At 35.5% G+C, this 72,089-nt stretch overlaps 1 protein-coding gene across 2 annotated transcripts; it reads right to left on the bottom strand.

Annotated features, from left to right (window-relative positions):
• Nucleotides 1-29,721: 29,721 nt before the first annotated feature.
• Nucleotides 29,722-31,765, bottom strand: LOC113274178. Of its 2 annotated transcripts, XM_026523648.1 has the most exons (7): nucleotides 31,638-31,765; nucleotides 31,469-31,555; nucleotides 31,156-31,383; nucleotides 30,881-31,042; nucleotides 30,710-30,763; nucleotides 30,389-30,532; nucleotides 29,722-30,307 (listed from the first exon to the last, which is right to left on the bottom strand). In XM_026523648.1, the coding sequence occupies exons 1-7, from the start codon at nucleotides 31,761-31,763 to the stop codon at nucleotides 29,930-29,932; spliced, it is 1,179 nt and encodes a 392-aa protein (XP_026379433.1). In that variant the 5' UTR covers nucleotides 31,764-31,765; the 3' UTR covers nucleotides 29,722-29,929. The 2 variants fall into 2 exon arrangements, with proteins under 2 accessions (XP_026379433.1, XP_026379434.1); XM_026523649.1 differs by lacking the exon at nucleotides 30,710-30,763.
• Nucleotides 31,766-72,089: the final 40,324 nt, after the last annotated feature.

Here is a 72,089-nt window from a genome sequence, read left to right on the forward strand (position 1 = left end):
TCAAATGATGCCATTGTGGAGGTATGAAATGAGTAGTTATGGAGTATATGGAGTGAGAGGGAATATATTTAGAAATTTTGTGGCAAATGAGGTTCAAGAATAAGTTCTCTATATATAGAAAAAGTCACTAACGACTATTTTTTTTGGAAAATTTGCAATAATCGGTCTTATCAAAGGTCTGTAAAATCCGATTATGTTTTAATGCCAGCAGGAATCGGTCTTTTTTGTGACCAATATAAACCGATTATAGACATGTAAAAAATTTGAATTTTCACCGTTAGTAATCGGTTTATACATATGCATATGTGATATGATTGTAGCTAGAAAAACATACAAGAAAAACAGTATTTCTGAGGCATGAAGAATCAGATTATATTTACCCCACACATGAACCGATTTTCTGATGGACCTCAACAATCGGATTATGTGGACATTGTTAGAGCATAGATCGGTTGATCCCACTAGCGTTGGTATGTCAAGTTAGTTATCAATTTTAGTTTCCAAAATGCATTCTTGATTTAGCATACTAAAGATAGTTTCAGACTAGATTAGGTCTAAGAAGTTGAATCGAAGCTATCCTTAAAGGATGAAGATTGAAGACTACAAGAAGACATCAACAAGTACTTCATCAACAAAGGTATGTGATTGGTTTCATTTGGATTCTTGTTCAATTCTACCTTTATAATCTATCAAGATAAATGCTCACTCTATGGAACAATTCCTATGACGGTAAATGTACATTTATGTATATATACTTGAGGTTATTTGATTCATGACTTTGGTGACAATAACCTTTATCCCTATAGAGGATCTCATGTTATAGCGAATGAGATTACGAGTTCAGCGAGCCAAGAATCACTCAATTCCGAGTTATAACGATGAAGTTATGAGTGATTTAATAAAGTAACAATTATAAGTGTTGCTGTAGTTGTTACAGTTCATTAGTAGGAAACAATCCATGGACTGTTTGTAACGGTTCACGGACTTGGGCCCAATTACGTGACTAGAAGTCTTTTATAGTCAAGTTGGTGATGTTTCCTTATCTAGGCAAGTTAGATATTACTCCAAACATCTTTGATTACCATATTAAAGTGTTTGTGATTCCTTCCTAATTTAATTTGTGATTTATTCTGCTAAATTAATTATTTATTTAATTATTTTGGCAAGAGTTGTAACTTAGGAAAGACTCCCAAATTTAAGAGAGTCTTCAAAAAGGAAAATAGCTATGCTTAGCTTTCAAGCTACCTTTCACTATAAATAAAGGGTTCGTGAGTCTACACGTTTTCATCCCCTTTGAAAAATTGGTGTTAGCTTCATAAGGTCCATGTCTTATGTTCTTCGTGAACAAGAGTGAGATAAAAATCTTTGTATTGGGGATCACAAAGACGAGTTGAATCTAATCTTCGTGATTGATTATACAACTTGTAATCTATGTTTTCCACCTCTTGTCTATTCTAAAGTTTTCTCTTCTGATATAAAACCATTCAAGAGTTGTTGATCATAAACCCTGGGTTTTGATAGATTTCAGTTTCGATCGTATACCAACACTTGTTAGTCGAAATCGGAAGCTAGAAAGAAAACTTCGATTAAGGCATCTCGTAAAAATCCTTAAGAAGTTTTAAACAAGATATCTCTAGATTTATCTAGTTGTTCTTGTTGTAGAATTATTAGGGTTTTCTTAACTTGGAAATTGATCTTTGGAATCACCCAAGTTCACTTACGAAAATCAGGTTCACGGACTTCTTGTGAGTATGCATACTGATTGTAAGTTAAAACCCTAAAATACAAGTTTTTTTTGATATTACTTTTACCTAGTGATTGTTTTTATCAAAATAAACACAACTTTTCCAAAACCTTGATTCACATCTAAAGGGAAATCAAACCGGTATTTTGTGCAAACAAAATATCAAATCATATCAATCATGTTGTTGTATCTTCTAAAGAGAACCTTGAGTTCTGCTAGAAGATTTGCGTGAAGAATTTCTAAAGAGAATCGGTATTCTGCTAGGAGTTCTACAAGTGCTGAAGTAGGTATTACATCTAGTCCGAATAAGTAGTAAGAATTTGGTGTAACAGCTTATAATCAGTGTGTGTTTATTCTGGACTAGGTCTCGAGGTATTTCTGCATTTGCGGTTTCCTCGTTAACAAAATTTCTGGTGTGTGTGTTATTTCTTTTCCGCATTATATTGTTTATCTTTATAATTGAAATATCACAGGTTGTGCGTAAGTTCAATCAATTGAGAATCCAACCTTTGGTTGTTAATTAAATTGATTGACACTTGGATATTGGTTTTTGATACCGTCCAAGTTATTTATTATATTCAATCGGGCTCGCAAATTCCTATTTGTTTGATTGCAGATTGAATTGAGAAATAGAGATATAACTCTTTGATATACTTTTCTTAAGATTGAGTTTGACTGTCTAGTTGATTCTCCTGAAAGTATATTGGATTTGGTTCATACAGATTGTTAAACGAATTATTGGGCGTGGTTGTTATACCCCCGCTTTTTCAGACATATTGAGTAGACCAATTGTGGGCATGTGTTTTGGAAACAGAATTGTTGAGCCATGGCTTGAAATTTAGTCATTTCATCCCACAAACCTTCCATAGATCCATGGCGATCCCTCTCAACTGAAATCATGTTTCTCCTCATCCTAGTGAACCTCATGACCGCATGAAGCTCCTCCAGTGCAAGCTTGTCAATCAATGCAAGGGCTTGTTCAAGACGGGTCTCACCCCTATAAGAAAACTGGTAGAGGCTTCTTTCTGGCACTCTTTGTGGCTCCCTAAGAATATCCTCCAAGGTGAGCTCTCTAGTGTAAAACGCTAAGTTTCCGAAGTCCATATCTAGATAAAACAAAAAAAAAACTAGTTAATAATCGGTGCATAATTAAGCATATATAATCCAATTATGACTTCAATAACATACAGGAGTGTCAAACATTAGTAATCGGTTTATGTGATGCATACGTAAAAACCGATTATGAAAAGGAATCTGAAGAGACAGTCATAATCGGTAAATTAACAAGTACATAAAACCCGATTATGGGATCGCATAATTATAAGAAAAAAATGTACACAAAATCGGATTATTCTAAAGCACTTATAAACCGATTCTGGGTGATGTATTTTCATCTTTCGTTTCTAACCCTAAAATCGGTTGATATTAATCATCATATAAACCGATTACTATGCATGCTCTTCATGGCGGAAACCAAAACCCATAATCGGTTTATTTGATATGTCAACATAAACCGATTCTGGGTGTAATCAGAGATTTTGATTTTCGAAAATCGAAGATTTAAATATGTAAATCAATGAAGAAATGCAAATCATAGAATGGGTTGATGGAGATTTACCTTTTTCTTGGTTGGATCGAAGATCGTTGGAGAAGAGGATGAAAAAAAATATGATTAGGGTTTTGAGAATTCAGAAAGATTATGATGAAAATAAAAAGTTTTTTAGGTTTAGTTTTTTTTTATGTTTTTGGATTACTGGAAATGGAAAGATTAGTATTTATATGAGATTGTTTTAGGAATTAATGTGGGGGTAAATTAGGACTTTTGAGAAGTTTGGTAGCTCATAGCAATTTGGTGGAGTGGGAAGGGAAATTTGATAGGACCCAATTAAGTGTAGTAGGCCCCAATTTAGCCAGAAAAATAATCATAAATCTGTTACTCCTGTCTTTCTCTTCCCATTCTTAATTCGCGATGAAGATGACGAACTTAGAAAAAATAACAAAGAATGGATTAATAGATCAAGAATCTTCCATCCATAATTTCTATTAGGTGAGAATTGACAAACTTATTATTTTTTGTTTTGATTGTTTAGATAATTTCGAATGATCAAAGTGGAATTTTATTTCAGTTTCAGGAACTAGTTACAACTAGGAACAACTGAACTCCTAGCCGTTAACACTCCCAATGGTTAGGAGTTCATCTGTTCTTGACCGTAAATAGTTTACCTACTGCTAGAAATTCTTCGTTTCCCAGCCATGTGCCAGTAGCATTTGATGTTTTCGGCTGCAGAGTGATAATAAAGTAAGATGGAAAATGATATGAAATAAATCAGATATCATTAGTGTAAGAGAAGTTCACTTGATGGTGAGAGACATATCTGATTGATTTTGATAACAAATCGTGTAGCTTTAAAAACATAACAGTGTCATCATTATAGGAGGACCTGTTGGAAGTTAAACCAAGATATGGTGTTTTGGTTCGTGGATCAACATATGATGTTGATCCAGTCCGAATGGATCAACTGCTGCAGTTGACGCAGTCAAGTTGGATCAACATGAACAGTTGACACATATGCGATATTTGGAAGTTCGAGTTAACTGGAAGAGCAAGTTGCGTCGGTTCCTTGTTTTAGAGTTTTACTATATTTAGAGTTTTTTTGTGTTTCTGGAAGTGTGTTTTATTTAGAGTTTCTTTTTATTAGGAAACTACTTTGAGTGATTCTCAAGTTTGTGAGACTATAAGTAGGCTAGTAAGCCATGAGACAATGTACACCAAACTGATTATCAATGTAATCGTTTATTTGTTTCCGCGTGTGGTCTCCTCTCTCTTGCTCGATCCTACAATTGGTATCAGAGTAAGGTGAGAGGAAAAGATAGGAGAAGGAGAAAGAGTTAGAGAAGTTTTTCATTAAAAGAGAAGTTTTTCATTAAAAGAGAAGTGGTGCCTGAAGTTCTGCTGCGTTTTAAAAAGTGTGCAAAAACTTGTCAAGCTGCGTTAGGGTTTGAGAATTATAAAAAAAAAAGGTGAAGAAGAGTTGTTGGCGTTTTATTGAAAGCAAGTTTGCTGACATGAGAGTTCGATTCAAAGATGGTCATAAAAGGCCAAGCTGAAGCTGTTTAGGGTTTGTTCGTGAAGACAGTTAACAAGGAATCAAGGTTGTTGCTGATATTATTGGCAGTGGTGATCATGATGATGACTGAGAAAGAGATCGAGTTTGTAATGAAACTCGATGGAAGAGAAGAGAAGCTGCTGTTGGAGTCAATGGAGCAGTGATGATGTTGGTGAACAGAAGACGAAAGGGAATTCCACTGCTGTTTTTTCCGTGAAATAAACAAAAGTTTTAGAGTTTCGTAATTACAAAACAGGGAAAGCTTGAGATCATGAAGTTTGAAGATTCTGGTGATTGCTTATCAAACAGGGAAAGCTGCGTGTGTTGATGACTGGTTGTTATTGTCGTGTTTAATGATAGCTGGCAGAAGTACGGGCTTGTTTGCCTGGTTTTTTCTAAAGTTAATTTACGTGGCTATGTTCAGTTTACTGAAGAGAATTGGTCGAGATTATAAAGGAACAAAATATGTAGTGTTGCAGTTGCTTGTGATGATCGACGGAAACTTGGGTTTTGATTGGAATTTAGTAGAGATTTGATTAATCAAACCCGTGAAGAAGAAGAAGACGCATTGAATTGAATATGTTTTGTCAGAACGCATTGAAGAACCCTAATGAGACGATGATGCTTGATATTGAGAGGAGTCTTGGAACTGTTGTTCAGGATTGGAAGAGATCATGACTGTTGGTGATGGAGTTAATCGTGACCTAGGTGATGATGTTTTGGCTCAAGGATTTGTGTTCGTGCAGAATAAGTTTGCTGATCCATTCACGACCTGCTAAACCTAGGATGGCCGAAATAGAAAATCAGCCCAAAAAAAAAGTGTAAGAAAGTGTTATTGGAAGTTAGTGTCCTAGTTGCAGAAGAACTATTACAGATGAACAGAAGTGTGACAAAAGGTTGTCACAGTTAATTGTTACAGAAGAATTGTTACAGAAGCGTACCAGAAGAAAGTTGGTGACAGTAGGCGTGTGTTATAACAATGGAGAAGTGTGACAGTTTTCTGTCAGTGGCGTTGCAGAAAGAAGATTTGATGTTGATCGAGGTAAGAAGCTTTGGGTGAGTGGTTGATTCAAAGGGTTAAGTCATGAATTCAAAATCAACGAGGATGGAGGATCAACTGATATTGCAGTCAAGAAGGATTGGTACAGTTTGATGGCGGATCAAAGGTACTTCAGTAAAAAAGGACTGGTACGGTTTGATGAAGTTGACTCGAATTCAGAAGCTTAGAATGACAAGGAATGTTGGGTGGATATGTTTTAGCTTAAGGGAGGATGTTGAAGGTTAAGCTAAAACATGGTGATTGAAGAGTTTGTGGCAGAAACTTGGAGATCTTACAAAGTGTGGAAGACTTTGTGTTAGTTATTGCTTGTGGTAGAAGTGTAACAAGAGAAAGATTGTGAGAGAATCTTGTGAAAGAAGTGTGAAAGTTTCGACTCTAACAAGCGTGACTGGAACAAAGAAGTAAAGAAGACAAGAGAAGAAGAAATACAACAGTAAGGTTGTGAAGTAAGAGAAGTAATCACCAGGGGGTGATGTGTGAGAAGACAACAAAAGGAGGTTAATGCCTATGAGTTGTTGAGTTTGAGACGTCACAAGGTTGTGAGCGTGAAACAAGATTGTAGGCGAGTAAAGTCTACAAGTTGAGTGAAGCAATCCCAGTGGGGATTTGGCTTAGAGAAGTGAAGAAATTCCAGTGTGGAATTTGAAGAGTTGAGTGGAAATCCTGCGAGTGAAGTAGGTAAACAAGTGTTGAGAAGGTGAGCTACAATGCTCGGTGATGAGTTAAGAAATTGGTTTTGTGTTTGGTTACCAAGTTGAATAGAGCACAATGAGGTGTTTCTAGCTTGTTAAGGATTTGTTAAGAATGATGTTCCGCTGCGATGAAGAAGAAAGAAGTTTGTACTGGTTGCTATGGTAAGACGAAATTATGGAATGTTTTTGAAGATTGTTGTTAAGCAAAATTAGACGATTGCTTCGTTTTTAGTTAGTTTGTTGTTTGTACTTTGTTTTTTATTTGAGTTTGATTGACGGAATTCCGGTGTGATCATTAAGTTGGGATGAGCTATTATCGAGTATCAAGGAGTAAGGGTTTGCTGGTGGTATCTTTGAAGAAGAAGGAGAAAATACAAGAACATGTTAACATTTATCTATGGAAGAAGGAGGAATGGAAAATGATAAAAGACAAAGACGTGCTAACGTCGATCTATGGAAGAAGATGAGGAGTAGAAGAGGGTTACGGAATTCTCGTTGAATGATATCTTGGTTTAAAGGAGGATGTTGGAAGTTAAACCAAGATATGGTGTTTTGGTCCGAATGGATCAACATATGATGTTGATCCAGTCCGAATGGATCAACTGCTGCAGTTGACACAGTTAAGTTGGATCAACAGGAACAGTTGACACACTATGCGATATTTGGAAGTTCGAGTTAACTAGAAGAGAAAGTTGTGTCGGTTCCTTGTTTTAGAGTTTTACTATATTTAGAGTTTCTTTGTGTTTCTAGAAGTGTGCTTTATTTAGAGTTTGTTTTTATTAGGAAACTACTTTGAGTGATTCTCAAGTTTGTGAGACTATAATTAGGCTAGTAAGCCATGAGACAATGTACACCAAACTCATTATCAAATGTAATCGTTTGTTTGCTTCTGCGTGTGCTCTCTCCTCTCTTGCTCGATCCTACAAGACCCATACGAAGAACTCAATAAATCCCAAAATATGCTTATACGAATGTCATTTCAATGCGATCGATTCCGCATCTCACCCGATATTGCATAAATTTCGAAACAAGGTTTATTTATTTTTTAAATTGACTGGAAGAACAATACAACTAACTTATTCTAACCATTAGAGGGAATGGGACTCCCTGAATGTCAGCATTCAAATTATTAATGATGCATGTCATCATATGTACTGCTTAGTATTGAGTTACATGAGCTAAAGTAACAAACAAAAAACACTTTTCTTCTCTACCGACCAGGAAGGAATCAGAGTCACCTTCATCCAACTTAATCTTCAACCTTTTCTTTTGATCATCCTTTTCCCTTTCTGCGTGTTATAGTCTTACATTTTTCTATCCCAGACATTATTTTTATCAGCTTATGTCGATTTATTTTTTTGTTTTTTATGTCTTGGTCGTTGTACTTAGGTGGATGCCTAGGATGCTGGAATGGTTTTTCTGACTATCCTACCCTGTCTTCTGATTTTTTTTCTATTAGAATTATCCCTTGTTTCTATCGAGAACGAGAAGATCCAAGTTTCACCTTTGAGAGCAACCACAGTTACTGATGGAGGGGACTAAATACTAAAAGATATACCAAAAGCTAAAAAAGTTTGGTTATAGTGGAGGTGAAACGTAGCGGTGAAAGACTAATATTTAGTGTGACGGACGATATAACAGCGTCTCAAGTTTGGCGTAAGTATAACGAGCGCACGATGGTGAGGCGTGGTTATAAAAAACGTACGTGTGGGACGTGAGTATTATGCACGCTGGGAGAGGGGCGTGAGTATTACAACCGCCTGGAATGAAACGAACATAATAACCACGCTCATCAAAGATTGAGTATTTTAATCAATTAGTTTAAATCATGATATAGGCAGTTCTCATTTGGGAGGATTTAATAACCACCCCTCACATCAATTGTAGGTATTACATGCGTTTTTCTTGGCGTAGTTTATAACTCCGCCCCACTCAGACGTTTATTTCATCATTGTTGCAGTCTCATACGTTAATTATACTTACGCCCGGATAGAAACGTTCACTATACTTGCGCCTAACCTCACACGCACTTAACATTTACTCCCCACTATATGTTGATTTAGTCTGGATTGACGACTACATTTAGTCTCAAACCCTAGTTTTCCAGACCATATATGGCTTTAGTTCCTTCCACTGCGGTTCACTTTTGGACTAAATTTGGGTATAGTCCCCAAATTTGGTCGTGACTGTGGTTGTTCTGAGAAGATTTTTCTTTATATAATATTTTCTGTTCACTTTTTAGATTTTAACCATCTTTCTCTTTCTCTCACGCTGCTATGGATGACATCCGATAAACCAACCATTTTTCTTTATCTAGACATGGACTACACGGGCTTTGAAATTTATCTTGCATGTGTAGTACATTCGCTCAGCATAAGAAATGAGGAAGCTTATATATCATGATCTTCTTTCTTGTTATAATCACCATTCCCTAAGTTATAAGATCTAGTAGCTTTCTCTCAATGATGGAACATAACATCCAGGGAGTTCAAGAAAAAATAGAACCTACGTCCATTTCTTCTAGAATCAAAGCTTTGAAACAACCAAAAATCTCATTCATAGTATTATTCCAAGGTGCGGCTCAATGGAAATATTGTTTCTTAGGGAAATTCTATGCTAATAAAAGTTTTACGGTGGGTGAACTTGATAAGGAATTGAAAAAACTCTGTATTAAAAGAAAACACATCTTTATAAAGAAAGAAGAAAATGACATCTTCATGATCAAGTTCTATACTCCAGAAGAAAATGAAATTGTCTTAAGTCTAGACCATGGTTTATAGACGAAGATCTATTACTTGTAGAACCCTGGAATTTTGCAACTCCAAAAAGCGAAGTTGATCTCACTAAACAACTATTGTTGTTTCATCTCTATAAGAAGCAACCACAGTTTGCAAATCCCATTATTGTGAAAGGCATAGCTGCTGCTATACGAGAAGTCAAAGAGTTGGATCCACCTGACTGTATTATTCCAAAAGGAAAAGTTCAAAAAGTTATGGTTTTGATTGATGTGAGAGACCCATTGAGAAGAGGTTTTTGAATGAAGAATGTTGTGGGTGAGGAAGTGTGGATTGAGAAGCAACCTTTTCATCTGTGTGGTTGTTTTTATACAATCGATCAAAAAGATCATGACTGTGAAACAAAAAGGTTATCTCTTCTCGATTTCAATCATTGAGACATCATCCTGGACCAATCCAGATATAACATGAGTTAAAGCTTCAGTAAATAACATTGTTCAAGTTCAAATCGGATCTGCAAATCAACATGCAATGGCTGAAAATCAACATACAATGACTAGAATTAATGATCCTGCAATTTCTTTAAATGAAGCACAACCTGCTCAATTTTCTGAATTAATGATGACGTACATAAAGCCAAAATCATCTGATCCAGGGAATCAATTAGGGGGATGACTCAGCGATTCAAACTACCCCAGTCACTAATCTTGAATGCAATCAACAAGGTATGTTGCAAGTGGTTATTAACAAAGGAAGACAGAGACGAAATAATTCAGAGACAGGGTAAAAGAATTAGAATGGGAAAAAGGGGGACCCAATAATATTTCTAATTTAGATTCGCAAATACAGACTCACAATAGTCCATCTCAATATAACATTTTGGAGAGTATATTTGGAGAAATTAGGGATCAGCAAAACCCTTGTTTTTATCAATCTTATGTCTTAAGGGTATGGAAATGAGATGAATCTTATGAAATCTTATATAGCAATGGGTGAATTCGATGTTTGTTTTGATGATTTCAATGTTCAAAACATAGATCCAGATATCTTTCAAAACTTTAGGGATTTAAAAAAAACCATTCAACCTCTTATTCCCCATTTTGAGGAAAATCAATCAAGTCACAACTCAACTAGCCTCATTGAAGAGTCATCTGGAAATACCCATTTCAATTTTGAAGAAAATCCCCAAACACCTAATTCTTACTCTTCTTATCAGGAAACTGTTTCAGAGCAAAACCACTCAAGGATGTTCAAGGGCAAAAATCTAAGTTTTGCTGACCAGGAAATTTTATATTACACTTCTTTTCTTTCAAATTTTAGTGAATTTCAATTCACAACTCTAGTTTTTACTTGTTCCCAGAAGTTTCTTTCACTCAGATTTATAGAATCTCAATCCTCACTATGAAAATCCTTTCCTAAAATGTCCAAGGCTTTGCAGCCAAAGATACTAAAGACTATTTAAGTGAAATAATTAAAGAACACAATTCAGATATATTTTTCTTGTCTAAGACAAAAATTAAGGATGTTAGAGCTAAATTTCTTTCTCAAAGATACTCATATTCTAACTTTCTTTTTGTGAGTTCTGTTGGTTTATCTTGAGGTCTTATTCTGTTACGGAAACAAGGATTTCCTTATGAAGTAGTCTGTAGGAAAGATAACATGATACACCTCTTAGTTAAATCTAATTATTCAAAATAAGAATGGCTCTTATCATATGTTTATGGATCAACTCATGTGGACCTCAAAAAATTACAATAAGATTTCTTAATGGATCTCAGTGATAATGTTTCAACCTTGCGTAAGGTCTTATTCTGTTATGGAAACAAGGTTTTCCTTATGAAGTAGTATGTAGCAAAGACAACATGATACACCTCTTAATTAAATCTAATTCTTCAAAACAAGAATGGATCTTATCATGTGTTTATGGATCAACTCATGTGGACCTCAAAAAATTACAATGGGATTTCTTAATGGATCTCAGTGATAATGTTTTTCAACCTTGCATAGTCATTGTTAATCTCGATATTGATCTTAAAGAAAAAGGTCAAATTTCAGATAGTAATTCAATAGATAACTGGTTTAGTAACATCATTGATTTAGCTAGTCTTATGAATTTGGTTTTTATTGGAAATAAATATCCTTGGTCCAATAGAAGAAATGGAAGAAGACATAAAAGAAATCTAGGATAGACTTGGCTCTACATAATTGTTGTGCTAAGATTAGCTACTTCCTAGACACCCCCAAGATCTTTCAAACAGAAAACAGAAAACTATTGCGGAATTAAACAAGAACACAAAAAATTATAGTGGTTCGGCAATGTGCCTACTCCACTGCAGCAATAAACTTCTTATTGAAACTTAGAGAATAGACTTATTCACACACCTCTACAATTCAGACTGGGATACAATAACCAAAGGATTATCACTCTTATTTATTGGCCTAGGAATAATCTATAATTGCCTAGAAATATAAGTCCTAAATAGAGAACTATTTCCTAATGTAACTTAGAAAACAAATTCCTAAAATACTTGAGGAGGTGCAAACTGATTTAGGGAAATCAGTTTGATCTTTCCTAAAACAGGGTGTTTCCTAAATCAAGCCAATAACTAACAATTCTCCACCTTGGAAATATTTCTAGGACAACTTCACCATTCTCTAATTTCTCCACCTTGGCATGAAATCTGACATTCCATTTCCTTCAAACTTTGTTTCTTTCACTCATCCGTAGATGCTTCACTCCCTTTTTGGGCTTCACATGTGCTTGACACCACAATACCCTAAGGTGTTTTCAAATATGCACAATGCTGATCAAGTTTAGACAATGTCTAAAATTTTCACCTGTCACCACTTTGGTGAGCATATCTGCTGGATTGTTTGCGGTTCCAACCTTTTCCAGTTGAATTTCACCTTCTTCAACGATTTCCCGTACTTTGTGATATCGTACATTGATGTGCTTTATTCGAGCGTGATAAACTTGGTTCTTAGCTAGGTTATCGCACTTTGACTGTTACAATACACACATACTTTCTCTTGCTGAATCCCCAACTCCTCAAACAAACCTTTCACCCAAACAAATTCCCTTATACCTTCTACAACAACCATATATTCAGCTTCCGTTGTCGATAATGCTACTGTTGGTTGTAAGGTTGACCTCCAACTTATCGGCCCACTCGCAGCTGTAAAAACATACCCAGTAGTGGACCAAAACTTGTCCAAATCGCCAGCATAATCGGAATCACAATATCCTACTACTTTGCAACCAGTTCTCTCATTTCGTGAGAACTTAAATCCAACATCTACGGTACCTTGAATATACCGCAGAATCCACTTCACAACCTGCCAGTGTTCTTTCCCTTGATTATGCATATATCTACTAACCATGCTAACAGCTTATGAAATATCAGGCTTAGTGCATACCATAGCATACATAAGGCTTCCAACAGCACTTGCATACGGTATTTCAGCCATTAACCTCTGCTCCTCCATTGTTTTTGGTGACTGTTCAGCATTCAACTTAAGGTGTCGAGTTAGAGCTTGTGTTACTGGTTTAGACTTGTCATCTAAATAAAAACGCTTCAATACCTTTTTCAAATAATACTTTTGAGAAAGACTAATAGTGCCTGATTTCCTATCTCTCTCAATTTCCATGCCCAAAATTTTCCTTGCTTCACCGAGATCTTTCATCTCGAATTCACTATTCAACTGATTTTTCAATCGTTGAATCTCCACCTCGCTTTTAGACGCAATAAGCATGTCATCTACGTATAAAAGTAGGTAGATAAAGGATTCATCTTTGAGCTTTTTGAAGTACACACAAGAGTCATAGTTGCTGCTTGTATACTTTTATATCTTCTTAAACTTGTCGAATCGTTTGTACCACTGCCTTGGAGGCTGCTTCAATCCATACAACGATCTCTTCAAGTTACATACCCAATCTTCTTTACCCGCTACTTCAAAACCCTCAGGTTGCTTCATTTAAATCGTCTTCTCAAAGTCACCATGTAAGAAAGCAGTTTTCACATCAAGTTGTACAAGCTCGAGATCAAACTGCACCACCAAAGCAAGTAAAATTCTAATGGAAGTATGCTTTACCACTGGAGAAAACACTTCATTATAGTCAATCCCTTCCCTTTGCGCGTAGACCTTAGCTACCAACCTTGCTTTGTATCTTTCGTTGCTTGTAGTTGGAGATCCTTCCTTCTTTGTATATACCCATTTGCATCCAATTACCTTTTCTCCTTTAGGTAGCTCCACAAGCTCCCAAGTTCCATTCTTGTCAAGAGAATCCATCTCTTCACTCATGGCTTTCTACCATTCCATCTTTTCAACTGTCTTGACAGCTTGTTTATAAGTGGAAGGAATTTCTTCTTCTACAATCGGTAATGCATATGCAACTATATCCGCAAACCGTTCTGGTTGGAGAGTATTTCTTTTTTCTTTCCTATGAGAAATACTATCATAATATGTATCCTCTTCCGGTATTTCAGGTCGTGTTTCTTCTACTTGTACCTCTTGTTCTGGTTCTTGGGTTGAACCATCAGTTGTTCCCAATTCTAAGTCTTCATCAGAACCTTCATCTTCCAAATTCTCGTCTATGTGGACAGACTTCGCTGGTTTTTCATTTGGTTCAAACACCGCTATTTGCCGACTTTCTACTTCTATTTCAGATGATTCATTCTTTCACATTGCAGTCTCATTAAAGGTAACATCCCTACTTATCACTACCTTCTTCAACTCGGGACACCATAACTTGTATCCTTTTACTCCTGATTGGAAACCTACGAAAAATAACTTTCTTGGCTCTAAGATCAAGTTTTCCTTCCCTCACATGGTAATAAGAGGGACAAACAAATACATGTAACATATCATAATCTGAAACTGGTTTACCATACCATACTTCCATCGGTGTTTTACCTTCTAGTGCCGTTGTTGGCAACCGATTCACTAGGTGACACACATATTCCACAGTTGCAACCCAAAACTGTTTGCCTAATCCAGAATTAGAAAACATACATCGTACTTTCTCCAGTAATGTATGATTCATGCGCTTCGCCACCCCGTTCTGTTTTGGAGTCTCCCTTACTGTAAAATGACGCTCAATGCCTTCATCTTCACAGATTCGCCGGAACGTATCAGACTTGTACTCACCACCATTGTCTGATCTTAAGGCCTTCACTTTCCTGCCGGTCTTTATCTCAACCTTCTTCTTCCACTTTAAAAATATTCCCAAAACTTCATCCTTTCTATTCATGGTGTACACCCATACTCTTCTGGTGAAGTCATCTATAAAGGAGACAAAATATCTTCTACCTCTCAAGGATGCATTCTTTGAAGGTCCCCATACATCTGTGTGAACATAGTCTAGAATTCTCTTTGCGGTGCTTTTACCGGTCATAAACTTCATTATAGTTCTCTTCCCCTTCACACAATGTGTAGTTGTAGGAAATCCTACACTACAACCCTCATATGATTTCATTGTTGATCAACTCATTTTTAGATTTACAATCTTAATTTTATTGATTAATTTTTGAATGTTCTTACAAGAAAGATAAAGAAGTCAAGAATGATCTCTGCTTTGGACTTTCTCTCTCCTATTTACTTGATTCTTACTCAAAAAGATCTCTCCCTTTTCTTTACAACTCGAATGACTATTATAAGGAAATACATAGTGGATGAATCTAATCTGTCCTTTATTTTCGGATATGGTTTGCGACATTCTCGCAACCTACAAATTCTTTTCGCAAACTCTAATTTTCCCAGGACTATCATCTTTCTCGTGTTCTGCTGACGTCATTTATTTTATCATTTCTGGAAATTGTTTTCGACGCTAAGTGCTTGTGTCATTGATAATTTCGCTGAACATATTGTTGCGAGATTCTGATCCTACATCTTGCCTCTTCTCTATCTTTCTGCGAAGTAGAGAATGATGTGAGAAATGCCGCAACTACTTATCTTTCATATTCTGCATTTATCACACGTATCTTTCTTCCATTTATTTCTCGACACGTCTTTTGTAACCGTTACTTTTAACCTTATATCTTCCGTATTAACCGTGTTTATTTTTCGAGGAAAAATTCCCTCTATATATATTCTTTTCATTCTCTCTTTTTTTTTTTTTCTTATTCTCTCTGCAACTTCATCGTTCTTCTGCAAATTCCATTATTGCAACTTTTCTTCTTTCTTCTTCAACCTTTTTAAGTTCTTCTTCATCTTCATACTAGATCTTCATAGTTCGTATTTCTTCGAGACAATCTCCCTGCTATCATTTTTCATGGATTCATCAAGGTTAGTCTTCTCTTCTTTATGAGTTTTGCTGAAATTGAATATTGAAATTGATCTTGTTTATTGCCTTATTTGATGTTTTTATGTGATGATTCCCATACTCTTGTTATTTCAGCAAAAGCGGCTCCAACACTAAATTTACAGTTCAGAACCCTAACAATCCCAAATCACAGCATAAGGTTGTCGCACATAAAAGAAAGTCTGCGAATGAGAAGGTAGTAAGAAACACTATCTTTTTCTAATAACAATATTGTTGCCTCTGTTTCTTATCTGATTGTAATTCGCAGGGTGATAAAGATCTTCATAAACCTCACAAAATCTCGCCACCTTAAACTGTTCCAACTTCTGTTCCCTTCCACCTACTCATTTCTTCCAAATCTCCTGCGACATCTTCGCAAGATAAACCTTTATCTCCATTCGCGAAATGCTGCTCTGATTTCATTTCTTCCAAATCTCCTGCGACATCTTCGCAAGATAAACCTTTATCTCCAACTCGCGAAAATGCTGCCTCTGATTTCATTTCTAGTTGACTTTCTATGATTGAAATTCCCCTTGTGGATCCTTCTGCGAATGAAACCTCTTCTCTTCCCATTGAGAATGTTTCTCAACCTTCTTCTCTACCAGTTCTCTACCCAAGTCTCTTCCTCTGTCGAAAGAAACCGTGGAAGGGATATTTGCTTTCAAGTTTTATCTGAATTCTGGATGATGGCAAGAAGTCTTCTACTGATCCCATCAAGTCTAATGTTTGCGAAATTCTGAGCAAGCATTTGGGTTCTGACAAGCTGCTTCGCAGACAGCTTTAGAAAAAGAATGTAATGCTCTTCGTCTTGAAAATCAGAAACTTCAGAATGTTTTGCTGGATCGTGACAATCTTCGCAAGAAGAATGATGAATTAAGAGGTATGATTTCCTTATCTATGTCTTTAATTTGCCTTTTCGATGGTTTTATCCTTCCCATGTTTAATTATCCTTTAAATCCCTCTTTCGCATGTTAAGCATTAAATCAGAAACGAATAATGGAGAGATATCAATTTGAATCTGCTGTTGAAGAAGCCCGTGTTGATAAAGAAATCTTGATGGATCAATATAACCAATTAGATAACCTCTATTCATATTCTCTTGATCAATAAATAATCTTACCAATGAAAATACCCAATTAGTTCAAAGACAAGATCTATTAAGTAATGAAGTATCTCGTCTTTCTTATTCTTTAACTAAAGCTAATTTAGGGATGGAAACTTTATCAGATGAGAATAAAACCTTATCTCAAGAGAAGCGAACTTATTTAAACAAGATGGCGATATCTTCGCAACAACTTAGTATTCTCCAAAAAGTATGTGCTGACCAAGAGAAATCTCTTCGCTCTTTAGAAATGAACTTAAAGAAGTAACAGAATCATCTATCGCTGAAAGAGATACACTCATTCAAGGTAGAATAGCTTTAAGTGTGAAGGCAAATCAGCTTAAAGAACAATATTCCAAATTAGAAGAATCTTATTCTTCTCTTGCGAAGAAAAATGCCTTCTTGTTTCTAAAGAGAAAAATCTTCAGTCTCGACTTAAAGGTTTAGTTGGAGATAAATTTGATGACGCAATGGACCATTGGGAGAATAGTTGTCTATCCTTGATTCAACACCTTATTTCGCAAAAGGAAGGTAGTCATAATAGTTTGACTGCCTTAATTATCTTTTCTTTGTCATATCTCTCTGAATTCCTTATTTAAAAATTTTGTATTCTATTTTTCGCAGAGTCTGAGAAGAATCTTCATTCCTTATTTCTGATTGGAGGCTAAGTATGCTAAAAATTCGCAAAGAGAATGCCTTGCTAGTCTCTACCCTTACTGGTTCTCGCGATTGAGCAGAAAGAAGACTTGATTATCTTGCTTATTTTAAAGATATTCAAGATAGGAATCTTCAAAGAGCACTTCTTCGCCAAGTTCATCTCCGGGATGAAGTCCTTGTAAATGACATCTTATTGTCCAACTCTCTACCTCCTACATCAATTGATCCTCTATAAGTAGACGATGATGAATTTCCTCGTCCTGCTGATAGTGATTATGATTACGAAAGCGGTGCGGAGGATAATTTCCTGGAAGATGAAGAAGAGGTTCCTTCTAAAGAAGTATCTGCTGGTGTTAATCAGAATGAGAAAAAAATTTCTCCTGAAGAAGTAATTGCTGGCGATAATCAAAATGCTAGTCATGGCGAAGATCAAAACCGAAATGAAGGAGAAGCTTGCGAGAATGTTGGCGAAGAATTTTTGTCATCTCCTGCTTCTTTTCTAGCTTTGTTTTCTTGAGATGTCTTATTTTTATCACTTTTGTGAGCTACATTTTTCAATAACTTTGAAGTTAATTTTTCCTTTTAATATTTTATTGATAAGAAAGATAATGTTTCTTGTATATCGATTCCCATATTTGCCTCTCATTATCTTTCTTGCACAAAATAATTTGTTGTGAATGCTTATCATTAATTTGTTTTATCATATGATCTTATTTTTCCTTCCTAATTAAAGGTCTTATTATGTCATCTCTTGTCATTGCGACAAAATCGTAGGACGTCCTTGCATTTTCATACAAAAACCCATTGATTTTTTCTGAACCTTTTCTTTTGTATTATGGCCTCTTCAGGAATGTTGGGACAATATGACAGGCCTAAATATGCTTGCGAAAATAAAGCCCCATGACATTGTCGTCTTGCGACGAAATCGCAGGACGTCTTCGCACTTTCATGCGAAAACCCATTGATCTCGTCTTATCTTTTTCTTTTGTATTATTGCCTCTTCAGGATTGTTGCATAAATATGACAAGCCTTAATATCCTTGCGAATAAAAAGCCTCATGACATTTGCGTCTTAAGACACTTATCAGCTCCCTAATGGAGGGTGCCGCCCTTATCTCCCCCTGGTTTCCCCTTCAAGGAGGCGTACTTCTACCATACAAGGTTAGCTCCTCACATCCAGTCTTAACAACAACCAGTTGTTTTCGCAGCCTCTTATCCCTTTTACCTATAGGGTTTATGGTTACGAGACTGCACCCTAAGTGGGGTTTTCTTCAGGCCGAGTGCAGTATAAGACAAGACTTGTCAAGAACGGCAAGGACGCTTCAAACGCCCTCGTCACCCTTGACTCAACCGTGTACCTCGGCGCATTGATCAGATTCAGCACTCCTTGAGAGAGTCCTTATTACCTTAGTCGCCCAACCTAAGTCATATGCTTAAGTTGAGAATCCAGGGTGCCTCTCCCGGATGGGCTTTATTGACCCCATATCTCCATGACTCAGGTTCCGGTGGCGGTGCATCCTTTCCCTGAGCCATGCAACAGGTACCCCCTAATATGACGTACTTTAGGTCTTACATTTGCCTCTTGCGAAATTGTATTCGCGAACTAGGGTGTACGCCATAAAGGATCGCCCCTTTCTTTTATGTCATTGTTCTGTGATTATCTCTGCAACAATTTTGCATAACATGATCTTCTTTTGATATGAGTAATTCTGCAATTATTCTTTCAGAATTCATAACTTCTCAAAGCTTCTTACTGATAATATCTTTTTTTAAATACAACCTGTTCCATGGTGTGTCTAATCTATGACCAACATCTCTTCCTTCTGTATCCGTTAATATATAAGCTCCTGTTCCAACTATCTCCTTAATGATGTAAGGTCCATCCCATTTTTTCGCTAATTTTCCACCATTTTCTCGCTGATATATTGGTGTTTCTCGAAGAACTAAATCTCCTGGTTGAAATTCGCATACTTTGACACGTTTATTATATTCTCGAGCTAATCTTCGCTGATAATTCTCCATATGTTGTAAAGCTTTTTCTCTTCTTTCTTCTAATTCATCAAGTTTGTTTAGAATTAAGCCCGCACTAAGATTTTTCTCCCAAGCTTCTCTTTTTGTTGTCGGAATAACAACTTATGTTGGTAAAACCGCTTCAACTCCGTATGTTAAACAAAAAGGTGACATTCCAGTAGCTTCTCTTCTAGTTGTATTATAAGCCCATACTGCATTATGTACTTGTTCGCACCATGATCTGTGATGTTCTTCCAATTTTTTCTTTAATATATCTGCAATTATTTTATTTGTTGCTTCAACTTGTCCATTAGCTTGTGGATACAAAGGAGTGGACTTTACACATTTTATCTTGAATGCATTAAGTAACATTTTTATATTATTTCCTTCAAATTGTTTCCCATTATCAGATACCAACTGTGCAGGAATTCCAAATATGCAAATGATATTTTCGAATATGAATGTAAAGATATCTTTGTCGCGAATATGTTGTACTGCCTTCACTTCTGTCCACTTTGTGAAATAATCTGTTGCGACTATTAAGTAACTTCTTTGTCCAGTTCCTGGTAAAAATGGCCCCACAATGTCTAAGCCCATTTTCCAAAGGGACATACACTGGTTGAAGATGACAATGGTGCTCCTGGTGCATGTATTTTCTTTCCATGTCGCTGAAAATCTTCGCAACGCCTTGATATTTGTTTTGCATCTTCATGCATGTACGGCCAATAATAACCTTGCATTTTGGCTCTATGTGCCAAAGATCTTCCTCCACTATGATTGCCAACATCTCCACTATGTAACATTTTCAGCACCTTTTCTCCTTTCTCTCGTGTCAAACATCTGAGTGATGGTCCACTAAAGGATTTTCGGTATAGCAACCCATCTCTTAATTCATAATTCGTTGCTCGGCTTTTTAACTTGTGTGTTTCCAATCTATTTCTTGGTGTTTCTCCTTTCGCCAGATATGCATGAAGTTCCATTCTCCAGTCTGGGACATTGTTTATTTGTTCTTATTTTTCATTATCTATTATCATCACATCTACATCTTCCTCTTCTTTATTTATTGATGGTGACATAAGTGTTTGTATTTTTATGCATCTCGCAGTTGGATCTATCATCATGCTTGAGATAAAAGCAAAAGCGTCTGCGAGTCTATTATCCTTTCTTGAAATGTGCCTCCATTTTATCTTTGGGATTGTCGCTGATAATTCTTCAACCAGCTTCTTGTATTTCTTCAAGGGTGGTTCATTTGTAGTATACTTTCCTTTTATTTGGCGAATAACTAGCTGCGAATCACTAGTGATCCTGGCATTTTCTAATTTCATTTCTATTGCAAATTTTAAGGAATGTATCACAACTTCATATTCTGTTTCATTATTAGTGGATGCAAATTCCAATCTGAATGAAAAAGCCATCTTTATTCCTTCTGGCGAAATTAAAACAATTCCAACTTCATTTCCTTCTCCATTTGATGATCCATCTACCAATATTTCCCATCTATTTGGTTCTGTTAATAAATCTTTTGGATCTCCATGTTATTCTTCTACATCCATCATTTCTTCTACTGCTTCATCTTCTTCTAAAGGAAATTCTTCCAAGAAATCCGCAACAACTTGAGATTTTGGTGAAGACAAAATTTCATATTTAATATCAAAGTGGCCTACTTGTTAATATCTTCATCACTGATTCAATTGGCACTTTTGTTAATATCTTTATCTTGTGTGCTTGAAAGTATATGCGGAGATTGAATGATGCATAGACCAATGCTAAGATTAATTTTTCAATCTTTGAGTAATTCTTCTAAGCAGTATTAAAAGTTTTGCTAATGTAATAAATGGGTTTCTCCACTCCTGCGTCTACTCGCAATAACACATCACTTAATGCATGCGACGTTGTCGCAAGATAAATCAATAATTCTTCTCCTAGTTCTGCCTTTTGTAAAATAGTTGTATTCATAAGATTTTGTTTGATTCCTTGAAAAGCCTTTTCACATTCATCACTCCATTTAAATTTCGCACCCTTCTTGAGTATATCGAAAAAATATTTGCATTTATCTGATGATCGCGAAATGAATCTCCCCAGCGAAGCTAGAAGCCCATTCAACTTTTGTACATCTTTTATTGTTGCTGGTGTTGGCATGTCACGAACTGCTTGCACTTTTTCTGGATCAACCTGTATTCCTTCCTTTGATACAATGTAGCCTAAAAAATTTCCCGATGCAACTCCTATAGTACACTTCTCAGGATTCAATTTAATGTTATACTGCCGCATTAGTTCAAAAATCTCCCTCAAGTCTTGTACATGGTCTTTAGCTTCTTTACTCTTTACCAACATGTTGTCCACGTATACTTCTAATGTTTTATGTATCCATTTTGCGAACACCTTCTCTACCATTCTTTGATATGTCGCTCCCGCATTTCGCAAACCAAATGGCATTTTCGTGTAACAATATAAACCTCTTAGGGAAAAGAAAACAGTATGTTCTTGATCTTCTTCAGCAAGAGGAATTTGGTTATACCCTTTGTACCCATCTAAAGATGATACCCTATCATTTCCTGCTGCAGATTCCACTATTTGAGGAATATCGGGTAACAGAAAACTATCTTTGGGGCAATATTTGTTCAAATCAGTGAAATCTATGCAAATCCTGATTCCCTTGTTTTTCTTTGGGACAATGACCATATTCGCTATCCATTCTGGGTATTTAGCTTCTCTTATAATTCCTGCCTCTAGCATTTTCTGTAATTCGTCTTCTATTTGGGAATGGTAAGTTGTTGATTTTTCTTATCCTCTGTTTAAATGGTCTCACATTTTTGTTAATCTCAAATCTGTGGAAATCAATTAATGGATCTATTCCTGGTATCTCATCCATGTTTCCTGCGAAAATATCTTTATATTCTCGCAACAAGTTGACAATTCTTTCTTCTTCTTCTTCTATATCCATTTTAGTTCCAATTCTCAATATTAGAGGCTCCTCCACAGTCCCAACATTTATTTCTTTTGTTGGTTCTGCGGCAGTGTAACTGGGTTTAGGTTCTCCCATTGGCGTTGGTTCTTTTATTGGTTTTATGGGTTCTTCCTCTTCTTCCGAGATTTCGCTGGGTATTCCTTTGCCTTCTTTTGCCCTTATCATATATACTCTAAATTCTTCTTCCTTCGTTGCTTCTTTTGCCAATTTTCTGCGAAATTGTTTCTTTTTTGCTTGTTCTTCATAATGTTTTACCTCAATTTGATGATATAATTTCGCATTGTCAACATCTCCTCTGATTTCACCTATTCCATTTGGAGTGGGAAATTTAATACATTGATGCAACGTTGATACCACAGCTTTTATCGCATGTATCCATGATCTTCCTAATAACATATTATATGGCGATTCCATATCCACCACGCACAATGTTACATGTGTTTCGATTTCTCCAAGTGGAATTCGTACCACTATCTCTCCTTTAGGTTTTGTTGTGGATTTTCCGAAGCCGTGAACAAAATATGTTGAACTGGACACTTCTTCATCTTTAAATCCCATTCCTCGGAATGCGTGATAAAATATTATATCAACTGAACTTCTTGTATCAATTAAAGTTCTGTTCAACGTCCATTCTCCTGTGGATTTTATTGTTGTCTCCTTCTTTTTTCATGTAACATGCACTGTAATGACCAACGGAGATGTGTGGTTCAAATTTTCTTTTGGTATTTCTTCCGCCATGAATGTAATTTTTTTCTTTTCCCAATCTTGCAAGGGTGATGTTTTTTCTACCGCCATAACTTTCTTTCCTTCAAAATTTCATTTATGTATTATTCCTTTGATGTTTTCATGGAATCCATTAATCAAGCTTTTTGTTATCATGTTACACTCCAATCTTTTGCCATTTCTATTAATTCTATTCATCTTTCTTCCAACTGATTCACTGATTTATTTAATCACTTTCTTGATTTGAATATTCTCAATCAACAATCTTCAACTTTCGATCTTCAGTCCCTGTTTCTAGCGCCATTATGTAGTTGCAGGAAATCCTACACTACACCCCTCATATGATTTCATTGTTGATCAACTCATTTTTAGGTTTACACTCTTAATTTTATTGATTAATTTTTGAATGTTCTTACAAGAAAGATAAAGAAGTCAAGAATGATCTCTGCTTTGGACTTTCTCTCTCATATTTACTTGATTCTTACTCAAAAAGGTCTCTCCCTTTTCTTTACAACTCGAATGACTATTTATAAGGAAATACATAGTGGATGACAGCTAATTTGTCCTTTATTTTCGGATATGGTTTGCGATATTCTCGCAACTTTATAAATATTCATTTTCGCAAACTCTCTAATTTTCGCAGGACTATCATACCTTTCTCGTGTTCTTAGTTGACGTCGTTTATTTTATCATTTCTGGAATTGTTTTGCGACGCTTAAGTGCTGTGTCATTGATAATTTCGCTGAAACATAGTTGTTGCGAGATTCTGATCCTACACAATGTTCACAAAATCCCAACTTGCTGCATGATTTTGTGACTTTCAACAAGCCTTGTGAAGTCAGCTTTTGCAAAGACTTTTCTATGGTATGCCCTAAACGCATATGCCATAGTTTGGTAGTGTCCGACTCAACACTATCCGAAACTGCTGCAGTTCCTTCACTCACACTTGTGTTTCCTTGCAGAAAATACAAGTTTCCATATTTCAAACCTTTCATAACAACTATCCCATTGGAATAGACCTTCAAAACTCCACCTTTCAATGTCATCTCAAATTCTCGGGAATCTAGTTCACCTACTGAGATCAGATTTTTCTTCAATTCTGGTACATAACGAACATCTTCAAGTTCTTGAACAACGCCATCATTCATCTTCAAACGAATCTTCCCAATCCCTTCAACTTTACAGGAATTATTGTTACCTATTAACACCCTTGGTCCATCAAACTTTTCAAACTTAACGAACCAGTCCTTCCTAGGGCACATATGGTAGAAAGCTGCGCAATCCATAATCCACTCAGTTGTATCTGCAACTAATGCGGAATCATGAACAGTCATTGAGAACTTGTCATATTCATCATCTTCAATAGCACCAGACTTGATTTCAGCAACGTTTGCGTCTAAATTCTTCTTCTTTTCCTTGTTCGTTGCTTTAGGACAATCCTTCTTCCAATGTCCAGTCTGATGACAAAATGAGCATTCATCATATGCTGGGATCTTTGATTTGGACTTCGGTTTGAACCTTGATTTACCTGAATTCTTCTTGTCAGACTTCCATATGACTGTCAAGGCCTCACTAGTCGATTCTCTATTCAAATCTCTATCCCTTTGCCTAATATCATAACTTATAAGTGCAGCAGCCACATCATCAAACTTGAGTGTTTTATCCTCTATCTTATTCGATAAACTATCAATGAATGTCTCATACGAATCAGGTAGAGATGCCAAAAAACATCAAGTTTTGGTTTCATCCTCGAGTTTCACTCAAATATTAAGTGCATCAGCAATTAATCTATTATACTCAGCGAGGTGTTCAACCATAGAGGTACCTGGTTTTTTGTTGAATCTGAAAAGTCTTGTCTGCATCATAATTCGGTTTGAAACACTTTTAACTACATACTTGTCTTCCAGATTCTTACATAGCTTGAAATCTACATTCTCACTCATCACATCGTACTTTATCTCCTTTGTAAGGTACAAACGGATTGTGCCACAAGCCTGACGATTCATCTTTGTCCATTCATTGTCCGTCATCTCTGGTGCAACAGGTTTTACTTCTAATAGAGCATCCTCTATGTCTTGCTGACTCAAAGCATCACGAAATTCATATTTCCACATGGTAAAGTTGTTCTTACCGTCAAATTTCTCTACTTCAAACTTTGCGTTCGACATCGACTTCGACATCTTCACCTTCTAATTCTGTTTCTGACTTCAAACAAGCTAACTCTAGACGAAACCCTAGATCTGGCTCTGATACCAGTTTGTTGTGCTAAGATTAGTTACTTCCTAGACACCCCAAGATCTTTCACACAGAAAACAGAAAACTATTGCGAAATTAAACAAGAACACAAAGAATTATAGTGGTTCGGCAATATGCCTACTCCACAGCAGCAATAAACTTCTTATTGAAACTTAGAGAATAGACTTCTTCACAGACCTCTACCATTCAGACTGGGATACAATAACCAAAGGATTATCACTTTTATAGGCCTAGGAATAATCTAGAAATGCCTAGAAATAGAAGTCTTAAATAGATAACTAAATCCTAATGTAACTTAGAAAACAGATTCCTAAAATACTTGAGGAGGTGCGGACTGATTTAGGGAAATCAGTTTGATCTTTCCTAAAACAAGGTGTTTCCTAAATCAAGCCAATAACTAACAATAATGCCCTCGGGAAAATAAAGAATCCGGACTCAAAATTGTATCACCTTCCATTTAGAGCCTCATACCATTGTACTATGATTCTAGTCACAGAAGCTGAGTGTTACAAGCCTGAAAACTCTTGGAAATTTACATATGCTAGTTGAGTGATCCCTCTTGTTCTAAACTTGTTTCAATCCTGGAATTCTCAAAATATTAATTAGAACATAACCAAGAAAGTTACATTAATATTAGGAAAGATTTGTCTAGATGGAACATAGAGGAATTTGCTGATATTTGCTATCATATCAACCATTATAAAAAACAGTTAACTTTTATCCAATCCCTTCCTTATAGTGAAGAGAATAGTTTTCAAATTCAATTCACTATTGACAAGTTGAATCATTGGGAAAAAGTTGAAGCAGAATTCTGGCAACAAAAATCAGGGGATCGTTGGATTAGGGATGAAGATAATAACACTGCTTACTTCCATTCTATGGATAATAGAAGAAGAGTAAGAAACAATATCATTGCAATGAGGGACTATAATGGGAAATAGTATCATAATATAACAGATCTAACAACTTTTCTCACAACTCATTTCTCCTCTATAGCCTCTACAGTCTAACCTGAGTTTCAAGATGGTTGTTTTCATCTCATTCAGCCAATCATTACTCATGAGGATAATGAAATTACTTCAAAAAAATAATTTTACAATTATACTCTTAAAGGTATGACTAGTTGAAATGCCTTGGGACCAGATGGTTAATTCCCTGCAGGATTTTACCAATCTCTATGGAAAATAGTTGGAGATGATGTTACTCTCATGGTTCAAGATTTCTTTAATCAAAGACTATGCCTCCTCATATTAACCACACTATTTCTTGTTTGATCCTTAAAACTCAACATCCAATCACTCAAAATGGTTACAAGCCAATTGGCTTGTGTAACTGTTCTTATAAAATAATTTCTAAACTGCTAGTTTCAAGACTGAAACCCTTAATGGAGAACATCATCTCACCCACTCAAGCATCATATGTTCCTAGGAGATTCATTAATGACAATATTGTCATATCCTACGAACTAATTCACTCAATGAAAAGATCCAAAAAGAAAACAGGTCTAGTTGTTCTTAAACTAGACATGTCAAAAGCCTTTGATAGGCTTGAATGGTCTTTTATTGACAAAATTCTTCTCCATCTGGGATTCTGTGAAGATTGAAGGCTTATCATTCATCAATGTATATGTACATCTTATGTCTCTATTAGGCTATGGTGATATCTGTGATCCTTATACTCCAACCACATGACTATGGCTAGGAGATCCATTGTCTCCCTACATGTTTATTATAGCCATGGAATTTCTAACAAGATATTTGGAACATGCTGAGATTAATAAACAAATTAACAGAATTCATGTTGTTAAAAACTCAACTCCAGTTAATCATCTTCTATTCTCCGATAATTGTTTATTATTTTTTCATGCTAATCCAAAGAGTGTTAATAATACTCTCTCTATTCTTGAGGAGTTTGGGAAGTTATCTGGTAAGATGATTAATTTTGCTAAGTTAGCAGGCTTCATCATATGAGATCTATCTAATGAGGAAAAATTGAATATCGTAAGGAGCTTAAGTGTTAAATAGTTAAGTTCATCAGATAAATATTTAGGTCTGTCAATTCTTCTAGGTAAATTTAAATCCAGCTCTTTCAATTCAATTCAATTCAAGACTCTTTTGAAAACATATTTCAGGGTTAATATGTTTCAATTCAAGACTCTAAGACACTTAATCAGGCTTCCAGAACAACTAGGGTTAAATCTGTTCTAAACTCTATACCTGCTCATTATATGAGAAACTTCATATTTCCAAAAAACACCTTAAATCATCTAGATACTTTGCAAAAAGATTTTGATGGGGTCACAAAAATAAGAGTGTAATTAATTTTATAGCATGGGATTCTCTATGTTTTTCTAAAGAAGATGGAGCTCCGGGTTTTAGAAATTTAGAACAGTATAACAATGCACTAATCACTAAGTTAGCCTGGAGATTGGGTACAAAACACGGCAAAAACCTTGTTTCAAAAACATGAAGGAAAAATAATCTCCTTATTGTGATTTTATTCACCTACAAGAAAAATACTAGAACTCATCTTGGATCTGGAATGGTATAGAGCAAGGTCTAGAGAATGTCAAGAAATTTCACATATGGGATGTAAGAACTGGCATAATGAATTTGGTTTAGTATGATAAGTGGATTGAAGGCCTTGATACTCCACCAACACCTAATGATAACTTTAAAGAACCATCCATAATAATATGTGTCAGATCTTATGCTTCAGAACCTTAGAAGATGGAATATTAGCTAGTCTAGTTCATGCTCTCTTTCCAAAACATGTTGCAGATTCAGTCCTTCAAACGTATCTAGTTCAACATGGTGAAGATAAATTGATATGAGAACCAAATAGAACTAGAGAATTCACCCTTCCTACAAGGTTCTAACATGTAATGCTCACGTCAGAAATCAACAAACTCAAAAGATTCCAAAAATAGTTTGGAAGAAGTTTTGGAAATTTGATGTTTCTCGTAAAGTTAAACTCTTTTTTTTTTTTGGAAATGTTTAAAAGGAATTATTCCTAATAGAAAGAAGCTCATACAGTACAAGAATGGCATAGATATAAACTGGCCACATTTCCACAGAAAAGAAGAAACTTTACAACATATTCTAATGGGATATGACTATGCTAGATCCATTTGGTTGTCTATGAATGTGAATGTGGGAAACATTCAATCGCAACATGCGGATGCGATCTCGTGGATTAATAGTTAGTTTACTAACTTCCAGGGTGTTGATTCAGAAGAAAGTAATATCTGGATTTCCACACTCGTGTGCACAGTCTGGCGCATCTAGAAAAACATATGTATGAAAGTTTTTCAAAAAGAAAAATAAAAATTAGCGTACCACTAATGTCATTCGAAGCTTGGTTACACAGTGTATGTCAGGTCAACATAATCAGAGCAAAACATACATTGTAGGGTACACAGAAGTTTGGTCTCCTCCATATAACAATCAACTAAAAATGAAAAATATATGCCTCTTTTGATAACTATACAAATAATATTGGAACTGGCCTAATTATTAGAGATGATGCAAGTACAGCTAGATGTATTTGGTACAGACACTTCGATGGAGGACTAGATGCATAACAAGCGGAATGTTTGGCCATGAAAGAAGTTATATTATGGGATTGCAAATAAAAAAATTGATATTTAAATCAGACTGTCAAAATGTAGTTAACTCGATCAACAAAGCCAACCCTTTTGTACATAAAGAATCTTATTGTTTCCATTTCGTATCTTAGTATGAGTCATGTTAAAAGAACAACCAATAATGTTACCCATGTAATAGCTAACAAGTTAGAGCTAAAAAATCCTCTTTTGACTTTTGGTATAACATCCCTGAAGAATATCTTAAAACCATTAGGGATGATAGGATTACTAGAAAGAAGTTATGTAATATTGGAGCTTAAATGAAGTAGTTCTTTCCATTAAAAGAATTCTAATTATCTAGGACCAAGTATAACTTGTAGGATGAAGTATGACTTGTAGGATCAATAAGTTCACACTATAGCTCCTAGTTAGTCCCAACATGTAGACAAATGTGAAAGATTGTATCACCATTGACAAATACAAACACTTATAAAACTGTTCATGTGCATAAGTGCACATGAGAATATACCTGAAGTGGTTACCTCACCTCTAGTGAAATTTTACGAGCATAATCGAAACTAAACAATTATTATTGAAGGACTTGGGTCAGTTGGGTGCAAAGAATGTGTAAATTGAAAATAAATTAAACTATTGTACAATCTGTGTTATTTGTCTGATTAGGAGATAATAAAAATAGTGCAGCCTGGCAGTTAGAACGTAAACGTTGTCGATCATGTGTATTAATATGGTATAAGAGAAATGGAAAAAACAAGAGAATAAATAATAACAACCTCAAACTTAACATTTATTTGATTAATCACCATCAAGTAAATCTAAAAACCTAATCAAGCATAATCTCTTTTAGGGCTCCTCAACAGATCTGTTTGGTGTAATTCTAGCATAATACAACTATTGAGCATGCCGAAATAATTTATTAAGGGGTGACCATTACTAACAACTAACCACTTGGTAAGTTCACATTGTCTTTATTATTGACAATTATCATTATAACCCGGGCCTCCATAGTAAAATCCGTAACCTTTGCTATGTTTGTCGTCGATTTTCAAATCATAACAAGTTGGATTCGAGACATGCACCTCCACATTTTCGGGATTCTGGGCTTCATTATTTTCATCAATTACTTGGACTTGATGGAAATAACTGGATATTCCAAAACCTCCTTCTGAAGGGAAATGGCCACTACCCATTTGAGCCGTAGTATGTCGTCCTTTAGATTTGTCATTAAATATTTCTCCACCAAACTCTACTTTTACCGCTGTCTTCGATAACTTGGTGAATAGAGAACTTGGGTAATATCCGACGGGAGTATCTTGTATTTGTACCCACCAATTACCACTAGCTTGGTCCTGCAAAAATATTCAAATCGCTTTTATAGAAAAATTGAAAAACCTATGTGAGCGAGACATTGATTACTTCCACTTATTTACCTTGCGTATACTGAAGGTGGCATCTTTTTGGTCTCCTCTAAAAGTGGAAATTTCCGTGAAATTGCAACCAAGGGCGACATCCGAGGACGTGTGCACAAAACCTTCACATTCGAGGTTGGTGCAACTATTATTGTATCCATCGGTCTGCCAAAAAACAATAAAAATTAAATGATACTAAACAAAAATGTTCATATTTTTTTCTCTTAGGAGAGCTTCTAATTAATGTCCGTCCTAGTGCAGGGTGTATAATATATTGTAATTGTAATCTAATATTGAAAAGGAAATAAACCAGGTGGCTTTTTGCCGAGCAACAACACTTACAGTCCACAATATAAAGAATCTGGTCTGATAATCACCATATCTGGGTTGACACACCTAATTAAAAACATAAAACCAAATTTGATACTATCTTTCCTACCAAAAAATAAATAAAAATATTTTAATACTAAATAAGTTTTGATTGTAGAACATAACCGTGAGTGGATAACTTACTTCCCATCCAGCTTCAATACTATTAAAATCCTCAGAGACACCGGCCAAAACCCAAATTTGAGATACACTTATCTCAACTGGTGTTTCCACAGTTGGATTCCAAAGATTTATTTTTGCTTGTCCTCCTAAAAAACTCCCGCCGTGCACCGTAATTACCGCGTACTATAAAAGTATGTAAGCACACACAAACACACGATTTCTAAAAAATATTACAATCACTATACGCTGACAAAACAAATCAATAAAACTCTTCAAACTATTATGTATAAATATACCTCATGGTCGTCCGTGATGTCGTTTGGTTGTGATGTATTAGGTGTCTTAGAATGAGAAATTTTTGAAAGTCGATGTTTACGCGGAAGTTTTGAACGATAATCTTTTCTATTCCTTCGTATAGGGATAGTTCCTCGTGGACATGTTCCATACTTATGCCAAGTTTGTGTAAGTTGAAATATCTCAAAATTATCTAATTTTATATTCTTCGGGTTCATACTTGGTCTCATCTGTTTCATGTATGCCAATAAAACAAAGTTATTCTCTTTATAGTTTTAAATAAAAACATATATATGTGAAAATTTTCTGTTAAACCTGTATTGAATGATTATGAAGCGAGGGATGATTCAGAGAAGGTTGCTTGTAGATATCATAACAATCGATGATCTCATCTTCATCAACCTACACGATAAAAATCAATCAATGTGTAAATACATCGGAAAGCATGAGATTATTATATAAACGAATGGAAACTAAGTTTTACCTTAATGGTCTTGATTATTGCTTTGTTTATGGCACTTGAAATCATTTCTCCACCAACTAATTCTTTTCGTATTGAAATTGCAAATATGAGGATGATTAGAATGAGAGGACCACTAGTTGAGCCCATGAATTTCGACATTATTAACATGATTCTTTTTGGAAACCAAGGATTATATATATACAAATTTGTTTTACATAAGATTTGAAGGAGATTGATTTTCATAAGATTACTCATAATATGAGACATTTATTATACCTTTTATTATGATCAGTAAATAAGGAAACATTAATTATTTACATGCTATAATAATAATACATTCCCACTCGTTATATCCAATGTACTTCTTTTCTAATTAAGGACACGTAAAAAAATCTAACTCTTTTAAAATCCTAAGCTCATAAGGCTCCACGTTGAACGGTGACCCTCACCCACTCAGAGAATTGATCCGTTCCACTTTTCCTCAAAGGAGAGAAAAATAAGGCTTTTTCTCACAAATAATAGAATTTTTTTTATAATCCCGGGGGAAAAAAGAAAAACAAAAACAAAAAAAAAAACTCGACTAAACCTAAAAGAAAACCTCTCTTCCATTATTCGATCTAGCTCCGCCTTCACCTTCTTCTCCACCATCTACACATCTGTATCATCCTAATATATTTGCCTCTCTTTTTTTCTTGGTTGATTTACCTTCAGGTATTATATCTGTATCATATAAGCCTGTGATGGATTTGATTATTTTGATCAACTACGGTTCTTTATCTGTTGCAGGTAATAAGTCTCTTTGTTTTCTTATTTTTCATAATTTTTGATTCAATTTTCTTTTTAAGGTTACTATTATTGATTAACAGGAACGAAGAAGTAAGGCACATATGGGTAACAGCTTAACTCAGGTAATGCACTTATAATATTAGGGTTAACTTCTTTATGTTTACCTGGTGAAAATGTTTCTTTTTATCATGTGTTTTGATTAAAGTTGATTTTGATATCTATTCACAGATTAACAGAAGATTAAATTGATTTTGATCTATTTTCTCTCCTTATCTCGAAACCCTAATTACTATATTCCCGTTTATTCTTACTTCCTCCTCTCATCTTCCTTTTTCGATTATCTTTTTATTTACGTGATGTTTCTTCTTCGTTATATTTTTCTTTTCTTTTTTATGTATCACAGGTATGGATGTGCTAGAGGTTTATATAGAAAAAAGGATTAGATGGTTTGCTGCAGTTAAACAGGTAAAACAAGAGAACCAATGGTAACCTTAAAACCAAACCATAATGTTTGATGAAAAATATAAAAGCAAACATGCAAGGAGTCTTAGATTTTCTCTTTTACTAAACAAGATATTCTATGTGCAGATGAGATGTTACAGGCTTCACACAAGCAATGATATGCTTCAAGTCCAGAGAAAAATACTTCGAAACAAAACTTAAAAGCTTGCCAGATGTTACAGTCTTCACTCAATACCTCGCAGATTTAGGGTTTTGCAAGATGTTACTTACTTTGTTATTGAATCTAATCTCAACTCCGATCCACGGCAGGTAATTTATTTTTCTCTTATTCTTTCCTACGTTTTCTTAGAGTTTTTGGTTAATACATGTTCTCTATTTTGAATCTTTGATCAAGGATACCACTCTTTTTTTTTGATTTGCAATTTAATAATAACAGGGTTAGAGAAGGACCAGAACTGTCTGTATCTAACATTAACCAGGTGCATTTACATTTCCTTTAAAGTTTAGAAACTTTGAATTCAGTTATTTATTTTACAGAAATAAGTAGGGAAATACCCTTGCAAGCAATTGGTTGATACTATATAGTTTCTTATGCTAATATGCTTCATCCTTTATCGGTCATTTACTTTTCAATAATGTTGTAGTTATTTTCCAAATGTTGTTTTGATATTATAACTTATTCAATCTCGAAAAATACAAATCAAGTCATTGTTGATGGACCGATTTATGTCCTCTACCTTGGGACATTTAAGTTCTATATTTGTTCTTCTTTGAAAACTATACTACATCTTATACTTACCCTCTTCAACTTTTTCTACAGGTCCTGGAACGCATGGTTGGTTCTTCTTTAAGTTTGATTCTCGGTCGCATCTGCATTAACACAGTTAATATAGTAAAACACAATATAAAGGTGTTGTATATAGCTGCAACTTACGAGTTCTGGGTTAAGAAAAGTAAGCAAACATCATGCTTGGTATCCTTTGTGCATACCAGAATGTTAATTATTTTCTATCTTTATTTAGTTGGTCGTGTGGTAGGATACTGTAGAGATCACACTTTGTCAAGCATCATTATTCTCCCTGGATGTCAGTTCAAAAAACTTCGGATTCATTCGAAACTCTACCCATTCTTGGAAAAACCATTTTGGTAGTTTTGTTTTTGTTTGCTGCATCCTCATCTATTTAGATAAACGGTTATACAATATTGAACAGTCACTAAGTTCACTTTCACGGTAATATTCATCAATGGTAATACATTAGTAAATGCGCCTTTGACTTGATCCATGTAATTTTACTATGTTTCTTGGGATTGGGATATGAAGATACTCATGTCTTCTACTATGACTGAGACGATGCAAGTTTTTTGTCCTTGAGTTTATTGAACATATTTTCTTATATTGATGTGTTTGGCATTTATGAAACCCTTGATTGACATAGAGTTTCCTGTGCGAATGCAGAGGTTAGGAATAAAATATTAAAGATGCATGCGCATGGGTAAATAATACAAGCACCGATGGTGGGGTGTCAGTAGTAGATGAGGATCAACTAAGCGATCTGATGCTTGACGATGAAAAAACTAAATGAAGGAAACACAATGACGGTAAGATATGGTAAAAATGTCGGGCACCTTATTTCACCTCTTTGCATATTCCTTTAATTACAAAAAAAGTTCTTCACATTTATTCCCGGAGACTCATGAATTGATCAAATAGAACATGTTGCTGCAATGGAATCAGTGACATGCTATTCTCATTCCACCTCTTGATGTATATATGGTAGAAGACCTCACCAAGAAGAATAAGGGTGTCCCAGGTTAGCAATAACTTGAATCATATGAGTTGGATACTCAGTCTAGTGCAACAGTTATGCTCTTTTATCTGAATTAATTGGTACATCTAAAGGTCTGGGTGAATTAATTGGACTTTGTGTCTTGTGCATCTAAAGTTATGTTAATAATTAAATTTTCATCGTTTTATGTATTCTTTCTTATATTTTCTCTATTGTGTGAATATAGGTCACGTTTAAGGTTCTAAGCTTCGGGAGTTTGCGTGAATATTTACATCAGTTCGTGCTATCACTCAATTGATCAGTATTACTCCAGCCGAGAAGAAGGAGGAGTTAACTACCTCAGAGTTGGCCGGTAAAGGGTAAGCTTGCTTTTCACTGTGTGATTTGGATTCTTGTGGTTGTATGTTTATCCACATTTCACAACACACAATATGAAACTTTTTCTCAACCAAATGTCAGCAATCAAAGAAACTTTTCTTATTGGTATACAATAAGCCACTATTTGGTTAGCAATCGAAGCCTACGAACACGAACAATAATGCATCTTTTTTAACTAATGTCATGAGATTAAAATGTGGCTACTTTTAGCTCATATGTGGTAACTTTGGAAGATGTTATCATACCCATCCATCAAATATACTATGATAAAGAATGAAGCCTTCCTAGGTTTGATGATCTTAGATCTGTGGAAGCCATAAGGTGTTCAAGTTTGCATGACATCCGAGGAAACATGAGATTTCAAGTTTGCATCAAACCTGAAACATGAAAAGTTTCCAGGAAAGTTTCGTTTTCCAACCAATCTGCATAAACATTTAGTTACCTTAGTGGTTAAAAATATAAAATTGCGTTTTGATACATATTTAGTTTATAGCAAACTCAAATGCTGTGTGCGTTTTTTTTTTTTTGCACAAATATTGAAATTGTCCTCAAATTATTTATACATTTTTCTAAAAATCATTTCATTAATAAGTAATAACCCTTCTATTCTTCTTCAATTTCATCACTTCACTCTCCTCCTTCTCCACATCTGTTTTTCTTTCTCTCTTGGTATACTTACTGATTTTTGCATCTGTGTTTGTTGTATAGAGGGGAAAGATCGCTGCGATTTTTTTTTGGTAGAAATTAATGAATTCCTCACTCATTGTATTATAACTCTGCAGGATACAATAGGTGAAAAAAACACATGTCTAAAAATATAACATCAAATTTCACTGCAGGCGTTACCAGAATCAGCAAACAATGAAAGTGCGGATGGAGATGAATATGGATGATATGATGGCATTGGTAGAAGTAGCAGAAAAAGGATTACCAGAGACTAATGAGCATCATGATGCAACTGGTGGCAAATATGGTGATGAAAACTTGGATGATATGATGGCATTTGCAGAAATAGAAGCTGCAGAAAAGGCATTACCAAACAGTAATGAGCATTTTGAGTAACTCATAATTATCATTACTCAAAATGCAAATATTAATTGAAGTTTTTTCATGAGTTACTAAAAATTATGCTCTCTAATATATGTTACTGATAAAGAAATCATGACCTTATCAACGGTTGTACATTTTTAATCACCATTCAACCGTATAAATACAATTATGATGCAACCTAACCATATACATTTTGGTATTGTGTATCTCTTACACCTCAATTTTATCTTCATATTCAATCAAAATCTTAAGCGACAGGACAGGGCGAGGTGAAGCCGAGCCACACCAAATCAAATCGGGATGGGGCGAGTCCGAAGCCGATCTTTACCAAATTGGACCGGGCGAGGAGAAACCGAGCTTTACCAATTCAAATCGCGGCGGGGCGGGGCGAAGCGGAGCGGAGCTTTACCAAATTGGGACGGGGCGAGGCGAAGCCGAGCCACACCTTAATAAAAATGTATCGTGATGGGGCGCGGTGAAACCCCACGCTAATATAAAATATGGCTAAAAAAAGAAAAATACCCGAGCGTATAGCACGGGCACAAAATCTAGTTTGTATTAATTAACGATTTTATTTTGATAATATATCTATTGTACTTATTGTAATAGATGCATATAAAATATTTATTGTAATAATCTTTAGACATACTTTTACAATCATAATAGATCAAACCTATGTAGTAGTTAGTTATAAACCATATTTTATAGAATAATTACAAAAATTCTATTCGTTATTATTATAATATTTATAGGCTCATTTTATGGTTTTATACTTAACTTGTGCGTCTATGCACAAGATATAAACCAACCATTGCCATAGAAAATTGTAAATAATACTCCCTTCGTCCCTAATTAGATGACCTAGTTGTAGTTTGCACAATTTTTAAGACAATAATGTTAGTAAAACTTAGAAATGATTTATCTATTAAACTATATCACGATTTTTCGTAAACTTTATACCGTTGAAAAGCATTTTAAAACACCTACGTAACGAATATAAACATAACTATCAAATTATACATATTTCTTATAGTAACAAAATAGGTCATCTATTTATGGGACAAAACTTAAAACCAAGTAAGTCATCTAATTAGGGACGGAGGGAGTATTAAAAAAGTAAGTGAGTTTGTGTTATCTTAAATTGAAAAATGCAAATTAACATGGATATTTTCAAAAAAAAAAATGAAAAATCAGTAAATGCAAAATTAGTATTCTTCAGTGCAAAAAAAAATTATTTATTGGAGCATCTCCAATGCTAGGAGTGAAGATCTTAAAAACACACCACACCTAGGATTTAGCAATTTTCTAACCAAGAATTTATCTCAAATGCTAAGGTCAAGGTAAAGATAAAACCATGACATGGATGCCATCTCATAAGAAAGGGAAAAGGAAAAAGTCATATCTTTACTTTCTCTATGACCCAAGGTCTTTTGACACATCATCAGTTCTTTATTCCAAAATTAATTGTTCTATAATAGCATCTCCAATACAAGGGGTCAAGGTCTTAATATTGCCAAATAGGATTTAAGACCATTTCAACCAACTTTTCACCTCCAATGTAAATGTCAAGGTCATAAAATGTGATGACATGGCTAAGTGGGGGTAAATGAGAAAGTCTAAATTAGACTTTCTTCATGACCTTGGGTCATAGATCCACTCATCATTTTGTCTCTAAATGCAAATAAAAAGTGTTGAGTAAGACCTTGAGGATTGAAGATGAATTTTAGCTAAAAAGTTTTACCTTCATCATTTTTTGTCATTTAGCAATGACCCACAAGTAAAAGGTGTAAATAAGACCTCCACCTAGGATGACCTTGACCCCTTGCATTGGAGATGCTCTTACATTGAAGAATAACCAATTCCAATAACTGATTGCATTGAAAACAGTAATTTTTTGCATTGGGAACAAGATGTGTTGTTTTTAATGCAAGAGAAACCAATTTTTTAATAGAATAAGACAAAAAAAAAAAACACCATTTCCAATGAAATAAAATAATTCTTTGTTAAACCTTAAATGTGTAATGGTATACAAGTTAACAAATTCCATGCAAAAATTATCATCTCACTTATGTTTTTAATATCTTTTACAATTTTCGATGGCAATGATTGGTTGTGATCTTGTGCATGGATGCACAAAACAATTAGGCAAAAGAATAACAAAAGACATCCGATAATCAGGAGCACAACGAAAGACAAAGGCCAGAAATAAACAAAATAAATTCATAGTCCTGGGACACGCCTGTTTTGGGGTCGTGTCCGCGTCCGACGTTTGGCCAATTCGTGGGTTTTTGTAATGTTAATTGTATCATCCGTGCTTGTTTAGATCATTTTACACTTTCAATAAAAATACCAATAGTTATATTTTATTCGTTTTTTTCCCCTTTCTTTTTTGGATCAAACTGATTCGATTCAAAAATAGGATGCTCAGGAAATATGGGGTGTGGTGCGTCTTAAATCTTAATGCCCCCACATACACTTTCTATGAACTAAAAAAAAGAAGAAAAAAAAACGAGGTTTTTCCTTGGTCGTGGACTCGTGGGAGTCTAAATACGAGATATGAGAGAAACTCCAATGGTATTTGGATATGTCACTTAGTTGGAGACAAAATATTAATAGATTTCATTGGTATTGGACGCAAAAATTTAAGCATAAATTGAAGCATCTCCATGAGTGCTTGGATATGTATGCTAGGTGGAAACAAAATAAATCAAATTTTATTAATGTGACTCACAAATTATACTTTCACAAGATTTTTATAACGGATATTTTGTGTTTCCTCCCCTTTAAAGATCGCTAATTTGTATTATTTCTCCTAAAAAAATTAATTAGCGATATCTCCTGTCGTTATGTTAGACTAGGAATGTTGAGATATACAACTATTACCTTGAAAACCTGAAGATCGTGAAGACATATCGACTACAACGAAGACATCATCCTTCCACTTGAGGTATATAGTGATACATGACTTGACTTGTTTCCATTCCTATCGTTGCTTTCAAGTCGTTTAAGATTGATAACATAACATGCGAGGTTATATTTAATACTCTAGTATTAGACTTCGTCATTTTATTATGATCAAAATGTCAAGAAAGAATATTTGATTACGAAGTATAACGTTTATCTATTGAACTTCGTAAATGTGACATCAGTATAAACTATGTAACTCATTACTTGATTGTGTATTGGATATAGGTGTGATTTCATCCTAGGAAACTATGTTTGATCACATATGTTCAAAGCAAGTACATATATGAAACTTGTTTCGTAATAGAAAGGAAATCAATAGGCGTTTTGGTTAGATTTTCATTGAAGATCTATTGGATGACCAATTCGAACCTAGGTAATATGTTTGGTAGAACCGATGTTGACTTATGTTGAGAGTTACCGTAGAACCGATCTTTACCTGGTTTGGGATATACTAGTACAGAATGACCCTTTTGCAACGCCAGATTGGCATGTCCATAGGGCTTTAGACATGGCGTTTTGTTTTGGAATTGGTGCGGTTTAAAGTATCATGGTGTGGTTTCAGGTACCTTTTAGCAGCGCCTGCCTTGCACGTCTCTTGCTGCATGAAATAGACACGTCAGAGCCATATAGGCATTGCTATTTGGTAAAAAAAAAACCTAAGTTGATATGGCGTTAGCCTAGCCAATGGTACCCATTAGAAACACAAATTTTCTTTTAGGCGTGTCGGTTGGTTCGCGATAGACACACAAATTACTTTTAGGGTGGCCATTGGTTCTCCTATGGACACGCAATTTATTTTTTTTATTTTTTTTTTGCGTAGCCATTATTTATCATACAGACACACAACTTTTTTTTTTTTTTGGCATAACCATTGGTTATGCTATAGACACACCATATATGTTTAACGTGGCTATATGTGATGTTTAGCCACGCCAATTTAATTCTATATGCAATTACCTTCATCCACGTGGTTATATTAGAAACCGTTGAATCTCTTTTAAGATGATATTGCAATATTAACCGTCAAATAGATGAATCCTACACCATCCACATGTAATGTTTTTAATTGTTCATTGGTTATATTATATAGACACACCATATATATATATGTTTAACGTGGATATATGTGATGTTTAGAGTGAGTGGGCAGACTCTAGGGACAACTTCAATCAAGACTTATGGGCTATCAAACCCACCGAATACCCAAGTAGCGACATACGAAGCATATCACATAAGTGGATACCTATTTCGCACAAAATTTAGTGATGATTATGTGTACCAGAATAGCGGGGTTTACGTAGAGGAAACTGACACGAACATTAGAAAAGCGGGGGTACCCCTTGATCATGAGGATTATTACGGTGTCTTACAAGAGATATGGATGTTGACATATCATTCGTTGAAAGGGACACTTTTCAAGTGTAAATGGGTTCCCAAATCAGGGGTCTCAAAAGACAAACTTGGCTACATTTTGGTCGAGCTTGATAAGTTGGGACGGCAGAATGATCCTCTCATTGTAGACTCCCAAGTTAAGCAGGTATTTTATGTGACATACCAGGAAAATAAAAAAAAAGTCTATTGTGTTAGGTGCACCTACCCAAAACTAGAAAGATACTAGTGATGATGTCGACGAGGAATTTAGTACGATAGTTATTTTTCGGGATGAGTATCACTTGCCCCTTGTAGATAAACTTGATCTGCAAAGGGAATCCATGGATGATTACCGTCATCCCGATCTTAAGGGTAGAAGTGTAACGAAACTCAACAAATGACGTGATCTAGCTCTCCCAAGTTTCTGCTACTGCTGCAAATGTGGAAGACACGGCTATGTTGTTTTCTTTTTTGATATGGTAGACATAAGTTTCTTTATATGCGTGGTAAACATAGCCCAGAGAAAAATGCCTGAGTAAGTGAGTATACCAAGAATGGTCGTTGTTATATTTTTGTTGAAGGAAACATCTTTGATTTCATTAACATGTGGCAGCATTTTTTAGAAAAATGAAATTTATACAAATAAATATAACTAATTTGCGCTATACTAATGTCATTTATATAAAGGCAATTTGTGCCCCTACGTTATCGTCATTTATATTAGGTGACTGGCTTACTCTTCTCTTCAAGGAAGTTCTAGGGAAGATCAAGACATAAGAAGAGTCTGTAAGCTCATGATGATAGTTTTGACGAAACGATGTATGAATTTGGAGAGGCGTGGTATGGCCAGTATGTAGGTTAACTAAAATGCCTTGAATAAGCATTAATACGACTCTTAAACAGAAAAAATTGATGATATCAAAATTACTAGTAATTAACCAGAAGAGAAAAAGAAAAAGACCGCACAGAGAAAAGGATTAAGAAATGGCGGATCAAGGAAATAATGCTACAAATGGTGTTGCATGCAATGATCCCTTACCTAAGTGGTACAAATTTTATCTCTAGGGGATATGGAGAGACTGAAAACATCCTTTCAGAAGGAGACTGAAACAAAAAAAAAAATGAGAGAAATGGCGGCTCAAGGAAACAATGCAACAATGCGGGCTGCATGCAATGATTCCTCATTTGATTTAGAGTTTGCAATAAAAGTTGTATAGATTTTATCTCGAGGGGATATAGAGAAACTGAAAATATCCTTAGAGCAGGATATTACAGCAAGAAAATTGAGAGAGGAGGAGTGTGAGAGAGAGATACGAAGAAGAATAATTCTTTTATTTTAAATTAAACGCCTTTAACTTAACTCTTCATTTAATCCCTTTTGTAATCAAATTTCTTTGTCAGACTTTCATCCTTTGCACAACTCTATTCTCAATGTATGACTCACTGTTGTTTTGGTTGATCGAGATAATTGTTGTTAGCTTTTCCCTTTAATTTTGCACATTGATATTTTTCTATTTGGACGAAGATCTACAGTTTGGACACATAAAAGACGGCCCAGATTAAGGCACATATTTAAGTTATTCAATTGCATTTCTTGCATATAAAGAATGGTCCAGATTGAACTACATATTTAATATTTCAAATTATAGTTTAGGCATATAAAGAAGGACCCATATTAATTCACATATTAATTTTACCTAAGACAATGAATCTATACTTTTAATGTGCATTGGTCACTCATTCATTTGGAAGTTATTCCTCCATTTAATGTCAACCCGTTTCTTTTATTCTAAATTAAACGCCCATTAACTCAACTCTTAACTTAATCCCTTTTGTAATCAAATTCTTTTGTCAGACGTTCATACTTTGCGCAACTCTATTCTCAAGGTATGATTCACTGTTGTTTTGATTGATTGAGATAGTTGTTGTTAGCTTTTACCTTTAATTTTTTGTTTAACATCAATGGATTCATGGTGCCTCGCGCCTAATTTTTGTTCATTTATGCAGTTTGATTTCTTTTTGTTTCTTTTCATTAATATTATATTTTGTTATCTTAATTTTGTTTTTTTCATTTGCAGTCAAAAGATACTGATCAGATATGATTGCTATATTCATTTTTGTTCTTATGTTAGCACAAAATGACAATCAGTTTAAACGATAGGTCATATATAACCAACAACAAAAAAAAATCATAGCCCCGTGCCGTTACGGGATAGTGTTTTTCCATATGGGACGGTCATCCACATTTTGGACATACAAAGGACGGCTCAGATGGAATAAATATTTGTTTTCAAGAGATTTACATTTTGAACTCATAAATAACGGTCCAGATTGGGCAACGCCACTGTCCTCTCATATCCACGTTATAACTCACCCTAACTCATTCAATGTGCAAGTACCAGCAACATAACTTTTCTTTTTCTAAGTTATGCATGTTTTCAGCTTTGATCTTGGATATCAAGTTTTACTTCAAAATCCGTCTATTGCAACAAAACGATAGGTCATATATATATAGGAGATAAGAATACAATGTCAAAGTGACTAGAGCAAGAATGACTTATCAGAGAGCCAAGGTCAATGGATTCAAATAAGGAGATAAGAATACAAAGTTCTTTCACAAAATTGCAACTGCAAAACGAAGAAGAAACTATATTACTAAGTTGGAGGTGGAAGGAATTGAAAAAGCGGGGGTCTAACGACACCACCCAATATTTCGCTTAGCAATCTGTATGGACAAACTCCAATATACTTTTTATGAGAATCAACTAGATAGTTAGACTCAATCAATAAAAAAGATATATCAAAGAGTTTATATCTCAATCTCTCGATTTTATCTTTACTCAAGCAAATGGAAATCTGCGAGTCTTTATCAAAGAGAGATAACTTGGACGGTACCAAAGACCATTGTCCAAGGATCAATCAACAACCAAAGGTTGGATTTCCAATTGATGATCTTGAACGCACAACATGTATTATTTCAATTATATAAAATATAATGCGGAAAAGAAATAACACAGACACCAGAAGTTTTGTTAACGAGGAAACCACAAATGCAGAAAAACCCTGGGACCTAGTCCAGATTGAATACACACTGTATTAATCCGCTACAGACACTAGCCTACTCCAAGCTAACTTCGGACTGGACTATAGTTGAACCCAAATCAGTCTCCCACCGATACAAGGTACAGTTGTACTCCCACGCCTCTGATCCCAACAGGATACTATGCACTTGATTCCCTTAGATGATCTCACCCACAACCAGGAGTTGTTGTAACCCAAAATCACAGACTTGATAATAAACAGATTTGTCTCACACAGAAAAGTCTATCAAAGGATAAATATGTCTCCTACAGATAAACCCTAGGTTTTGTTCCGTCTTTTGATGTAAAATCAAGGTGAACAGGAACCAATTGATAATCCGGTCTTATATTCCAGAAAAACATCCTAGATTAATCAATCACCCCTCTACAATCCTTCCTGACTACACAAGCGGATTGTCGAGGAATCATAAACAGTGAGACGAAGATGTTTGTGACTTCTTTATCTTTCCTATCGGAGAACTCTCACGATATCAAGCCAATCAATCGATTTTACTCGTACGATAGAAGATGCAAGATCAGATCACACAACTACGATAAAGTAGTATCGGTCTGGCTTAACAATCCCAATGAAGTCTTTAAGTCGTTAACTTGATTTTAAAGAAGAAAATCAAAGGCTAATGGAGATCGACCCTAGCGGGTGCACTAGTATCACACATACGTGTTGGGATTAGTTTTGCACAATGCTAGATGTCTCCTTTATATAACCTTCAAATCTGGGTTTTTCCTTAGTTGCAAAACAATCCTTATTCACCGTTAGATGAAAACCTGATTTAGATTCAAGCTAATATTTCTCAACCGTTAGATTTAAAACTTAGCTTGTCACACACACTTGGGTAGACGTTTACTGGGTTCGTGAAAACCATGCCCAAACGTGTAAGTGTATGTTGGTTCAACATAGTAACCCAAAAGGTTAACCATATGAGCATTTCATATTAACCTTGTTCTTCTTCACCATTCAATTGCTATGAGATCTTATGTAACTACACAAGACACAATTGAAACAAAGATGATTCGATTCGATTGAGTCGGCTCATGAACATTATAGCCACGATTTTCCTAAAGCATTCCTTAGTAATTTAATGTTTCATGTTCAGAGCACATCTTTAGATCATAACCTCTTAAGTTCACAAATAAGTTCGCGGACTTAAGTTAATCGGTTGAGTTTTCCAAACTCAGCTGAAATTCTCGAAAAGAGAACTTCCGCCAGTTCGCGGACTTAGCACACAAACGATTTTCGGAAAATCCCAGCAGAAATTCTCGGTCGAGAACTTCCGACAGTTCGCGGACTGGGTTCGCGGACTTGGCAAGCCAATTCCACAATCCTCCCGATTTCTCTTGATCAACAAAGTTCGAAAACTTCGGATCAAAGAATACATGTTTAGGTAATCTAACTCTCATTTCAATCATTGAGACATTCTCAGAGGACGCTATGTAGCCGTTATTCACAGACCGATTCACGTCAGAGCAATTCTCAAAATGATTGAAACTTTTCATGACTTTCGTCACTAGGTGAAGATAAACTTGATCAAAGCGAAACACTTTACTAAAACACGATTTCGAGATAAAAGATAAGCAATGAATTCTCAGCTCGAAATGTCAAATGTGTGTGATCTAGTCTATATAGCATACGAATTTTGTCTCATAAGAAGTAGGAGATAGAAGAGATAGACTTTTGAGTGATAGATAAGTTCAAGTCTCCACATACCTTTTTGTTGATGAAGTTCCACGGTTCCTTGTATAGATCTTCGTCGTTGTATGATGAATCGCCATGAAGTCCTTGAGCTCAACTACATTTTTCTATCCTAGTCCGAGACTTAGCTATGTAGGCTAGAAATCAAGACTTATAGTTTTGATCACTAACATTGACAAACATGCTTGAGATAGCAACTCATGCGAGGTTGACCGAGTTATGCTCTAACAGGAAGGGATGTTTTTAACCAAGGGGTGAAAAAAAGTGAGATACAAAAATATTACACCAATCTTTCCACGGTTAATTCTGCAGTTTATCCTTCTTTTGAGAATTTGGCGTTCAAAAGCATTGAGCTGGGTCAAAAAACTTGGTTGGGAAGGCCTTTTGAGGAGGAGGAGGTGTGGGAAGCTATCTGTTAGAGCATAGCTCGGTTGAACCCACCAAACGTTGGTATGTCAAGTTTGGTTGTCATATTTTAGTGAAACAAAACTCATTTAAAGAGTCACTTGATTATTTACTAGAGTTATCTTCGTATAGGTTAGCTAGAAAGTTACTAGGATATGAGACTTACAAATATCACGTGAAGACTTGAAGAATGTGAAGAAGTAAAGAGATATAACGACGACATCATCCTTCCTCTTGAGGTTAGTAATATTTGACTTGAACTGATTCATTCCTAACGTATCTTTCCAGTCGTGCATATTCAAAACATAACTGCGAAGCTGTGAATGATTATACTCTAATTAGACATAGTATTAAAGAATTACTGTTAGAGCACTGCTCGGTTCGCAAGCGTTGCTATCTCAATCTTATTGTCAAGTTTAGTTGTCAAAACTATAAGTCTTGATTTCTAGTCTACTCATAGCTAAGTCTCGGACTAGGATAGAAAGTGTACTTGAGCTCTAGACTCCATGGCGATCATCATACAAAGACGAAGAACTACTCAAGGAACTGGTGGAACTTCATCGACTAAAAGGTATGTGGAGACTTGAACTTATCTATCACTCAAAAGTCTATCTACTCTATCTCCTATCTTGAGACAAAAGTCGTATTATTATATATACTATGATTATACACATTTTCTATTTCGAGCTGAGTTTATCTCGCTTATCTATTCCTCGAAATATGTGTTGGTAAGCTTTCGCTTTGGCCAAGTTCATCTTTATTAGTGAAGAATGTCATATTAGTTTCAATTACTTGAAAATCACTTTGACGAAAAATAGCTTGTGAACAACAACTATATAACGTCCTCTAAGAATGTTTCAATGATTGAAATGAGAGCTTAGAATATAACCTTGAAAGGATATAAACATTGTGTGATAACTCATACGGGTGTAAGTCCTTATTCCTTGAACCAAAGTATGCGTACTTTGCTTCTCAGGAAAACTAGAACTGAAGTCCACCTACCAGTACGCGCACTGTCGTAAGTTCACATCCCGTGAATTTTGCTAGAATTTGTGAACTAAAAACAGACTTATTCCGGGTACTTAAGTTCGCGTACCAGTATGCGTACTTAAGTGGGTTAGTTTCTAAAAACGATTATTCGTGAACTTAAACTTATATAAAATAAGGAATGCATACTTGCAAACCGTGGCTATAAAGTTCATGAATTGATTCGAGTGAATCAAATCGTTTTTGCTTCAATTGTGTCTTGTATACTTCTATGAGATCTAAGCAATTGAACAACTGTCTAACTAGTTCTCTTGAATCATTTGAACTAGTTATGGATAAGATGAATATGGTTGATATGAAAGTGATCATATGGATAACCATTTGGTTAATTAATGTTGAACCAACTAAGTGTACATGTTTGGGTACGGTTACACAAACCTAAATAAACGTGCATTTCATTTATGTGTAACAAGCTAAGTTTGATCTAATGGTTGAAAGATATTAGCTTGAACCTAATCATGTTTTCATCTAACAGTGAATATTGAATACTTTGTTACTAAGCTAACATTGATTGCAAACCCTGATTTAAAAGACTATATATATAAAGGAGAACTCTAGCAACTATGAAGCCTAATCCCCACACCTTCTGTGTGATACTAGTTGTATTATCTAGAATCGATTCTCCTTTAACCTTAGGTTTCTATCGAGACCCTGTAGGTTAACGACTTGAAGACTTTATTGGGATCGTGAAGCCAGACCCAACTATTTTCTATGTAGTTGCGTGATCTGATCTTGTTGTTTCTATCGTATTAAGTACAATCGTAATATTGGCTTGAGATTGATTTCTCCGATAGGAAAGATATAAAATAAGTCACAAACATCTTCGTCTCATCGTTTGTGATATATTCCTTCGCTAGTCGATTAAGATTATTGTGAGGTGATTGATAATTCTAGGCTATTCTTCGGGAATATAAGCTCGGGTTATCAATTGGTTTCTGTTCACCATGATTTATCAAAAGACAGAACAAAAAACTCGTAGGTATTTTTGTAGGAGACAGATTTATCTATTATCGTAGACTTTTTTGTGTGATACAGATTTGTTTATTAAAGTCTTCGACTTTGCGTCGTAGCAACTCTTAGTTGTGGGTGAGATCAGCTAAGGGAATCAAGTTCATAGTATCCCGCTGGGATCAGAGACTTAAGGAGCGCAACTGTAACTTGGTTCAGTGTGAGATTGATTGGGGTTCAACTAAAGTCCTGATCGAAGTTAGTTTGTAGTAAGCTAGTGTCTGTAGCGGCTTAATACAGCGTGTGTTCAATCTGGACTAGGTCCCGGGTTTTTTATGCATTTGCGGTTTCCTAATTAACAGAACTTCTGGTGTCTGTGTTATTTATTTTACGCATTATATTTTGTTATATAATTGAAATATCATAGGTTGTGCGTTGAATCGATCAATTGGGAAATCCAACCTTTGGTTATTGATTCAAATTGATTGATCCTTGAACATTGGTCTTTGGTATCGTTCAAGTGGTTTCTCTCGTATTCAATTATACTCGCCGATTTTTATTTTCTTGAGTAAGTATTGAATCGAGAAAGTGAGATATAACTCTTCGATATACATTTATTAAGATTGAGTCTGACTGTCTAGTTGATTCTCTTAAAAGTATATTGAGTTTGTCCATACAGATTGCTAAGCGAAATATTGGGTGTGGTTATTAGACCCCCGCTTTTTCAATTGGTATCAGAGCAGGCAAACACATTAAAGACCTTATAAGTCTGTGTTTGTAGCGATCTGATATGGACAGTAACACTATCTCAATAAATGCATCACCATATCCAGGGATTCCAGAATTCTCTTCTATGACTGATTTAATAAAATCTATAGAAGAAATTCTGTCAAAACCTCCACCAGGTTTAAAATCCCTTGAAGTTTTTTCAGGAATTGATAAGAAACTTGAAAGCTTATCTTCTGATGTTGAGTCATATCTCTAGAAAGAACAGGATTCTCTTGACAAGCTAAATCAAGTTATGATGAATAACATTTATGTTGAGGTCGACATTGATTTACTAACCAGTGAGAGCATTGCTCCTCTAAGTAATCCAATTAGTTGTAACAAACTAAATGATTTACAAGAAGAGTTTACATCTCAGTTATCTGAGTATATCATCTTAAAACATGAATTGATTCAGTGCTCAACTCCTGGCATTTCCTATCAAGATAGTTGTAATGTGTTCATGGATGAAGAGGTTAGAACGTCCTTTTTTACTAAAAAGGTGTTCCTATCGTAGTACTTGTAGTTGCAGGAAATCCTACACTATACCCCTCATATGATTTCATTAACACTCAACTCATTTTTAGATTAACAATCTTAATTTTATTGATGAATCTTTGAACAATCTTTACAAGAAAAGATAAAGGAATCAAGAATAACCACTACTCTAGATTTTCTCTCTCCTATTTACTTGTTTCTTACTCAAAAAAGATCTCTCCCCTTCCTTTACCACCGAACGACTATTCATAGGGAAGTACATAGTGGATGGCAGCTAATCTGTCCTTTATTTTCGGATATATCTTGCGACATTCTCGCAATCTTACAAATGTTAATCTCGCAAACTCTCTTATTTTCGCAGAATCATCACATTTTTCTCATGATTTTAGCTGACGTCATTTATTATGTCATTTCTGAAATTGTTCTGCGACGCTGTTGTGTTGTTGATAATTTCGCTGAGGCATTATTGCTGCGAGATTCTAATCTTACAGTACTAAACACCATCTGCAAAAACTGTTCTTTATAAGATGAAAAACGAGAAATCAGAAGCACAAATTCTTTTGGGTTCTCTTGAAGTTCTGTGATAATCTTAAAAGACAAGTCCTTGGGTGTATCTCGCTGCTAGAAAATATGAGAGTTGTTGGAAAGAAACCCTCTCTTGGTGCCATGGTATGCACGTTGTGATAAATCAAAGGGTATTGTGTCCGTGAGCTTTGCTTCAACTTCATTGTGCCCTTTACTGTTTGCACTAAAAAAAACATGCCCTTATGTCACACGTGCAGTTCAAATACCTTGAGGTCGTGGGAATGGATCTTGTTCCAGTTCGAATACGTCATGTTCGTGTACCATCGCGTGTCTCTTAAGAGAGAATGTTTTCTTTTCTCCTGTTCGTTTCACCATTCTTCTTCAGTTCGAGAACTTAAGAGAAAAACCAACTATTCACGTACTAATCCTTTCTTATCTTCCTGTTTCTTATTCATTTTGCGTGGTGTTTGCACCATTAGAATCATAGGAAGATTGTGCACGTTGGGTCGGAAACGGTTTTTGTTCTCACTCTCTTTTTTGTACTCCACCATTAGCAACAGTTCTCGAACCAGGTAAGTATCTCGTTTCTTCCTTGAGAATTTTTCAGACTAAGAATGGTACATAGAAGAACTAGTTATTTTAGTAGTACAAGTTGTCATGCTAGGGATGATTCTTTCTATGATCCTCGTATACGTGCTAGGTTTGTCAACCCTGCTGCTCGTGTGCTCTATTTGGAGTATATGAAAAAACATCCTATCTTTGAAAGATACTATGATGAATCAGAGATTGAGGTAAAAGGTTTTACTGATTTATTCAAAAGACACTCTTGGGGAATCATTCACAAACCTTTAGGAACTGCTCGTGTTGAAATGATTGCGCAGTTTTATGCGAATATGCATGAAATGGATCCTGCAGATTGTATGTTCAAAACTATTGTAGGAGGTATTATACAATAATACCTGTTGGGGTGATCGATTTCCTCCTCCTAAAAATGAAAGATTAACTCCTCAAGTGATGTCTAATCGCCTCTTTGATAGAGATGTTTCCCGGAGAGATGGAAAGATCAATGTTCGTGGTGCAGAATCGTTTCTGAAAGTTGAAGCAAAACTCATTGTAGGAAACATGATTCCAAGCACCATCGAAAACAACTTATGGATCAGATCTCTTGCATAATTGGTTTGCTTTATTGTTGAAGGGAGAAACATTGATTTCTGTGGACTTATTGTCAATCAGATGATAAGTGTGAAACAGACCCCAAAGAAAACTCCAGGTTTCCCCTGCCTCATCTCAAGGATTTCTGGTCATTTTAAGATCACTCCTTTTGGATCCGAGAGTGGTGGTCCAAAGATTATGAGTATGGAAAATATCAATGCAATGAAGCAATCCTCATCAAATGCACCAGCAGGTTCTTCTGCAACTACTAACGCTGAGCTGGATCGTCTTTAAAATGAAGTTGATTGTATGAAAGAGCAGTTGGAGTATGTTGAAGCAGAAAATCCAAATCTAATCGAGAAGTTTTATGAATTGCTAGAGATTTTTATGGGAGAAGTGAGTGATCTCTGCTCTAGTTAATCTCTTACTGTCTTTTCTTGGGTTGTTAAACTGGTTATGTTATTTGTTTGAACTTCTTTAACTTAATTTTATGGTGATGTAATAACTTTAATTGCACCTTAGCTTTGAATGATTATTGCTTTTTTCAATTAAATCGCTAAATTGTGCTAAGTTCATAAGAAGTACAAACATACTTTGTCAAAAATTAAGTCTTTCACATGTCAATATGCAAGTATTGATAGAAGAATGAATGAACATTTGACATTACAAAAGTGTTAAGCCTATTGTATGTCATTATGCAAATATTGATGGAAGATGGGATGAATTTTTGTTTATGAGGATTATGTCTATTTTATGTCATTTTGAAAATAGTGATGTAAAATAGAATGAATCCTTGTCTATTCCGCAGTATTGATCTTCCCTGATCCATATTTTTATACTGTGTGGCTTCATAAGTTCTCTTATGTTGAACATTTCCGATTAAATTAATCACGGGTTTTCTTGTGGATAATTTAATTGAGTATTTTGGATTCAAATTCATATTCGTATGTGATTTGTTATGTCCAAATAAATCCATATTTTCTTGTTAAAGTAAGGTCGCTCTTGTTGTTCTTTCGGGAATGACATTTAATGGGGGAGAGTCCTTAATTGAACTTGTGCTTAATTGCCAAATATTTGTGGGGAGTGCGGTTATGGAATATTATAGGGGTTATCTTGTATCTTTATAAACTCCTTGATGAATGCTTTAGCTTCGGCTATATGACGGCATATAAAAAGTTGATATGTGCTTTCTTTTGGTCATGAAATGTCCCTATGGAAAATTCATTAGGATCCCACTAGTTTTCGTACCTTTGCCAATTTTATTGACAAAAAGGGGGATAATTAATGTGTAGTTCACACTACAAATACATATGGTTTTCGGATCATTATGTAAGGGGGAGTGGTTTCCATGTGAGATGGAGTATTGACTAAGGGGGAGTAATACATATCACCATAGTATTGTTGTCGAAGTTGTGATACAATTGAACTTTGATGACGTGTAATAATACTATGACACTGTGTAACAATAATTGAGAGCTCTTGTTTTCTCATTGTTATAGCTACAGATTTTTAACAACGATGATGCTAAACTTATAACCTTGGGAATCATTGGAGTACTTGGAAGTGACGAAGATTTCGAGTAATGTTGAAGAACCAAGGATATCATGCATGTGGAAGAGAAGCTACAAAAGTTTATTTATTTATTTTGTATTCCACATGTATTGATAGTATTGTCACTAAAATTGACAAAGGGGGAGGTTGTTAGAGTACTGCTCGGTCGAACTCGCAAGCGTTGTTATCTCAAGCTTGTTGTAAAGTTTATTTTCCAAAACTATAAGTCTTGATTTCTAGTCTACTCATAGCTAAGTCTCGGACTAGGATAGAAAGTGTAGTTGAGCTCTAGACTCCATGGCGATCATCATACAAAGACGAAGAACTACTCAAGGAACTGGAGGAACTTCATCGACTAAAAGGTATTTGGAGACTTGAATTTATATATCACTCAAAAGTTTATCTACTCTATCTCCTATCTTGAGACAAAATTCGTATTGCTATATAGACTATGATTATACGCATTTGCTATTTCGAGCCGAGTTTATCTCGCTTATCTATTTCTCCAAATATGTGTTGGTAAGCTTTCTCTTTGGCCAAGTTCATCTTTACTAGTGACGAAACTCATATTAGTTTCAATTACTTGAAAATCTCTTTGACGAAAAATAACTTGTGAACAACAACTATATAACGTCCTCTAAGAATGTTTCAATGATTGAAATGAGGGTTTAGAATGTAACCTTGAAAGGATATAAACATTTTGTGATAACTCATACGTGTGCAAGTCTTTATTCCTTGAACCAAAGTATGCGTACTTTGCTTCTCAGGAAAACTGGAACTGAAGTCCGCGTACCAGTACGCGCACTGTCAGAAGTTCACATCCCGTGAATTGCTGCTGGAGTTTGTGAACTGAAAAATAACTTATTCCGTGAACTTAAACTTATATAAACTAAGGAATGCATACTTTCAAACTGTGGCTATAAAGTTCAGGAATTGATTCGAGTGAATCAAATCGTTTTTGCTTCAATTGTGTCTTGTATACTTCTATGCGATCTAAGTAACTGAACAACTCTCTAACTAGTTTTCTTGAGTCATTTGAACTAGTTATGGTTAATATGAATATGCTTGATATGAAAGTGCTCATATGGCTAACCATTTGGTTAACTACTGTTGAACCAACTAAGTGTACATGTTTGGGTACGGTTACACAAACCTAAATAAACATGCATTTCATTTGTGTGTAACAAGCTAAGTTCGATCTAACGGTTGAAACATATTAGCTTGAATCTAATAAGGTTTTCATCTAACAATGAATATTGAATGCTTTGTTACTAAGCTAACATTGATTGCAAACCCTGATTTGAAAGACTATATAAAGGACAACTCTAGCAACTGGGAAACCTAATCCCCACACCTTCTGTGTGATACTAGTTGTATTAGCTAGAGTCGATTCTCCTTTAACCTTACGTTTCTATCGAGAATTAATTTGGGATTGTGAATCCAGACCCAACTATTTTCTTTGTAGTTGCGTGATCTGATATTGTTGTTTCTATCGTATTAAGTACAATCGTAAGATTGGCTTGAGATTGATTTCTCCGATAGGCAAGATATAAAAGAAGTCACAAACATCTTCGCCTCATTGTTTGTGATTCCGCAATATCCTCTTTCGCTAGTCGATTAAGATTATTGTGAGGTGATTGATAATTCTAGGTTGTTCCTCGGGAATATAAGTCCGGGTTATCAATTGGTTCATGTTCACCTGATTATCAAAAGACGGAACAAAAAACTCGTAGGTATTTCTGTGGGAGACAGATTTATCTATTACCGTAGACTTTTCTGTGTGATACAGATTTGTTTATTAAAGTCTTCGACTTTGGGTCGTAGCAACTCATAGTTGTGGGTGAGATCAGCTAAGGGAATCAAGTGTGTGGTATCCTGCTGGGATCAGGGATGTAAGGAGCGTAACTGTACCTTGGATCAGTGTGAGATTGATTGGGGTTCAATTACAGTCCAGAACGAAGTTAGTTTGTAGTATGCTAGTGTATGTAGCGGCTTAATTTTAGGATCAGAATCTCGCAACAATAATGTCTCAACAAAATTATCAAAGGCACAACACAATAGCGTCGCAGAACAACTTCAGGAAGAATATAACAAACGACGTCAGCTAGGATCATGAGAAAGATGTGATAGTCCTGCGAAAATTAGAGAGCTTGCGAAATTAACATTTGTAAGGTTGCGAGAATGTCGCAAGCGATATCCGAAAATAAAGGACAGATTAGCTGTCATCCACTATGTATTTCCTATAAATAGTCGTTCAAGTTGTAAAGAGAGAGAGAATTTTTTGAGTAAGAAACAAGTAAATAGGAGAGAGAAAGTCTAACAGAGATCATTCTTGATTTCTTTATCTTTTCTTGTAAGAACATTCAAAGATTTCAATAAAATTAAGAGTTAAACCTAAAAATGAGTTGATTAATAATGAAATCATATGAGGGGTGTAGTGTAGGATTTCCTGCAACTACATAATGGCGCTAGAAACGGAGATTGAAGATCGAAAGTTGAAGATTGTTGATTGAGAATATTCAAGTCAAGAAAGTGATTAAATAAATCAGTGAATCAGTTAGAAGAAAGATGAATAGAATTAATGAAAATGGCAAAGATTGGAGTGTAATATGATAACAAAAACGATGATTAATGAATTCCATGAAAACATCAAAGGAAGAATACATAAACGAAATTTTGAAGGAAGGAAAGTTATGGCGGTAGAAAAAACATCACCCTTGAAAGATTGGGAAAAGCAAAAAATTGCATTCATGGCAGAAATACCAAAAGAAAATTTGAACCACACATCTCCGTTGGTCATCACAGTGCCTATTACACGAAAAGAGAAGGAGACAACAATAAAATCCACAGGAGAATGGATGTTGAACAGAACTTTAATCGATACAGGAAGTTCAGTTGATATAATATTTTATCACGCATTCCGGGGAATGTGATTAAAGATGAAGAAATGTCCAGTTCAACATATTTTGTTCACGCTTGGAAAATCCACAACAAAACCTAAAGGAGAGATAGTGGTACGAATTCCACTTGGAGAAATCGAAACACATGTAAATTGTGCGTGGTGGATATGGAATCCATATAATATGTTATTAGGAAGATCATGGATACATGCGATAAAAGTTGTGGTATCAACGTTGCATCAATGTATTAAATTCCCCACCAAATGGAATAGGTGAAATCAGAGGAGATGTTGACAATGCGAAATTATGTCATCAATTGAAGTAAAGCATTATGAAGGACAAGCAAAAAAGAAACAATTTCGCAGAAATTGGCAAAGGAAGCAAAGAAGAAGAAGAATTTAGAGTATATATGATAAGGGCAAAAGAAGGCAAAGGAATACCCAGCGAAATTTCGGAAGAAGGAGAAGACCTATGAAAACAATAAAAGAACCAACACCAATGGGAGAACCTAAACCCAGTTACACTGCCGCAGAACCAACAAAAGAAATAAACGTTGGGACTATAGAGAACCTCTATTGAGAATTGGAACCAAAATGGATAGGAAGAAGAAGAAAGAACTGTTAACTTGTTGCGAGAATATAAAGATTTTCGCAGGAAGCATGGATGAGATACCGGGAATAGATCCATCAATTGCATGCCACAAGTTGGAGATTAACAAAAATGTGAGACCATTTAAACAGAGAATAAGAAAAATTGCAACAACTTACCATTCCCAAATAGAAGAAGAACTACAGAAAATGCTTGATGCAGGAATCATAAGAGAAGCTAAATACCCAGAATGGATAGCGAATATGGTCATTGTCCCAAAGAAAAACAAAGGAATCAGGATTTGCATAGATTTCACTGATTTAAACAAAGCTTGCCCCAAAGATAGTTTTCCGTTACCAGATATTCCTCAAATGGTGGAATCCGCAGCGGGAAATGATAGGGTATCATCTTTAGATGGATACAAAGGGTATAACCAAATCCCTCTCGCTGAAGAAGATCAAGAACATACTGCTTTCTTTGCCCCTAGAGGTTTATATTGTTACACGAAAATGCCATTTGGTTTGCGAAATGCGGGAGCGACATACCAAAGAATGGTAGAGAAGGTGTTCGCAAAATGGATACACAAGACGTTAGAAGTATACGTGGATGACATGTTAGTAAAGAGTAAAGAAGCTAAAGACCATGTACAAGATTTGAGGGAGATTTTTGAACAAATGCGGCAGTATAACATTAAATTGAATCCTGAGAAGTGTACTATTGGAGTTGCATCGGGAAAATTTTAGGCTACATTGTATCAAAGGAAGGAATACAGGTTGATCCAGAAAAAGTGCAAGCAGTTCGTGACATGCCAACACCAGCAACAATAAAAGATGTACAGAAGTTGAATGGGCTTCTAGCTTCGCTGGGGAGATTCATTTCGCGATCATCAGACAAATGCAAATATTTTTTCGATATACTCAAGAAGGGTGCAAAATTTAAATGGAGTGATGAATGTGAAAAGGCTTTTCAAGGAATCAAAGAACATCTTATGAATACAACTATTTTACAAAAAGCAGAACCAGGAGAAGAATTATTGATCTACCTTGCGACAACGTCATGCATTAAGTGTTGTGTTATTGCGAGTAGACGCAGGAGTGGAGAAACCCATTTATTACATTAGCAAAACTTTTAATACTGCGAGAAGAATTACTCAAAGATTGAAAAGTTAATCTTAGCATTAGTTTATGCATCATTTAAGCTCCGCATATACTTTCAAGCACACAAGATAAAGGTATTAACAAAAGTACCAATTGAATCAGTGATGAAGAATTCTAAAAGATCAGGAAGGGTGGAGAGATGGAATGCACAAGTAGGCCACTTTGATATTAAATATGAAATTTTGTCTTCACCAAAATCACAAGTTGTTGCAGATTTCTTGGCAGAATTTCCTTTAGAAGAAGATGAAGCAGTAGAAGAAATGATGGATGTAGAAGAGATGGAGATCCAAAAGATTTATTAACAGAACCAAATAGATGGGAATATTGGTAGATGGATCATCAAATGGAGAAGGAAATGGAGTTGGAATTGTTTTAATTTCGCCAGAAGGAATAAAGATGGCTTTTTCATTCAGATTGGAATTTGCATCCACTAATAATGAAACAGAATATGAAGCTGTGATACATGCCTTAAAATTCGCAATAGAAATGAAACTAGAAAATGCAGGATCACTAGTGATTCGCAGCTAGTTATTCGCCAAATAAAGGAGAGTATACTACAAATGAACCATCCTTGAAGAAATACAAGAAGCTGGTTGAAGAATTGTCAGCGAAAATCCCAAAAATAAAATGGAGGCACATTTCAAGAAAGGATAATAGACTCGCAGACGCTTTTGCTTTCATCTCAAGCATGATGACAGATCCAACTGCAAGATGCATAAAAATACAAACACTTCTGTCACCATCAATCAATAAAGAAGAGGAAGATGTGGATGTGATGATAATAGATAATGAAAAAGAAGAACAAATAAATAATGTCGCAGACTGGAGAATGGAACTTCATGCATATTTGGCGAAAGGAGAAACACCAAGAAATAGATTGGAAACACACAAGTTAAAGAGCCGAGCAACGAATTATGAATTAAGAGATGGGTTGCAATACCGAAAATCCTTTACTGGACCATCACTCAGATGTTTGACACGAGAGGAAGGAGAAAAGGTGCTGAAAAGGTTACATAGTGGAGATGCTGGCAATCATAGTGGAGAAAGATCTTTGGCACATAGAGCAAAAATGCAAGGTCATTACTGGCCATACATGCATGAAGATGCAAAACAAATATCAAGACGTTGCGAAGATTGTCAGCGACATGGAAAGAAAATACATGCACCAGGAGCACCATTGTCATCTTCAACCAGTGTGTGGCCCTTTGGAAAATGGGGCTTAGATATTGTGGGGCCATTTTTACCAGGAATTGGACAAAGAAGATAGTTAATAGTCGCAACAGATTATTTCACAAAATGGACAGAAGTGAAGGCAGTACAGCATATTCGCGACAAAGATATCTTTACATTCATATTCGAAAATATCATTTGCAGATTTGGAATTCCTGCACAGTTGGTATCTGATAATGGAAAACAGTTTGAGGGGCAGAACATAGAAATGTTACTTGATGCATTCAAGATAAAATGTGGAAAGTCAACTCCTTTGTGTCCACAAGCTAATGGGAAAGTAGAAGCAACAAATAAAACAATTGAAGATATATTAAAGAAGAAATTGGAAGGACACCACAGAGCATGGTGCGAACAAGTACATAATGCAGTATGAGCTTATAATACAACTAGAAGAGAAGCTACTGGAATGTCACCTTTTTGTTGAACATACGGAGTTGAAGCGGTATGACCAACAGAAGTCGTTATTCCGACAACAAAAAGAGAAGATTGGGAGAAAAATCTTAGTGCGGGCTTAATTTTAAACAAACTTGATGAATTAGAAGAAAGAAGAGAAAAAGCTTTACAACATATGGAGAATTATCAGCGAAGATTAGCTCGAGAATATAATAAACGTGTCAAAGTACGCGAATTTCAACCAGGAGATTTAGTTCTGCGAGAAACACCAATATATCAACGAGGAAATGGTGGAAAATTAGCAAAAAAATGGGATGAACCTTACATCATTAAGGAAATAGTTGGAACAGGAGCTTATAGATTAATGGATCCAGAAGGAATAAATGTTGGTCATAGATTGGACATACCATGTAACAGGTTGTATTTAAAAAGATATTATCCATAAGAAGCTCTGAGAAGTTATGGAATCTGAAAGAATAATTGCAAGATTACTCATATCAAAACAAGATCATAATGTGCGAAATTTTCGCAGAGATAATCACAGAAAAATGACATAAAAGAAAGAGGCGAACCATTATGGCGTACACCCTAGTTCGCGAATAAAATTTCGCAAGAGGCAACTGTAAGACCTAAAGTACGTCATATTAGGGGGTACATATTGCATGGCTCAGGGAAAGGCTACACCGCCACCGGAACCTGAGTCATGGAGATTTGGGGTCAATAAAGCCCATCCGGGAGAGGCACCTTGGATTCTCAGTTTAAGCATATGACTTAGGTTGGGCGACTAAGGTAATAAGGACTATCCCAAGGAGTGTAGAATCTGATCAAGGCGCCGAGGTACACGGTTGAGTTAAGAGTGTCGGGGGAGTTTGAAGCGTCCTTGCCATTCTTGACAAGTCTTGGCTTATATTGCACTCGGCCTGAAGAAAACCCCACTTAGGGTGCAGTCTCGTAACCATAATCCCTATAGGTAAAAGGGATAAGAGGATCCGAAAACAACTGTTTGTTGTTAAGACTGGATGGGAGGAGCTAACCTTGTATGGTAGAAGTACGCCTCCTTGAAGGGGCAACCAGGGGGAGATAAGGGCGGCGCACTCCATTAGCGAGCTGATAAGTGTCTTAAGACGCAAATGTCATGAGGCTTTTTATTCGCAAGGATATTAAGGCTTGTCATATTTGTGAAACAATCCTTAAGAGGAAATAATACAAAAGAAAAAGATAAGACGAGATCAATGGGTTTTCGCATGAAAGTGCGAGGACGTCCTGCGATTTCGTCGCAAGACGACAATGTCATGGAGATTTATTTTAGCAAGAATATTTAGGCCTGTCATATTGTCGCAACATTTATGAAGAGGCCATAATACAAAAGAAAAATTTAAGGCAAGATCAATGGGTTTTTGCATGAAAGTGCAAGGACGTCCTGCGATTTTGTCGCAATGACAAAAGGTGGCATAATAAGACCTTTAATTAGGAAGGCAAACTAAGACCATATGATAAAACAAATTAATTATAAGTATTCGCAATATATTATTTTTTGCAAGAAAGATAATGAGAGGCAAGTATGGGAATCAATACACAAGAAGCATTATCTTTCTCATCGACAAAATATTAAAAGAAAAGTTGATTCCAAAGTTGGTAGAAAAGTGTAATTCGCAAAAGTGATAAAAATAAGACAATTCAAGAAGACAAAGCTAGATAGAGAGCTCAAGATTCAATATTAATTTCAGTAGCAGGAGATGACAAAATTTCTTCGCCAATATTCTCGCAAGCCTCTCCTTCATTTCGGTTTTGATCTTCGCCATGACTAGCATCTTGATTATCGCCAACAATTACTTCTTCAGGAGAAATTTATTTCTCATTCTGATTAACACCAACAGATACTTCTTTAGAAGGAACCTCTTCTTCATCTTCCAAGAAATTATCCTCTGCACCGCTTTCGTAATCAAAATCACTATCAGCAGGACGAGGAACTTCATCGTCATCTACTTCTAAAGGATCAATTGATGTAGGAGGAAGAGAGTTGGATAATAAAATGTCATTTACAAGGAATTCATCTCGGAGATGAACTTGGCGAAGAAGTGCTCTCTGGTGATTCCTATCTTGAATATCCTTAAAATAAGCAAGATAATCAAGTCTTCTTTCCGCTCGATCGCGAGAACCAGTAAGAGTAGAGACAAGCAATGCATTTTATTTGCGAATTTTGGGATATTTAGCCTCCAAAATAGAAATAGAAGAATGAAGATTCTTCTCAGACTCTGCGAAAGATAGAATACAAAATTTCATTAATATAAGGAGTTCAGAGAGATATGACAAAGAAAAGATAATTAAGGAAGTCAAACTATTATGACTACCTTCCTTTTGCGAAATAAGGTGTTGAATCAAATACAGACAACTATTCTCCCAACGATCCATTGCGTCATCAAACTTATCTCCAACTAAACCTTTAAGTCGAGACTGAAGATTTTTCTCTTTGGAAATAAGAAAGGCATTTTTCTTCGCAAGAGAAGAATAAGATTCTTCTAATTTGGGATATTGTTCTTTAAGTTGATTCGCCTTTACACTTAAAGATATTCTACCTTGAATGAGTGTATCTCTTTCAGCGATAGATGACTCTGTTACTCCTTTAAGTTCATTTATCAAAGAGCGAAGAGATTGCTCTTGGTCAGCACATACTTTTTGGAGAATACTAAGTTGTTGCAAAGATATCGCCATCTTGTTTAAATAAGTTCGCTTCTCTTGAGATAAGGTTTTATTCTCATCTGATAAAGTTTCCATACCTAAATTAGCTTTAGTTAAAGAATAAGAAAGACGAGATACTTCATTACTTAATAGATCTTGTCTTTGAACTAATTGGGTATTTTCATTGGTAAGATTATTTATCTGATCAAGAGAATATGAATAGAGGTTATCTAATTGGTTATATTGATCCATCAATATTTCTTTATCAACACGGGCTTCTTCAACAGCAGATTCAAATTGATATCTCTCCATTATTCGTTTCTGGTTTAATGCATAACATGCGAAAGAGGGATTTCAAGGATAATTAAACATGGGAAGGATAAAACCATCGAAAAGGAAAATTAAATACATAGATAAGAAAATCATACCTCTCAATTCATCATTCTTCTTGCAAAGATTGTCACATCCAAAAAAACATTCTGAAGCTTCTGATTTTCAAGACGAAGAGCATTACATTCTTTTTCTAAAGATGTCTGCGAAGCAGCTCTATCAGAACCCAAATGCTTACTCAGAATTTCGCAAACATTAGACTTGATAGGATCAGTAGAAGACTTCTTGCCATCATCCAGAATTTCAGATAAAACTTTTAAAGCAATATCTATCCCTTCCACGATTTCTTTCGAAAGAGAAAGAGATTTGGGTAGAGAACTGGTGGAGATAGAAGGTTGAGAAATATTCTCAATGGGGAGAGAAGAGGTTTCATTCGCAGAAGGATCCACAAGGGGTATTTCAATCATAGAAAGATCAGCTGAAGAAATGTAGTCAGAGGCAGCACTTTCGCAAATTGGAGATAAAAGTTTATCTTGCGAAGATGTCGCAGGAGATTTGGAAGAAATGAGTAGGTGGAAGGGAACAGAAGTTGGAACAGTTTTAAGGTGGCGAGATTTCTTGAGAGGTTTATTAAGATCTTTATCACCCTGCGAATTACAATCCAGATAAGAAACAGAGGCAACAATATTGTTATTAGAAAAAGATGGTATTTCTTGTTAGGGTTCTGAACTGTAAATTTAGTGTTGGAGCCGCTTTTGCTGAAATAACAAGAGTATGGGAATCACATAAACAACATCAAATAAGGCAATAAACAAGATCAATGTCAGATATATCAATTTCAGCAAAACTCATAAAGAAGAAAAGAGAAGACTAACCTTGATGAATCCATGAAAAATAGTAGCAGGGAGATTGTCTCAAAGAAAATTACGAACTATGAAGATCTAGTATGAAGATGAAGAAGAACTTAAAAGATTGAAGAAGAGAAGAAAAATTGTAATAATGAAATTTGCAGAAGAACGATGAAGTTGCAGAGAAAATAAAAAGAAACAAAAAGAGAGTGGGAATGAATATATATAGAGGGAATTTCTCCTCGAGAAAATAAACACGATTAATACGGAAAGATATAAGCGGTTAAAAAGCAACGGTTACAAAAGACGTGTTGTAGAAATAAATGGAGGAAAGAATATGTGTGATAAATGCAGAATATAAAGAGGAGAACATCTGCGGCATTTCTCACATCATTCTCTAGTTCGCAGAGAAGATATGAAAAGATGCAAGATGTAGGATTAGAATCTCGCAACAATAATGTCTCAGCGAAATTATCAAAGGCACGGCACAATAGCGTCGCAGAACAACTTCAGGAAGAATATAACAAACGACGTCAGCTAGGATCATGAGAAAGATGTGATAAGCCTGCGAAAATTAGAGAGCTTGCGAAATTAACATTTGTAAGGTTGCGAGAATATCGCAATCCATATCCGAAAATAAAGGACAGATTAGCTGTCATCCACTATGTATTTCCCTATAAATAGTCGTTCAAGTTGTAAAGATGAGAGAGATCTTTTTTGAGTAAGAAACAAGTAAATAGGAGAGAGAAAGTCCATAACAGAGATCATTCTTGATTTCTTTATCTTTTCTTGTAAGAATATTCAAAGATTGTTCAATAAAATAAAAAGTTTAAACCTAAAATGAGTTGATTAATAATAAAATCATACGAGGGGTATAGTGTAGGATTTCCTGCAACTACATTAATACAGTGTGTGTTCAATCTGGACTAGGTCCCGGGGTTTTACTTCATTTGCGGTTTCCTTGTTAAAAAAACTTCTGGTGCCTGTGTTATTTCTTTTCCGCATTATATTTTGTTATATAATTGAAATATCACAGGTTGTGCATTGAATCGATCAATTGGGAAATCAAACCTTTGGTTGTTGATTGAAATTGATTGATCCTTGAACATTGGTCTTTGGTACCGTTCAAGTGATTTCTCTTGTATTCAGTTAGACTCTCAGATTTCTGTTTGCTTGAGTAAGTATTAAATCGAGAAACTGGGATATAACTTTTTGATATACTTTTATTAAGATTGAGTCTGACTGTCTAGTTGATTCTCTTAAAAGTATATTGGAGTTTGTCCATACAGATTGCTAAGCGAAATATTGGGGGTGGTTGTTAGACCCCCGCCTTTTCAATTACAATACGACGTATAACGTCTATCTTTTGAACTTCGTCTATAAGACATCGACATAATCGTATGAATGCTATTGTGATTATGTGTAGGGGTATGGGTGAAGATTTCGTCCTAGGAAACAATGTTTTACATTCGTTTAAAGGAAGTACAATTCATAAACTTGTTTTATGAATCGAAAGGGAAATTGCTAGGCTTGTTGGTATTGTTATTCATTGCAAATCTTTGGATTACCAATATGTGTGTTTAGTATAACCGCTCATAACTTGTTTATGTATCTTGGTAAAACTATTCACAATGCCTGACTTTTGTATTGGTATGACTTTTATTAGTGAAACCAATCTTAAGTAATCACCTGAGATGGTATGATCGATATTTGTAATTGGTGTGACCTTTCCTAGTCATTGGGTAACCGATCCTAGAACTTGGTTGGGACTAATCACAAGATATTGTAATCGATCCTTGTAGTAGGTTAACAAGTTTTAGTAATTGGTGTAACCGATCCTATAACTTTTGCAACCGATCACAAGTAAGTACCATAAATAGTTGTAACCGATCCTGGTACTTAGTTAACAATGTTTTGGAAACTAATGTGACCGATCCTAGTAGCCACTTGGAGGTAGAAGCGAAACTTGTTTTGGTAGAACTGTTAAACCCATGAATGGTGATTGAATGTTTTTGATCAATCATATAGTTCTTGGAAATCAGATGAACCAATTCTAAACTCGTTTGGAAGTGTGGAAAATCGGTTCCAAGATTGTAAATGTAAAAAAGGATTTACAAAGTAAAAATGTCGACATACTTTGAACATGTGCAGTAATTCTTATCTTTTATTGTTCAAAGATATTCCTTAATAACTAAAGGAGAATCCCGGATCGAAATAAATTGAGAATCTTTTAATTAAGGTTTTTAGTTTTATATGCTTTTAATTTCCAGCAATTAAAATGCATATCTTTAGAAAATAAAAAATTGCTAATGTGCATTTACTAATTGGATATTTTCTGCTGAGATTTCGGTCAATATTTGGACAGAGCATTTCAAGGAATTATGAAAACCGAATTTGGAAATATATTGCATATCTTGAGAATATGTTCGGTTTTGGAAATTCCTTGGTGTCCAAACTTCCTTGGTCTATAAATATTGAAGTTTGCATTTCGAGCAAACTAATCCTCAGAGCCAGCAAAACTACCTAGTTGTGTTGTTACTGGTGGAGCCGTCTATTCGGAGAGGAAAGTACCCTAATTAGGCGAAATCTCTTACGACCGCTACGAGTACCGTTGGTGGGAAACTAGATAATTGTAGTTTATTATTAGTTTTCGATTGATTTGATTGACTAACGGTTGTTGAACTTTGATTGCACCTAGTTGGTTTATGCTTGAGAATCATTTCTTCTGATATAAGATTCACTCAAACTAGATCGAAGTTCGACGGGGATCTTTAGACTGTTTGTAGATCTAAAGACGTATTGTGATAATCCATTGTTAACAGACTCTGTTCTGTATGTGATTGATCACAAGAGATTCAAGTTGATTGTGTGCAGGTGTTTATTGAAGATCTATTAGAAGATTTGAAGACAAAGAAGATTTCTTATTTGAGTTCATAATCTTTGGTGTGCACAAAACTTGATCGGCAGGGGATCCAACTATAATCGGTTTATCTTTGGAATAACCTTGATTGATTAGTTGAGTAAATCGGCATCAGTACAATTCTTTGTGATCCAAAGTATTGATTGCATAATCTAGAAATTACTTTGGTAGTTGTTGATAGATTGATCTAAGAACCTGACAATGGAGTTTATTGGGATAAGCGGAAGAGCCTTTTGTCAAACTCATATCACTTGTTTGAAAAGAGTTGTTACCGAACAGATTTGTTGTTCCTTTACTGTTTGGAATACGAACCAAAGGAATTGTTCCAAGTGCATGAGTTGTTGCAAGTTGGAGGCGCAGGGATACATACAGAACTAGGTGAACTATAGGTTTAGTTGCTTGGTCTCAACTATACGAAGTTGGTTTAGATTTTGTATAGCGGCTTAATCCTGAGAGTATTCAATTCTGGACAAGGTCCCGGGGTTTTTATGTATTTGTGGTTTCCGCGTTAACAAAATCTTGTTGTGTCTTTTACTTTTCTATTTCCGCAGGTATAATTGTTTTTATTATAATTAGAAGTAAAATACACAAACGTTAATTCCTAATTACTTGATAGCAATCTTATTGTGTTTGGTTAAGGCCGAACCTATTATCAAGTAATCATACTTCGTTGTTGTATTGTCTCGATCTTGTATCCATAATCAATCACACAAGATAATAAACAAGATAATCACGAAGTGTGAACCGATTAGTTGTATTGTCTCGACTCACTCCATAGACAATCACTTTCGGAGAAAGGGCTTATAGGTGGAAAAGTTTTAGATTGAGGTATATTTGGGTACCCTCGTCTTTTCAATTGGTATCAGAGCAGGCAAACACGAATAAATCTAACAATATGTGTTTGGTGTGATCCATCCTATAAGAAATTGAATCTATGTCTGATTCAGTTAACGTACCACCAAGATTTAATGGGATAAATTACCCATTTTGGAAATCTGCTATGAGAACCTTTCTTCAATCCCGAGATTTTAATACTTGGCTATTAATCGAAGACGGATATGAAAGACCGAGAGTAGAATATCTAGAAGCAGAGTTTAAACTGCAACGCCCCCAAAACTAGCAGCTGACTAATCCAATAGATTAACTAACTAAAGAGCACTAAGAAACCAAATCATTTACTTAAGCAATCAATTGAGAAATCTGCTATAAATCTTAACCCAAAACTAGCCCCACTCTGAAATATATATATATATATATATATATATATATATATATATATATATATATATATATATATATATATATACAAACGCTTCTCTCAAATGATACATAAATAATAGTCATATGGTTTACAAATAGAATATACAACATGACAAACATTGCAGAAGTTAACCAACTAATAAAATCAACACTTGAAGCTTTGGTTGTGCAACTCTGATCTGTCTCTGAAACTGGAAGTGGGAATAATTAACATTTAACTTCTAAGTAATCATAGGCAAGATTTGGAAAACAATAATGTTTTCCCAGGCATTAAAAAGTGACCAAGTCATTGAAATATACAAACATGTATACGGACAAACTCCTTCTTCAAACAATGTATAATATGGTTGTGAATTCCGAACTCGCAAATCCACACCTAATAGTTTGTATGGATGTCGACTATTCTGAACTCGCAAACTGCCGACCTATATATCATAAAAGCTCTAGGTATAAATATGAAGGAGCGTATCCTATACACCACATGTGGAAATTAGTATTTTCCATAACAATTCATGACAACAACAAAACATTACAAGTCTTTTCCAAACCGTGGAAAGATTAATAGAACTATCATAATACAAACTAAACAAAGCATGGAATGCACAGACAGAAAATACATGAATTTGTAAAACATAAATTTTTGTAAAAGAAACGACAATGATTACCAAAGAGTCAAATGTATTCCCACCTCTTTTGATGACAAGCCACGCCTACCTCAAGATCCACGATCCACTTGTCCATCATTTGATTCGATCGTTGTTAATATAGACTAATTGTTAATCACACAAGAACTCTAAGAATCTAGCCAAAATGGCTCACACAAGAATCATACAAGCCTATCTAATTGTTCTAAGCCCATTAACTAAGTCTTATGAATATCTACAGCTTTGTAGAAGGAACCAAAGACTGATTCAGACCCTAAGGGTCCAATACATCAAAATAGGGAACTAACTATAAGCCCAAGCCCAACAAACCATCTCCTTAAACTAAGGCCTGGTCCATCTAACGGTCATAAACAGTCAAGGGTCAACTAACGGTCCACGTCAGTCCAAGGTCAAGTCCAGGGTCAAATAGTCAGATTTAAATCGGTCAACTGAGTCATCACAGGTCAAGACATGTAACTCAGTGAGTCAACAGATTCGACTCAGTCAGATTAACTGAGTCAGCTAAATAAAATTGAATCTGGCTGAAAAGTTCAGTCAGACATGCCAAAAGGTTCTCCTCACACATCTGTGACTCTAACTCTGTAACTCTTAACACAAGTTCAATTTCAATCTATTCAAATAGAATTCAATCATTCAACTTATAACTTAAAATTGAATTACAAAAACACAAAGCTTACCTTTAGGTAGCATTTCCAATCTTTCAATGATGTCACTACCTACAACATACAATCATCAGTCTGGATTATTTTCACTATATCAACTCATTCAACTAAAAGACAATCTCAACTTTCCTCCCTGTATTTCATCCCAATACCAATCCTCAAAACTCAATCCCTGCATCAGTTCTCTTGTAATTCAAACACAATCTTAGCTCACAACTATAACTCATTTTCTATTTCATTGTTATCTTATCAGACATACACTGCAACACCATTCCATTTCTAACACACACAATCCAGTCCATTGAATCTGTAATTCATTCATTCTGCAACTTCAATTGAGATCATTCTCAATCCATTAACCACAGCTGTTCATAGCCATCTCTTGAAATCACTCATTCATTCAAACTACAACAACAGCAGCAACAACACCTTCCTTAAATTCAATTCATTTAACATCTAAACATCCTAGATTTATCGACATCACATATCCAAAATAACATAATGACACCATCTTTTCTTCCTCCCTGTGATCTAACACAATCCTTACAAACAACCACAGCTTCATACTATACTCAACTCAACTTCAGTCTCATTCAAAATCACATAAATTCAATAATCTAAACAATTTAAACTAAAATACCAAACTTTAACGGAATTAAAGTCTTACCCAAGAATTAGCATCCCCTGAATTGCTTTTCCTCCAAAACATCTCAACTAGAACCCTAGGATTATCGTCTTCAAATCTGGAACTTAGCCAACACCATCAATTTCATCATCTGATACTAACTTTCAAAAGCAACTCCACTTAATATACCCAATTACCCAATACTCAACAATCTTCATCACTATACTCAAATGAGTCTTGCTGAAGAAATTGAATGCAAACTCTTCTTCACCATTTTCTCCCGAGTCTTGAACCAATACCAACAACAACTCCACCACCTTCTTATTAACAGAATCGACCCTTAGTCTTCATCACATAATCTCCATCTCAAATACTTATGCTCATAGAAACCCTAAAAGTAATTCTTAATCCCATGTTTTCTGATTCGAGTTCAATACATAATTATAACTCCTCAATTCAACCAAACCCATCACTAATTCCCTTCCTAAAACATCAATTACATCTCTCAATCCTCTATTGAGTCCATCTTATGAAACCCTAATTCTTTGATCATCTCTAAAACAACTTCAAAACAGCAATCAAACCTCAACCCTTTTATTCTTCATCCATCAACAACCTAATTAACTTATCTATTCCATACGAATCCAATACTTATTTACAAACCCTAACTTAGATTTCTTCTGATTTAGCTCTTCAATCTCTAACAGTTCTCTTCCCCAATACACAACATCATCACCTCCATATTTGATGATTCTTCTTCATCAATCGATTTCTCATCAACAAACCCTTACGCGACTCACAAAATTTCAGCAGAAAGAACAGAGAAAAGAAAGAGCGAAAGCAGAGAAGAAGAAGAAAGAAGGAGAAAAGAGAAAATGAAGTTTTCTCTCGACATGCAATGGTGATAAGGCCAACGACCCATGATAAATGCACCCACCCAAACGTTAAGGGGCAGCCAGGTCGGTTAAGCTCGGAAATGACTATTTTTCCCTTCTTACTAATCTGATAAAATCTTCTTCATCCGTTATCGGAATGACACGTTCGAGTAGTCCATTCCGCGTAACTTTTCGAGATCTATCCCGCGGTACTGGTTTCGTATCTAGATCTTTGTTAGATTAATTCTTATTAATTATCATTCGTATTAAACTAATCGAGTTATTATCGGCTAATTCGACACTTGACCGGTCTAATAACGTTGACGAGCTTGAGAGTTCTTACATAAACGCTTAACATTATACATTTATGAAGAAAGATCTCTTGCAAAGTAGAACTCTAATGGTCTAAATGTCATCATACACGCAGTAAGTGATGATCTTCGTCATCATGTTCTGTCATGTAAAACTTCTAAGGAGGCATGGGATACTCTTGAGACCGTGTTCGAAGGAAATGATTCCGAAAAACAAGCGCGACTTCTGTCCCTTTCATCTAAATGGGAATACCTTAAAATGGATGATAACGATACCTTTGAGGAGTTTAACACTAAACTTTCTGAGATTGTCAATGCTTCTTTCTTACTAGTAAAGTCTATACCTGAAAAGGAAATAATATGCAAAATTCTCAGATCGTTTCCATCCAGATATGATTCTAAGAAACATGCCATAATAGAAGCAAATGATGTTTCTATACTTTCTCGAAGCTCTCTTGTAGTAAAGTTAAAGATCTTTGATAGAGAAATTCTGCTAAAGAATCAAACTGAGAAACGTTACAAAGAGGACAAGGTACCTGTTGAAAAGGAGGTTGACTCAACAATTGTGCTTCTAACGCAACGAATTAAGGATTTCTTATCTAATGATAAACGTGATCCTGAAACATTGTCGTTTTGTCATAAAAAGGGTAGTGAAGAAGTCCAATGCTTAAAGTGTCGTAGATTCAGACATATGGCAAAACATTGTTCCAGCAGAAGAACTCATAAGTGCAACAAGGCTTATGTCTCTATTCTTGATGATATTCCGGAGGAAGAACCCTATGAAGGAATATCTAACTGTAATGCACTTCTTTCCAACTCTAACAGTGTTGAATCCTATGAATCTTATCAAATCCTAGAAAAACTTGAGTTGCGTTTTGATAAGTGCATATTTTACATATATTTAGTGTCTATTCCATGCTAGTAATTGTTTATATTCTTGCGAATTATTGTATATTACGCTTGTTCTCTCTTATTTGTGTTCTATTAGGTGAATCATCCAAAAGAAATGAATTGGCACTTAATTGTGCACTAAAACAAGCTAACTACAAGTGGAGAAGGGCCAAAAATCAAGTGATACTCATTCAAGTAAAAGATTTCTACTTTTCATCTTGAAGAGGACGAAAAGATAAAGCCAACGGCGAAAGAACGGAGTCATTTTGAGCCCGTATGAAGAATTTATGAGCAAAACAAGAACTGGGAAAGCTAAAAAAGCAAAATGGTCAATTTACAGGACAAGTGCTATTGAAACCCCCAATGTACAATAAAGGGAATCAACTATGTTAAGGGGATATCACCTTCAAGGGAAATGCTAAGCACAGTCCAGTATTCAAAGAGGGAAGCTAAAATTCGAATGGTGTTAAAGACAGGCGCTGGATGTACTCGGGGCTCCCATCTTCAAATTCAAACACGCGCGTATTTCTTTTTCTTCACGACCAAGTCCTTTGCATGGATATCTCGAGTTGCTGCTGATGATCACGGGAGTACTGACGGAGCTGCATATGATGGAAGCAAGGGGGAATGAATTGATGGCAGTGTTGGTGCTCGACCAAAATGAGTGGTTAATGAAGACAAAATAACGAAAGAAGAACTGCTGCCATCATGATCAGAAAATGCTGATGACCATGATCAGCTGACGGGTTGGTGTTTACATAATCGTTCTCGACTTTTGCTGGAGTTTCATGGCTTCTCGCTGAGGTTGAAATGATGAAGTACAACAGAGAGAACATGAAGGGAAACGAGTATTGCTTTGCTGCCACTACCGAAGGAGGAAAGAGCTCGGCAAAGAACGAAGAATGGTGTTGATTATCATGATGACTGGTCGTGATAGAATGATGATTATAACTTCTCGAGGTTGAACGAAACCAAGAATAAGAAATGGAGAAGAGGTGACTGATGATGCTGCCATTCATTATCGGCAGTGGTGATTGATGGAAGATGGTTCGATGGAAGGAATGACGAGAAGCGGTATGAGCCAGTGGATTAGAGGGTGTCTGCAGTACTGTTGAAGTTAGAAGTAACGAATAATGAGTTCTCAAAGTCAAACAAGATACGGAACTGAGAATCGACTCTGAACTTGGGAGAGAAACTAGAAAACAGGGGAGAATCTAGATTGTTACTATCGTGAATTTTGTGGACTCTGTGGAAGACTTGAGAGGATATTTCCGCGTCTAAGATAAGCAAGGAATCATTGCTACGCGCCGGTGAAGATTGGGTAATCTTTAGAAGTCAAAGCTTTGGCGAGAATTCAGAGTTTTGATAAGTTTTCTTGCTGGAAAAAAGTCACCAGGTGAGACTTTTGCCGTTGATTTTGAAGATGAACCGTGGATGATAAACACGAGTATAGGGTTTGAGTCGGCTAAGGAGAGCTGGGTGTTTATCAGATTCGAAATTTCAGCTACAAAAAGCTATAAATAGAGGGTCGAATAGCCATCAGAACTCATCTCCTCAACCTCAGTTTCACGCTCATAACCTGTTCGTAAAAAGTCTTCACAGAAGCAGAAAGTGTTCATACATGCAACAGTAGCAGAAAGGTTATAGCAGCAAGGA

The sequence above is a fragment of the Papaver somniferum genome, chromosome 4 (assembly GCF_003573695.1).
Source record: "Papaver somniferum cultivar HN1 chromosome 4, ASM357369v1, whole genome shotgun sequence".
Lineage (NCBI taxonomy): Eukaryota > Viridiplantae > Streptophyta > Magnoliopsida > Ranunculales > Papaveraceae > Papaver > Papaver somniferum.

Bases quoted from the DNA above. Each gene is read 5' to 3' on its own strand.
- LOC113274178 (XM_026523648.1), bottom strand. From the start codon at position 31,763: ATGGGCTCAACTAGTGGTCCTCTCATTCTAATCATCCTCATATTTGCA. The intron at 31,043-31,155 runs GTATATTTATAC...ATACTTTTATAG, and splicing joins ACATCACGGACGACCATGAG to TACGCGGTAATTACGGTGCA. The intron at 30,533-30,709 runs GTAAGTGTTGTT...GTTTTTTGGCAG, and splicing joins GATTCTTTATATTGTGGACT to ACCGATGGATACAATAATAG.